Genomic DNA, 72,089 nt, shown 5'->3' on the forward strand with positions numbered 1-72,089 from the left:
TAGAATAAACTCTTAGTAATATATAATAGTGTTTACTATAAAACAAATTCTTATATGCAGTTAACGAAAGGATGAAGCTCACTTATTGTCATATGTTAATGTTGGTTTTAAATGGTTAACACAATTAGTAATTTCTGAAAACGACATTGTCACGACCCAACTAGGGGGCCATAACGGGTACCCGGAGCTGACTACCGAGCACCACTCATCATGCAATCTATCATACTCAACCTAGACATATCATGAAACAATCTCCAAATATCTCCCAAAACATGTGTGCATACATAGGCCCATAAGGCTACAAAAATGATGTACAGAATATACACTGAAGAAGTCTCATAACATGTACTACCCACACATAAGTATCTACGAGCCTCTAACTGGAATACTGAAATCACAAGGACGGGACAGGACCCCGCCATGCCCCAATACATACACAAAGAATATACTAAAGACTGCACCTCCGGAGTAGTGGGGTGCTCCTGTACAACTACTGATAAGCTCCTAGGTGTCTGCACCGTCTTCCTGTCTACCTGTGGGCATGAACACAGCGTCCAAAAAAAGGGACGTCAGTGCGAACAATGTACTGAGTATGTAAGGCATGTACAATAGCATATTAAAGAAATAAAGGAGCATAAGATGAAGAGCAAACCTGTAACTGATTGCCTCTTAAGGCGGAGTCATGCATGCTAATTTTTATAGTAAAAATAATATCATATTATACATATATAAGCTGCCCGACCATATAGGTACGGTGTGATCATCATTAGCCCGCGTCCGGGGCGTAAGCTGCCCACTGCATTGGTGTGTCTGCCCGTTCGCCTATAGGGCGGCACGGTGTTATACTGCCCGGCCATATAGGCACGGTGTTATACTGCCCGGCCATGTAGGCACGGTGTGATCATACATGAAAATAACATAAAGCATGCATGAGAGCCCAAATGAAAGCTATGATTCTATCGGAGTGACGTAAGGTCGGTAACCTCCGATTATGTTATGAAATAGTCATGATCGTCGTGTCTCACCTTGAAGGAACTAGTAACATGAGATGAGACTAACAATAATGAACAATCATCAAGGAAAACATAGAATAAAATCCTAAACCTTATAAAGCATCAATTCGTAACTTTGGAATCTTTAGAATTAGAACCATCAACCTCATCATTATCATAAAATACATCTCATCTCTATCCCATAAAGAACCTTTAATCTTCATCTTTTAGGATGTAAGAAGATCATGGGAATATAGGGAAGAAATCACAATATAGGAGTCATTCCTTTGAAAGAAGAGGATTAGCCTTACATACCTTTACGTCTCCTTAACGACTTAGCGTTCTCCTTCCAAGCTCACAACTCTACATTCAAGAGATTTCGTACTACATTGGATCATTAAAACATGCTTAAGGCTAAGCTAAGGTGACTAAGAGCTAACAAAAATTGAGCAGCATTTCCTTTGTTTCGACAACTTCTTCCATATAATAAGACAACTCCCAAACATCAATAAGAACGCCCATAATATCATAATCAATAGACTCTTCAAGTTAAACATTGTTTACTTCTCAAATTCAGCTTCAAAATCATCCATAACCATAACTATACTACAACATCATATTTATTCTTCACATAACACTTCCTCAACGTCATTAGCATCATTTATAACAAGATTATACTCATCTCCTACTAAGAATCATGATTCACATTAACTTACTACTCAAATGCCATTTTCTCCATATTTGAACTCATATTCTACTTTCTTCTCTAACCTAATACCTTCAACCACTCAATACACTTAATAACATGAAATGAGCACAAAACTCACCTTTGATTATATAGGAATGGGCTTTGGATGAAAATACTTCACTTGAAGAAAACCCAACTTCAATACCAAATGAATTCTTGGCTTCTATCAACCCTAGTGGGCCTCTTTTGCATTTAATCCCCTTGATTCTTGGTAGTTAATCCTTGTTTTCTCTTGGATTTATGTTAGTATAGTGGAGGGAATATTCTAGAGCTTTCAAGACTTGTGGAGAAAGTGAAATCTGAAAAATAAGAGCATGGTTCGTCTATTTATAACTGAAACTGGAAAGTTCCAGTAAAGCGGTTCGACGAGTGGGTCGACGACCCATCGACGTGTCGATGGTCCGTCGACGTGTCGATGGTCCGTCGACTTACGCCTGCAAATCTCTGATTGCAGAAACACATGGACGGTGCACAACGACGGTCCGTTGACATGTCGATGACCCATCGACAGTGACTGGTGCCTGCAGAATTTTCCTGAATCCGTTCCGATTGCATCGATTTGATTCGTTCAGGTTCTAACTCCATAATTTACCCAGAATACCTGCTGATACATTTGTACACGGAGTACCACACTTTATGTCCCCAAACTCGGGCACAGGTCTCCATTCTCAAGACATACTCAACTAGGAAATCATTAGTCCTACTATGACGAAGACGAGGGGCGTAACAGGCATACATATCAATATAGCACTTTTTTTAAAAAGAAGTTCCATAATGCTTCTCTCTTATTTTTTATTTTTTTAAAAAGTTTTATAGACATTTTTAAAGGATTAACTCCTAACACTTAGGCCGTCGAATAAATTTGTTTTGCTGTTTTATGAGTGACTTCAAAGAGAAGCTGTGTTAGGAGGTTCTCTAATACTTAAATCGAGGCAAAAAAATATATTAATTTCAATGGATATGCATGCTCTGAAAGAAAACAACCCAAAAAGATTAGTAAATAGACACGTAGTAGAATAGACTCCATGCTTCTGAATGTACTCTTGTCATGGCATAATGAAAGAATCAGGTGATCAAGATATTTTTTCCCACTAATGATACCAACAACATAATCTCTGTGACCAATACCATAAATATTTCAAGATAAACCTATAAGGTCAAGCGAGGAAGAACAAAATAATGTATCTAAGAACAAATAAAAAACAACTAAACACTTTCTTAACACCATAAAAAACTGTTGCTTAAATGGAGAACAGAATCATCAACGATTAATTTATAGTTTTGGAAAATTTCCCAGTTCAACTGTTTAAGAACATGAAATAAGATTTACAACGTCTAATAAACATGAAAGAAGTAAAAGTCTAATAATGTCAAGAGATGCCATTCATTTTCCCTATAATGTGGTTCTTGAAAAGATTGTATCCAAACCCGTACGTTTGTATATAGCCTCATATAGTTTACCGGCTTGTGACAATCATAAAATTCTTTCTCTGATAGTACCAATCTCTCATCTCTCTCTCTCCCTCTTTTTATTTTTTATTTTTTAAAGTTCATTTAGCAAATGCTAGCCCAGATGATATAGACTTTGCAATTCTCCTAAGATGACGTAATAGAAACTTTCAATTTCTTTTAAAACTTAAAGGCACACAAAACTCAACAATTCTTACATTGTTTTAGAAAAGAAATACTATAATGTTACGCTTCTCTTTTGTTTTTAACTTATAGATTTGAATAGTCATTTCCACATGCTATTATTAAAGGATACTCTAATACTTAAAGAAAATTTTGAATTATCATTTATGTTTCTATTTAATAAGTAACTTCAAATAAAAGATATTTCAAGAAGTTATCTAATATTTAAATCATGACAAATAAAATATATTAATTCCAGTGGATACCCTAAAATAAGAAGAGCCTCAACAGAGTAGCAAATACACCATGCTTTTGAATGTACTCTCATCTTGGCATAACGAAAATATCAAGTGATCAAGATATCTCCTCCAACTAACGATAATATAATATATGTAACCTACAACATCTACAACATAAGTATTGTAATATAATCTCTGTAACCTACAACATATGTATAAGGATAAGTGATCGATTAGATATTATGATGGAAAAAAATGAGAAATCTCTCGAACACATGTGAGAACAGAAGCGAAAGCAGAAGAAAATCAAATTCACAATGTATTTTTTATCAGTAATTATATGCTTAAAGGACATTTATAATAGTCGCCAATGGTTAGTTACTGTTAGAGCATGTGAAATATGTCACACCCCAATTTCCGATAGGGTGTGATGGGCACCCGACCCTTATCTAGGGCCGAGCGAACCCTCTGACTATCGTAATACTCGTATTCATATTGGGCCCTCGACCAGATCATAAATACCTAATAAAATTTTGTATGAGACAAACATGATTTACATCCTTTTCAAATCAAGCAAAACTTACAAACGTACAAGGTCTGTAATATCAAGCATAGCAATACAACGGCTTATAGAGCCGGTCACAACTGACATCTTATACACACGACTCTGTCTGCAAAGTCTCTAACATGACTCAGATATGATAACACAAACAAACCCTGACTCGGCAGTACTCCGGAGAAAATGGAGTTCGCCAATCCCGCCGGAACATCTTCTGCTAATATCTTTAGCTCACCTAGGTGTACCTGCGCGGCATGAAACGCAGCCCCCGAAGAAAGGGGTCGCACGGAATATGTACCGAGTATGTAAAGCATGGAATACGTAAAACGAGATCATGACCGAAATGAAGAGTACGTAAAATGTGCATAATAGTCGAATACGAGTACATGTATCTGTAATACAAATAGTGCATAAGAGGTACAGAAGACAGACATAATAATCAGAATGCTCAAAATACTTAGCTTTCTTTTGAAAACATTTCTACCTCATATATATATATATAATAGAACATGTCATAGAAGCTGACATTTGCCGATGTGGGATTCGCCTAAACCAATGTGGGATTCGCCTAAACCAATGTGGGATTCGCCTGAACCAGTGTGGAATGTGCCTCGCCACTGGGTTTGCCCCACCATTGGGTTTGCCCCACCATTGGGTTTGCCCCACCACCGGCTCCGGAACCGACAGATCGTATTTCAGAATACATGTATATGTCATATCATCACATTAAACGAAATCATCATATTATCATATCGTCAGATTAAACAGAGTCATTATATTACCGTATCATCAGAACAGATTCATTATATTATCAGATCATCACATTATCAAATCATATACCCTATGCGGTCCATAATAGGACCCGGCGGACAGAACGTGGTCGCCCTCCCCGCCTCGGGGCGCCACAACTCATCATACTTCGGAAGTTTTTGTATCTCTCCGCATCTCCGTCACACATCATCACATCATATCATATAACCACGGTACCCGGCCAAAAGGGGCTCGGCGTACCGGACACATCATAACACCATAATATCAGAAGCTCATCATACTTCGGTAACATATCGTATCATATTAGTCGCTCATCATACTTCGCATTGTGCGCACGATAATAACCGGCCCGGGACTCGGCGAAGGAAGTAACAATATTATGCACGAGCAGAATCGTGGGATCTATATGTCATTCAAAACGTTCATACGATTCCATAGAATAATCAAACGAATTATCATTTACAAGCCAAAGCAATAGTCGTATCGGTTCCTTCCGAACGTTACTCGGAAACATATCAAATAGAACTTTATCCATCATAGTTACGTATCAAAATCATATGCATACGGATTCTCATTTCATACATTTACACAGACTTAACCGAATAATCAGACAAATTACCATTTACAGGCCGATGGCATTGACCAAATCAAATCTTGCCCAGATATTATCCCGGACTTATCAAATAGAACTTTAGGCATCATATATATATACGAATTCTTATTTCAGACTTAACAGATAAATAAGTAATCACGTACGCGGGGGTCGGATTGTTAACTTTATTAAGTTCTTTTAACAAGTCATCGTAACTACCCAACAATGTCTCATGGCCCACTGACAAGTAACAACCGATCCGAGCCCGCCTTGGAACATTATAATCTTAATACGCTACAGAACCTCCTACGGACATATCGAAGCAATCCGAGCCTTCCTATGGAAGTTACGGACGTTCGTAGTTTCAAACTCTTTTATGAACAAATCTTTCCATGCATATTCATTTTTAATCATACAAAGGCATACGGACCACAATTTGACTACATTATAAATACGGATATCGAGAAACAAATAAGAATCACGGACATGCTCGGATCGCAGGAGTAGAGTTACCTCGGGGATCATATCATAGCCTATTCATACTAAGACATGCCAAAGAAAAAGAGGTGAGCTTTACATACCTTGGCTGCCCCCTACGCTAATCCAAACTTACGCCTCGGCTTCCCACGATCTACAATAACGTCATTGGGTAGCGACCATTAGCCATAAGCATCAAGAAGTCGATTCCAAGTCTTCACTTTATCCACGTAAATTGGGCAAAGATCTCCCCATAATCCATCAACCCCGAGAATTCAACTCGGCCAAATCAACAACAACCATACCAACAATCATATTACCAACATTACGAATCAATTCCAAACGCATTCTAACATTAACAACTCTTTTCTACATAAGTCGACAATATTCCATTTATTCAAATAAACTCCATACATTCAAACTAACACCAATGGTCATACGTTCAAATATTATTTCGAGGTCATTCAAACACGATTCAAGAACAATTTATACAATATTTCAAACAACCCGAACAATGTTCCAACTCACCCGAATTCCTCTCAAACCCGAGATCAACACAATAGCACATCCCTCTCTTCTAAATTCATGAATTACCTAACAATCCACACCTTATCAATGCCATTCTCTTAAGTACAAAAATTACATTAAAAGCACAATAAATTCCAATTCAAATTCCCGCAACCTTGCGACCTCAACTTGGCTCATTAAACTTCATTTTACATCATAGAATGCATGACGACAACAACCAAAATACTAGATAACATCGGTTTAACATGGTTGCCCCAAACCACCCATACACGGCCAACATCAACATGTGTCATTTCATGAATTTCATTCATTCTCTACACACTACAATATCCTCCAAACATGCTAAATACAACTAACCCTTCACTCCTAGACACACAACACACACACGGCCTAAAGACCCATACACCCACTTGCTATACTCCAACACCCACATATTCATGATTTTCATTCATTTCCATATGCTACAATATCCACAAACCATGCATCACACATGAAAAATAAGATTGAACCGTACCTTGTTCCTTCACTTCCTCTCTCTCTAGGATCATGAATCATGCAAACGGATGCCTTGCTTGCTCCAACAACTAGCTCATGTTAACAAGGACCTTCTAATTAGTAGGAAGACAAGGAGAAAATTATTTTTCACAATCAAACTTAAGGGACCATCTTCGGCCAGCTTGCTTGGCCGTAGCTCTCCTCTTCCCTTTCTCCACTCTTCTTGAATTTTCTTGAGTTACAAATGATGACTTACCTCTCATTTAGTCATCACACACATATATATATATTTATTCATGGCACATGGCTAGTCATGTGCACCTTCCTTGGCCGTTTTTCCCTTCTTTTTTTTTTCCAATTTTCTTCAATTTTCTAGAAATTTCCTTAGGTAATAAAAGATGAATTTTGCTCACTTAGTCATCTTTTTAATCACATGTATTTTGCATCATGTGGGCCATGGTTCACTCTACCTTGGACGGCCACAAGGCTTTTTCAACAAGTCATGAATAATAATTTCCAAATTCCAAGTTTGCCTTTATGCTCCATGCCAATAATGTCTACAAGCAACTTGCGCCTTTAAAGCAAAAAAACCGAGAATGGCCTCGCCCTTAACTTCCCGCGATTGTCTTAAAATATTCCAACGTACAAAATGCGAGATATAACAAAATAATTTGCTATTTTCCAAAAAAAAAAAAAAAATTGTTAACTTTAGAAAGATTATTACTTTATCATGTAAATAGTTTCTTTTATTGAAATTGAAATAAGATATTTCATAATTCATCAGAAACCAAGTCAATTACAGTAAAAACTAAACACCAAAAGAAACATGCTTTGTCTCTTCAAAGCACAAACAGTATCCATAGCAGTAACAAAAAATTTAAAAAAAAAAAAAAAAACAAAGAGCAATGTTAAACATAGAGGCACAAATTGAGTCAATTCCTAAGGCGGGCTTTTGATGCACTAAATGTTGTCGTGCAACACTTTACGGCGTCATTTTGCACCGCCCTTCCTAATCCCTTGCCTCCTTTCCACAACATAACTGGGAAAATTGGGTTGTGATATAAAAGAGAATACCTAGAGTTTTTATATGAGTAATTTGCAGTTGAATTGAACTACCCATGAGTATGTAGAAGATGGAGGCATTTATTGTCCTCCGCTTTCCAATTTCAGATTAACACCATGAATAATTAACATGGAGTAACGAAATATCAAGTCAAGATTTTAAACAAAAACAGTGGTAACAAAAGATTAACGACATGACGACATTCCCATTTCTAAATCATCTCAAGTCTGTCATCATCCTCACCACTTATACATATTGATATTATTCCTGCAAAATAAATTAACACCTTTTGAAATCGTCAAAAAGACATGAAATCAACATATATAAGTAACGAATGGCAACAAAACTTAAATAGCAACTAAATTGTTTCTTTTTTTTTTTTTTTTTAAGAATTTCGCAATCAAATTAAGTAATGAATTAAAAAATAAGTAACTGGTAAAAAATGAAAAATGATCACTACAACTGAAAGAAAAAGATATATCTCTGTGAATTAGTGGTTTGCTACAGTTAAATTTTGCATTTAAATTGGAATATAGCCGTGTATGTGTATGTGGGGGGTGGGGGGTGGGGGGGGGGGTAATTGGTCTTTCGGAATTCCTTTTATTTAATATTTCCAAACTCAAAATCTTTTTAGAGTTTTGTCATCAGAACGTGCTAATTTTTTTTGTTTACTTTTCATTTTTTTATCTTTTTTTTTTCTTTTTCTAAAATTAGAATTTTCTGATAATGACATTTATTATTCTATCATGCTTTTGCCTCTCCTATTCTATATAGATAGATTACTGTAGCTTTTAGCTTATTTTTTTCATCAATTAATCTATTTACAATCTGATTTTATACTGAAGCGTAACTTAATTACTTGAATTCAACTCATTTGAACATATAGCTAGCGGAATTGATTGGACTCGTCCTGAACTTTGACTCGTTCAACTTGATGCCCAGGCTAAGTTGTCAATATGCCGATGACACATTCTGTTGCTGATGTAATCTATTTTACCTTCCATAAAATCCCTTTCTCTTAGTGAAGTGCAACTTAAATTCAAATAATTCACATATCTCGGTTGATTTACTTTCTGTTTTTCAATTGATATGTGATGTACTTCCCGTCGACGCCACTACAATCGTTGTGCATACTTTAGAATATATCGAATTATCATGTCAAAATAAAATAAAAAATTGGTACCACAATTTCGATATTTGGTGCTCCCTCCGTCTAATTTATATGAGGACATTTGAGTTTAAGAAAGAAAGTAAAAATTTTGAATCTTGTAGTCTAAAACAAGCTAAAGAAATTTTTGTTGCTAGAAGTCATTTCATTGAAGCTAAAATGAAAATTTTAAAGTTAAATTATTGATAAATATAATTTTTTTTTGGACTGATTAAAAAGAAAAGAATGCCATATAAATTGGGACGAAGGGAGTATAAATTTTTAAACAGTTTGGTACTTGATATTAAAAAAAATACTTGTACAAAAATATTAAATTTCATACAAGTGTACAACTAATATATATTATGTATATAATAATATAATATAAGTAAATTTCTAATCTTGAGCAAATTATTCAACACATAATTGATCTTTACACGTCACCCTCCAATCAAAATATTCCCAAACACGCTCCTCTACATAATGTTGGTATCCACGTATGGTCATCAACTCTCAAACCAGATAGAGTTTCCACGTCATCCGCTTCTAGTTTAGCGCGTACTGACAATCGCCAATAACAGCGTAGAAGACTTTTCTTCAACGGAATTTAGAAGCAATCCTTTATCTTCTCCTTCTTTTTCTACTTTACAAAATTCTATTATCCCTTCAAGATAAAGAAACAAACTCTCTCTCTATACGCAATAATTCCCTCATTCTTTTTAAATTAAATTTCTCAATTCACTCTGGAAGCTCTTTCTTTAGAGAAACAGGCAAAGGAAAAGGGCAAAAAAAAAAAAAAAAAAAAAAAAAAGCTTCTCATAGTTTTATTAAATAGAAAATAGAGGCTTTAATATTGTTGGGTGGATATATATTAGTCAAAAATCCTCTCACCAGCTTTATCCATTTGCCTCGTTTTCTGTAATTTCTATTCTTGATCATATATCTTTCTCTTGCTATCAATTTTCTCCGATTTCCCTTCTTAGATCATATATTTTTCTCTTGCTATCTATCGAAGCTTTAATATTCTTAGGTGAATCTTTATCCATTTGCCTTGTTTTCTTTAATTTTCATTCTTGATCATATATATTTCTCTTGCTATAATTTCTTCTCCAAGATGATGAGAAGTCAACAACAGGATCAACAATCTAATAAGGTTTTCTACGAACTTTCTGCATTGATATTAAATATTCTACGGTCACCACCAGGGCCGATTGAGTTATATGATGACGTGGCGGTGTCTCCGTCGTCGTCTTCAGGGAGGAGGACGACGGCGATGCAGCAGATTACTCCGGCGGGATTTGCGTCTTTGCTTTTAGGGATTTCATTTGCTTTAATGCTTTGTGGATCGGTGACTTTTTTTATTGGGTTCTTGATGATGCCATGGGTGCTTGGTTTGGTTATGGTGTTTTATGTGGCTGGGATTGTGTATAGTTTGTCCATGATTGGACGAGCTATTTTCTGTCATATTTCTTCGACTTCTTCATCACCAAGAAAAGATTTTCAGCGTAAGATTTCAATCCCTTTGTAGTTTGTTGGTTCTTGCTTTTTTTCCACTTATTGGTTGTTACTTATTGTATTGTTATTTTAAATGCAATGTTTGTTATGTATTGTTGTTGCCTATTGTGTTATTTTAAATACAATGTTTGATTTGATTGTTACTTGTATTTAATCCACCCTTATATAAAGTGCCATTTTAGGTAACTATCAATTTGGTATGGTCGAATTGTTGCCTTTTTTTCTTTCTCATTTTGACTTTGCATATGACTCCCTCCGTTTCAGTTTCTGGTTTAAGAAAGTAAAAAAGGACTTTTAATCGTGTTCTTAAGTTAAAGATATGTAGAACGAACCAAATGCCCTTTCATTTTGTGGTCTTAAACATGTCGTGAAAAGTTGCCAAAAAAAAAAAAAAAAGAAGACATTCTTTTTGTAACGAGGACTAAAAAGGAAGGTAAGACAAACAAATTGAAACAAAGGGAGTATTTAATTGCCTTATTTTATACGTTAACCTACCTTTTTGTGTTATGGTAAGTTTATTGTTCAGATTGTTTGATGTGTTGCATTATGTTATGACAAGCAACTATACAAAACGTTATATTGACAAAACAATAAAGTGAAGTATAATAGCATATATTAGGAGACTCTGTGTAACTAACAACCATCCAAACAAGCTGTAAAGTCGCGACTGTATCATTGTTTTATTGGTCTTTTGAGGATTCCAATTCAAGTTACACACTAAGTAGATCTTTGTCCTGTTAATGGCATATATAGTTTTTGCCGACTGCTCTGTTTCATTCTGAGCATAACGTTGTTTGACAGGACAGGAGTTCGGGAAAGAAATAAAGAATTTTGACATATAAAATAAATTTATCTAATGTATCATAATGCATAATCATCTTAAAGAACCTTTTCAGTTTGTAACATGCCCATTTCATTCTTAAAACTAAGAGTTTCCCAGTTTTCATCTTTTGAGAATGGACACGGAGCAAAAAAGAAAAGAGTGTCATATACAAAATGGAAGCAGTAATGCCAATGTTATGTGCCTCTCGGGGATTGTTAATCTTAGTAGATTTATTTCTTGTTTGTCTTTTCTGAATGTTGTTGCTGGTTTTAATGATGATTATGTAATTGTTAACACGTATTTAGGTTTCAAGTGATGAAAGCCATTCTAATAGTTGAATCAAATGGCAACGATGTGGAATGTTGATTATAGGGTGACTCCATCGGCCAAAAATTAGTATGTTTATAAATAAACTGAGGAGCTTGACTTGGACAGTAGTAAATGTTTGTTTGGAAGTGGAAATAAGATAGTACTTTATTGAAGAAACTCGGAAGTCAAGTTAATTCAGTATTCTTGTGGGAAATGTCGTCCAGCCCTTCTAATGTTTAATTTCCATAACTTTGTTACCAATTTCAAAAAAAATGTTTAATTTCCATAACTGATAAGTTGGAGCTAACACCTTTATCCCTTAAAGTCTTCCTGTATTTTCCGTACTGTTGAAGGAGTAATTTCTTCTCGAGGAACTTATCACTATGATTTCATTACGTTAAACTTGCAGAAGTTACTGCATGATTCAAATTTTATGCATATTGGCATAGTAAGTGAATAATCAAATACGATCATAGTAAATTGTACAGTTTCAACTCAAGGTTCTTTTTAAGAAATAGGTAGTGTATAATTCTATTTCAGGGCTTTTTTGTGTAGTAGTTGCTTGCAGACTTCACGATAAATTAGTTTGACCTGTCCTCTTGGGATACTCTTTTGCATATATCAAATTGCCTACCGCCACCTTTGAAGTACATCGCAAATAGGCACAAGGTCAAATTAGTGGAATATGAGATACGATTATTCCTGCAAGTTCACTCTGGATGTAATTAAGGCTTTAAAATGAATGAATTTTCATCATGTATTTGTAAGCTGTTAAAAGTAAATTATTCTTCATCATTGAGTTGCATTTGCATAGTTGTATAAGCATATAGATCAGAGGTAAGCATGTGTGGTTTGAAATGCAATCTGTGGAGAATAAAGGATTATGCTTGTGCAATCTGTGGAAGCCATGTACTTATAATTGCTTTCCTTTAACTTGTCGACACTTTGTTATACCTACTTGAGAAGAAAACCTGATTTTAAGGTTCCGATTACAGAGTGTACAGTAGGTCCTTCGATTTATTTGTGACCTCTGAATAGCCGTATGAGGTGATAATCTCACGTGTAGTTGTTGACTTATTCCTTTTCCAACGGCAACAAATAGCTTCACGGTATGTGGGCTTTTAAGAGTGTTTTATTGTTAAGCATAGTCACGATTTCAATCCATCTGTCTAGAAAATGTTTACAATGGTTGTATATTGAAATTGCTCAAGTCTTTGTTTCGATTAAGTCACAAGTGTTCTGTAAATTTGGAAGGAAACCTTATTATGCTTATGAACCATGATACTCATAAGAAACCTGTTTTACTATTAGAAATCAGCTTAAATTGCTCGGTGAACCTGCTTCAACCTATCTCTATGTCCGGACATTCATACTCATGTTTTGAGTCTAACCAGTGCAGTATAAAGCTAGTTTATTATGGTTAGACTCAAAAGTCAAACAATAATAACATATCCAGCATAATTCCGCAAGTGGGGTCTGGGGAGGGTAGGATGTACGCAGACTTGCATAATTCCACAAGTGGGGTCTGGGGAGGGTAGGATGTACGCAGACTTGCATAATTCCACAAGTGGGGTCTGGGGAGGGTAGGATGTACGCAGACCTTACTTCTCTAGCTTTTTAACAGGCTCTACCCCACAATGGTAGTGGTAAGGTCTGCGTACATACTACCCTTCCCAAACCTCACTTGTGGAATTACACTGGGTATTTTGTTGTTTGTCTTTTAAGTCTAACCATAATAAACTGGTTTTGTATTGCACTGTATCTTTTCTCCCTCAATGTCTGTCCACTTATGTGATATTTGATATTGTAGTCCCAGAATTCTTCTTGACTCCATTCGTTGAATTTTTAATTGCAGCCTGGAAACTTTTCTGAAGCAATTTAAACACTCGAATGGGACTTTACAAGATTGAGGAGTATGATTGATTATTTTTGTCATAAGACGCAGCTTCCCAGCAATGTTTAGACGATGGATGCAAGAATGTTGATATTAGTCAATCGAGGATATTGCACACTACACTGATTTTCCCGGTGGAACAGGGAACAGATTTCAAAGTGGAAGTATAATTTGTGTTATTATCTACAGAGCAGGAAGCTCAAAAATTCTGTCCCTCATCTTTTCTTATCTCAATGCGCTATTTTATGCCAAGTTCCATTACAGATGTAGACACGGTAGTTTTTTTTTCCTTTCCTTCTTTTCGTCCTTCAAATAACTTTGGTGGAATGAAGTACGATTTGGATCATCTTTGGCATTCTACTTGTTAATATTTCGATGATGAATGAACACGTAAAGACGTCACTGGGAAAATACTGTGAATGACATTGTGCTGACCTAGAATAATTATATGTTCTCTTTTTCCTGTCTGGATGCTGAATTTTAGAACTGCAAGCTTCTTTCGCTTATATGCGTTTGCATCTTGAGATCATAGTACTCAGGATTCCTGTCACGTTAGGCATATACACAATGTTGATATTGGAAAATCTCATTGCTCTTACTCAAACAAGCATGGCACTTATGCGTGCATATTCGTCCATAGGGCAAATCGCATATCTAATTATTATTAGAATAGTTGTCATGCCTATATGATTGCGTATACCCTGAACCTATTTGGGTGCTCTCTACATTATCATCTCGTCGTTTGAGGTAAAAATAGAAGGAAAAATATACGAAGGAAAAAAGATAGCTTAAGTCTGAATAAGAAAAACCAATGTACAATATGTATAATGTTCTTTCTGGTCTGTTTTTTTATTTCTGGTTCAACATTTTTTTTTTCTCTTAATCAAACTTAACGACTAGTCAGTTAAGATGGTATTTGTCAATTTCCATCTTTGTGAGAAACCAAGTTGAAAGACGGTAGCCCCATCCTTGACAAGTATGTGTTGGGTTTATGCCTTTATGGGGTGTTTATTCAATTGACTTCTTCGTTTTCGCACTTATCTTTCATCAAACTGACTTAGTAATTCTTCTATCTCATTTATTTATCGTTGGTTGCCTGGTAGGATAATAATTTGGTGGGTGCCCTGTCACGGTCTAATTGTCAAATTTGGATCGTGGCAGTTAATTCATCAATAAATCATAGGAATGCTCAGATAATCACAACATAGACATGGTAACAAATAGCCTCATGTATGGTGATAATCCATGTATGGTTCTTGGCTTATTTCTTTTCCAACGACAACAAATAGCCTCACGGTATGTGGGATTTCAGATTGTTTTATTGTTAAGCATAGTCATGTTTTTTTCAATCCATCTATCTAGAAAATGTTGACAATGGTTGTATATTGCAGTTGCTCAAGTCTTTACTTGGATTAACTTGCTTGGTGAAACTGTTTCAACCTATCTCTGTTTGACATTTCAACCTATCTCTGTTTATGGAGATTCATACTATCTTTTTAAGTTTAACCATAATAAACTGGCTTTATACTGCACTATGTTCTGTTCTCCCACTAGTCCATTCAAGCAATGGTTCGTGGGGGGTTTTGAGACGCGGATCCTATGCAATATGTCTGCTCACTTATATGTGATATTCCATGTTGTAGTCCCAAAATTCTTCTTGATTCTATTCCTTGATTTTTAATTGCAGTCTGGAAACTTTTCTGAAGCAATTTAAACACTCGAATGGAGCTTACAAGGTTGAGGAGTATGATTGATTGTTTTTGTCATGAGACGTATGCGTGCACATTCTTCAAAAGGCCAAATCGGATATGTAATTATCAGAATAGATGTTGGAGACTCAAATGATGGATATGCAAGCATGCCTATATGATTGCGTATACCCTGAACCTACTTGAATGCTCTCAACACTATCATCTAGCTTCGTTTGAGGAAAAAATAGAAGGAAAAGATAAGAAGGAAAAAAGATAGCTAAGTCTGCATAAGAAAAACCAATGTACCAATGTACAATATGTATAATGTTCTTTTGGGTCTGTTTCTATTTTTGGTTCAACATTTTTTTTTTCTCTTAATAAAACTCAACGACCATTCAATTAAGATGGTATTTGTCAATTTCCATCTTTGTGAGAAACCAAGTCGAAAGACGGTAGCCCCATGCTTGACAAGTATGTGTTGGGTTTATGCCTTTATGGGGTGTAGTCTATTCAATTGACTTCTTCTTTTCCGCACTTATATTTTATCAAATTGACTTAGACCTCATTTGTTTTCATTAAGATTAGATGTATGAATCTGAATGCACATTTGAATAATTAAGATGTTGTCACTAGATCTGAACACTGAATGATTAAGATTGATTGTTTTTCAACATCTGGATGTGCATAATGTATTCACTTAAACATAAAAAATATATAATTCAAATAAAAAAAGTAATTAAATCTAATAAAATAAAATTATTGTTTGATAAAAAATGCAACGTTTATGTTCGCGAGTGATGGTGGAGATGCTTTGTAGTAGTGGTGATGGCCGGTGGTTGGCGACGGTGGTAGTGGTTGACGATGGTGGTAGTGGTTGACGATGGTGGTGGTTGTAATGTCAGCGGTGGTTTGTGATGGTGGGATGGGGGTGGTGGGTAAGTGGTTGGGCTAGATGGTGGATGGTGGGGGTGGGGAGGATAAGGGTGGTGGTGGTTGACAGTGGAGGTGGCCGTGGTTGTGATGACAGTGGTGGTTAGTTGTGGTTGAGTGGAGGGGTGGGTGTTGGAGTATGGTGGTTGTGATGGCAGAGGTGGTTAGTAGTGGTTGGGTGGGGGTGGCCGCGAGTGGGGCGGGGTGGGGTGGTGGGGGGAAAGGTGGGGGTAGAGGTAGGGGTGACCGCGGGTGGGGGGAGTGGGTGGGTGGGGTTGCGAGGGTGGGGGTGGAGCAAGTGGTTGTGGACAGAGTGGTAGTAAAAATTATTCATACAAAAAAAATCTGTTAATAGTATTAAGACTTTGTTCAAGATCTTAATGATTAAGACCTGTTCAGACTAAATAAGTGCTAAGATCTTAATTTAAATAAATTCACTTCATGGCATAAGGTCTGAACCACTCGTATTCAAACATCTTTTAAGTGCAAACAAATGAGGCCTTGGTAATTTTTCTATCACATTTATTTTATCGTTGAAAGCAAGCTTAACTTAAGGGTTGTCTGGTAGGATAATAATTCGGTGGTTGCCTGTAACGACCCGTTTTGTCGTTATTGTTTTTTTGACGCTTTTGACCCTTCCTCGAGCTTTGTTAGCTCACATTTGACCTGAGGGGACCGTTGACAAGCTTTTCGAGATTTTCGGATATGATTTGGAAGATTTTGTGGAAATTTGGGCTTAAAGCAAAAATGAGTTGACTCAAAGTTGACTTTTAGGTAAACGGACCTTTTTTGAGAATCCATCGATTCCGAGAGGTCTGGATGGTCTTTTAAAACTTGTATGTATATTCGGTTCGGTTCCCAATGCACTCGGGTGCATCTTGGAACTTGGGTTGGAAAGTTAGTTATGAGGTATTAGGGGTTGACTTGGTCAACAAGACCTCCGATGGGAATTCCGAGGCCATGGTTGCGTTCGTAGCGTGTTTTTATGTATATCTGCATATTTGGTTTGTGTCCGGGAGGTTCCGTGTGTTGATTCCAAGTTTGGAAGACATCAGAAAATTCTGGTGTCTGATGAGCGCTATAGTGGTGGGGTGACCGCTATAGCGGTAGGGTAGCACTATAGCGGTGGGGTAGCACTATAGCGGTGGGCTGACCGCTATAGCGGTCGACGGGCAGTTTTCTGATTTAAAAGCCTTTGAAAACCCTTATTTCCTTCCATTCCTTATATTATATTTCCTTAGCATATTGGAGGCGATTTGAGGAGAGTTTGGTCAGATTTCTCTCAAGGGTAAGTTCTCTAATTTCAATCTCTTCCATTACCTTTCGTAAGTAAGATTTCATGCTAGTAACTCCATAGACCTTGGAGAATAAGAGGGCTTTTTGGTTTCTTTCTTGAATAAGTTGTTAATTATAAAACCTTGATTTGTTGGTGGATTAAGCTTTATTAATCATGGGCTTGATGATTAGAACCTATTATTTCATGATTTCTTCCTATTAGTGGCTAAATTATGGGATTGGAGGTTAGAATTTATACCCAAATTTGGGGGTTTTGCCTAGAATTCGAATTTGAGTAAATTGTTGGTTCTTCTAGCTTGATATTGATGGGAATTGATCACTTAGTGTTTTAATTTCATGTTGAGACTTTTAGATTCCTAATTTCACCCTTCTAGTTCATAAACCCCTATTACATAGGTTGCGGATTTAGGTCTTGAATAGAAGTAGGGTTTGATTGATGTTCTTCTTAGTTCTAATTCCATGATTCGGATATGTTAGACTTTCATTATCTCGAGGCTCAAAGGAAAGGGAAGACTAAGGAGTGATTGTTGGAGACTTTGTTGTTCGGCCTTCCAGGTAGGTTACGGTTTACCTTATGGTGAGACTTCAACTAGGGAAGCGTATGTTTAGATGAAATTGTCGGAGAACTCATGTAAACCTTCGGGTATGAAGTGGGGTTGGATATTGTCTTAGGTTGGGCCTTGTTGTGTGATTTGGGGGCTAGCAACCCTGCTGCGTTGTTGACTTATCTTGTTCTATTTACTTATTGGCTTGCTGCCACATTGAGACATCGAATATTGCTAATTAAAGATATGTTATGGCTATGATATTGCCGTACTTTACTTGATTGATATTGAGATGAGAACAATGATTCCTTTGTGGCTTATATATCATTGATATTGCTTGTGTGCCGTAGGAGGTATTGTTGAGAGTTGTGATTCGATTGTGGTTTATTGTGTAGCGTTATCATTGATATTACTTGTGTGTCCTGGGAGGTACTGTTGAGAGTTGTGATTCCAATGTGGCTTATTGTGTAGCCTTATTATTGATATTACTTGGGCGCCATGTGTGGTACTGTTTCGGATAGAATTGGTAGTTGATATCACATTTCATCATATTTATTCGCATTTCTATGATACACTGACATATGCATGGTTCTGGTATTGATGATGATATGTGAGAGAGTATAGCCTCTGAGGTTTTTGTCGGAGAGCGTAAAAGAGATATTAGTGTTCGTTGCTCGAGGTTTCTTGCTGGGAACGATGGAGTGTCCGATGCCCAAGGTCTTTGCCGGGATCGTGAGAGTGTGCTCTTGATCGGAGGTCATATTCCGGAGCGAGTGATAAATGGAATTCACCGGTCCCCTATGGGTCATGATCGCCGAGACGTGGAGTCATTCCGTCCGGGACATGTTGTACAACGCGGCATATGCATTGCATTCATCCTACATACATTTGCATTGCATTGTATCTTGGTTTCTGTTAGTTGTTGTGACACTACTGTGATATACTGATTCGAATCGCTATACTGAGACTTGGCACAGTTGGGTTTAGATGCTACAACATAGGTGATGACTTGTACCATGGATATGGCTTATTGTTGACTTGTACTTGTTGGTTTATGTGTTTATCTTGCTTTGTTTTCTTTATATACGTTAGCTAGTTTTAGTCGGCCTATGATACCTACCAGTACTTGTTGTTTGTACTGACCTGCACTTGCTGCATTCTTTTATGTATGAAGAGTATCAGGAGTGATCGACTTCTACTCCTCATGGCTGACTGTTCGAGGATTTGCTGATTCGGGTCTTTCAGGATGAGCATGGAGACATTCTCTGCCCGAAGACTCCTCAATCTACTATGTCTTTATTTCCGTTCTAAGACATATGTTTGAGACTATTAATGTATTTTATTGTTCAGACTTGTAGTATTTATTTAGATGCTCTTGTATGACCAGACCAGATACTGCGGTGTATTTCTTTTGTTTCCGCTTTCTTATATTATTGAAATTCCTGTTATTCTATTTTTTTCCACTTACTGATTATCTATTTATGTGTTTATGAAATATTAGGTTAAGGATTCGCCTACCGCCTACCGAGGTGGAAAAGGTAGGTGCCCTCATAACTTAGTGAAATTAGGTCGTGACAAGTTTGTATCAGAGCCATAGGTTACCCGGTCTATAATACAAGAGCGTGTCTAGCAGAGTCTTGTGGATCGGTAAGATGAGCTCCGTACTTATCTGCGCAAGGCTATAGGAAATTTAGAAAACTTCCAATTCTTTCATCCTCTCATGTGACTTCATTCAATTGGTATTTAGTCAATTCCAATTGGTATCTGGACTTTCTTATCTTAATCACCAACGGAGGGTAGAAACTCGAACTAGAATTCTTATGCGAATGGTCGATCTATGACGTGTTGTGGAATGGTACATGAAGTGTTATTCTAATTCAGACGCGTGATCCAGTTCAGTCTCTAGTTATGGCCTAAGGATTCGATTGTGTAGAGTCGCGATTAGACCCGGTTGTTGTACGAAGTCGCGATTTGACTCGTTTATTGTGGAAGTCTGTGGGAAATGGGATAGATAGGTCAGAGGGTTACATGATCTCCATGTTTCAGCATTGGGTTGCTTGGAAGTGACAAAGTGCGTTGATGGCTTAACAATAGTGGGTTGCTCGATAATATGACCGGTTTGGGAAAAACTTCAGCTCCGTCAAGGCCTTATGATGGCGTTGTTACGCCTCTTGTTTTCGTCGTAAGAGAGTTTATGGTTTCCTAGTGATTTCTACCCTTTGTACTGAGATTCGTACCCGGGATTTTGAGAAATTAAGGGCCTTACCTCGCGTATACCGAAGTATAAGTATATGTTCCTTGCAATACTATAGGATTAGAAGCGAAACAAATCGAATCGACGCGAGTTGGAGCGACTCAGGGAAGCTGTAGAAACCAGTCCACTTTGATGAGCAAAGGGACGGGCCGTCGACATGTTGACGAGGCATCGTTCCACGCTGTCGACATGCTGCAGCCTCTGAACTTTCAGGCGGCAGAACGACGGAGCAAGTCGACGGTATAGTCGACACGTCGATGAGCCGTCGACCCTCTCCTCAACCCGCATCACCGGAAACTTTTTGTTCCACTTATGTGTGTATATATATATATATATATATATATATATATATATATATATATATATATATATATATATATATATATATATGGCCCTCACATTTTATTTCCTCAATTTTCATTCCCCAACCAGAGAAAACCCTAAAATATTTCCTCTCAACATTTTCCATCATATTAGAGGAGTTTTTAGCAACATCCGAGCCCCTTGAACCCAACCTAGTAAAGATAAAGTTGTTCCTAGGGTTCTATTGAAGTTGTTGAGCTTAGGAGTTGGAGTTGAAGTGTGATTTCTAGAGTTCTAGTACCTTCAAGGTATGTATAAGATTCTTACCTTTGTTTTTGAGTTAATTATCAAGAGTTTTAGTGATTTAAGGTGAAGGAGATGATGTTGTGGAGGCATAAACTAGTTTGTTGGTATGGTTGCCTTGTGGGTTGTTTTTTATTATATTTTTGGAGAGATTCTTACTTCTTTATGTTGCCATATGTTGTTATTGTTGTTGATGTTGTTGTGGATGTTTAGGTTGAATTGAAAATTGAGGGATTGTTAAGTTTACAGAGGAAATGCTGTCCGAGATTCGTTAAGTTCCTTTCGCACATGAATTGGATAGTAAGTGATGTAAATGGTCTAATTGTGACCTATGTTATCTTGATTGTACACTTACGAGTTCGAGAAGTAGACATTGGACGATTTGGTATGCTTCAAGGTATCTTAAGGTTGTCCCTTCTATTCTTTTGGCATGATCCCTACCATATGAACAAAAGAAGCAAGCGAGCGAGTTCCAAAGACTCCACTCTTAGATGGTAGAGGATTTATTGTATCCTTGACTTCGTATGTTTCATATCTACAGCTTCCAAAGTATCTTTTCATGAGTCCTTCATATATATATATATATATATATATATAACTATTTTCTCAAACCGCACCCCGCTATAGTCGGGTGTGTGCACATAGATGTGCACAAAGCGGTGGGCGGTGTGAGATTACCCTGGATGCGGGATGACATGATATATGGATCGGGCTGTACGTTCCTCTGCACTGCTGTACGTTCTGCAGCACTAACATTTATGGATCGGGCTGTACGTTCCTCAGCACTAACAGTATAAATGTATGTATATGATTTTTAAAGAGAACATGCATATCATTCGCCGTAGAGGCTCTTTCAGATATTAGGATTAGCTTTCATGTTTCAGATATCTTTCATGATTCTTATGTACTTATTGTTTTATGCCTTACATACTCGGTACATTATCCGTACTGACTCCTCTATTGCTTGGGGTGCTGCATTCATGCCCGCAGTCCGTGCAGACGGTCCCGGCTCGATAGACTTCCATTCAGCGGTAGTCGGCGCTCCACTTGGTTCGGAGGCTGCAGTTCATCTTTGGTATGCTATTTTTGACATGTATATATGGTATGACAGGATCCTGTCCCGTCATTTCTATAGCTTTGTATTCCATTAGAGGTCTGTAGACAGTTGTATGTAGTTAACATGTGATGTAGCCTCGTCGGCTCTTATTCTTTTTATGTACAGTATATGTAGCGGCCTAATCGGCTTGTACTGTTCTTTTTAGTACTTACATACACAGATGGTTGAGAGTTCTTGATGCATACTTTATGATGTTGTTCTTGTAAAAGTCAGTATAGCTCAGTTATAAGTCATATATGAGCCACCCTGTTATTCAGTGTTACCCAGATACGAGTATTCGGGTGTCTGGTCAGTAGAGGTCAGGCACTCGTCATGACTCATCGACCTAGGTTGTGACAGAAGTGGTATCAGAGTAGTTTCGTCCTAGGGTTATCTACAGATCGTGTCTACTAGAGTCTAGTTTGTGGGTGTGTTGTGCACCACACTTATAGACAGGAGGCTACAGGACATTTAGAATATTGTCATTCCTTTTCTCTTAGATCGTGCTATAGAGCCGTGTGGTGAGAGTTCGCCTTCAAATGATTTGTTCTGATTTCAACGATGCCTCGAAAGAAAGTTACAGCTGCCCAGAAGGGCAAGGGAGTGGCTCGTGAGGCTACTAGCAGTACTCAGAGGGCTACTAGGGCTCGGGGCGAGTCTCAGAGTGAGACCCATCCCAGAATTGGAATACCCCGCCTCCGGCCGCCCTCGTGCCTCCGGTCCCTCGGCCGGATATGCACCGGTCGGGATATGCGGGATGCTATACATTTGTTGACTAGATTGGTAGCTGCTCAGGCTCAGAGTCAGGGAGTTGGTGTTGATCAGGCAGACCGAGCTAGCATTGCAAGGGTTAAGAATTTTCTCGATTTAGATCCCCTAGAGTTCTCCGTGTTGAGGCAGAATATGGACCCCCAAGACTTTATTGATAGCATGCAGAGGACTCTGAGGGTCATGCATGCTAATGAGGTTGAGTCAGAGGAGTTGGCTTCTTATAGGCTTTGTGATGTTACAGTGCAGCGGTACTAGGCGTGGGAGCTATCTAGGGGAGAGGATGCCCCTCCAGTTGTTTGGCAAGAGTTTTCAGATGCCTTTATTCGTCATTATTTGCCGCCAGAGGTTCGGCGGCCCCGAGCTGACAGATTTTAGCATATTCAGCAGGGCAGTATGAGTGTTCAGGAGTATAGTGTATACTTTGATTCATTGGCTAGATATGCCCCAGCTATGGTGGCTGAGATGGAGGATCGAGTTCATCGTTTCGTGGCTGGTCTAGGGCCACATTTGATTGATGAGTGTACGACAGCTGCGTTACAGCCGGGTATGGATATTTCCCCTATACGGGTATCTGCATGATACGAATGGAGGATCGTAAGCGTCGGCGGAGGACGAGCGTGAGCGTGGGGCCATGGAAAGGGGCCGGGGGGTCCATGGCAAGAGGGCTAGATCTTTAGATATTGTTGGTGAGTTTAGAGGAGGACAGAGACAGCAGTATTCTTGATATCCATTCCATTCAGCAGTGAGTGCACCTCCGCGGTTTCCAGGTCAGAGATTTGATCGGCCTTTTTATTTCGGAGCGGGTCAGAGTTCTAGAGCTTCAGGTTCTCGCATGCATCGGAGTCGGTCCAAAGAGACCACCTTTTCCACGATGTACCCAGTGTGGTAGATTATACGGCGACAGTGTCGATTAGGATCAGATGCTTGTTATGCTTGTGGCCAGCCGAGTCATATGATGAGGGAGTGTCCGTCGAGAGGTGGTATAGGTATTGTTCGGCCTACAGGGTCCGTAGCTGGTTCTTCTTCATCTGTACGCCCTTCAGGGCATAGTTCTCAGGCACCAGCAGGACGTGGTAGAGGAAGGGGTGGAGCATCTAGTTCGAGCGGTACTCAGAACTGCATCTATGCATTAGCTAGTAGACAGGATCGTGAGTCGTCTCCTGATGTTGGTATAGGTATATTATCGCCTTCTCCTATGATGTATACGCACTGATTGACCCAGGTTCCACCTTATCATATGTTACTCCATTTGTTGCTGGCAAGTTTGGGATAAAGCTTGAATCGATTAAACCTTTTGAGGTGTCTATGCCAGTTGGTGACCCAGTCATAGCTAAGCGAGTATATCGAGATTGTGTAGTCATAGTTTGCAATCGTCACACCATAGCATATTTGATTGAGCTAGGTATGATCGATTTTGATGTTATTATGCGTATAGATTGGTTGGTTTCTTGCTATGCTAATGTTGATTGTAGAATGAAAGTGGTCCGGTTCTAGTTTCCAGATGAGCCAGTTTTAGAGTGGAAGGGTAATGCTTCTTCGCCGAGGGGTAGGTTTATTTCCTACCTTAAGGCTAGCAAAATGATCAGAAAAGGGTATATTTATCACATGGTTAGGGTTCTGACTATGCAAGCAGAGTCACAAACCCTTCAGTCGGTCCCTGTGGTCAACAAGTTCCCAGAGGTATTTCCAGATGAGCTTCCAGGCATTCCGCCAAAGAGGGAGATTGATTTGACTATCGATCTATTACCAGATACTCGGACAATATCAATTCATCCTTATAGAATGGCACCTGCAGAGTTAAAAGAATTGAAGGAGCAACTGAGGGATTTACTCGAGAAGGGCTTCATTAGGCCCAGTACATCGCCGTGGAAAGCGCCGGTGTTATTTGTAAGAAAGAAGGATGGCTCCTTGCGAATGTGCATTGATTACAGGCAATTGAATAAAGTGACTATAAAGAATAGGTATCCGCTTTCGAGGATTGACGATTTATTTGATCAGCTGCAGGGTGCCAAATACTTTTCAAAGATAGACTTGAGATCGGGATATCATCAGGTTAGGGTAAAGGAGGAAGACATTTCGAAGACGGCATTCAGGACTAGATATGGGCATTATGAGTGTCGTGTTATGTCATTCGGGCTAACTAATGCTCCAGCTGTATTCATGGACTTGATGAATCGTGTATTCAGACCCTTCCTAGATCTGTTCATGATCATGTTTATAGATGATATTCTAGTTTATTCATCGTCAGAGGCTGAGCATGCAGATCATCTACGTGTAGTGCTTAGAATTCTTCGAGATAGAGAGTTATATGCGAAGTTTTCTAAGTGTGAGTTCCGGTTGAACTCTGTGGATTTTCTCGGTCACATTATTTTATATGAAGGCATTAGAGTTGATACTCAAAAGATTGAAGCTGTGAGGAATTGGCCAAGGCCCACAACACCAACAAAGATATGCATTTTCTTGGGTCTGGCAGGATATTATAGGAGGTTCGTAAAGGGATTTTCTTCTCTTTTAGCCCCGTTGACCAAGATGACTCAGAAGGAGGCTAAGTTCCAGTGGACGGAGGCATGTGACCGGAATTTCTAGATATTGAAGGACAAGTTAAACTCAACACCCGTTTTGACTCTTCCAGAGGGAATAGATGGCTATGTGATATATTGTGATGCTTCAGGTATTGGGTTGGGATGTGTATTAATGTAACATGGCAAGGTTGTTGCTTATGCCTCCAGACAGTTGAAGAAGCACGAGAAGAATTATCCAACTCATGATCTCGAGCTAGCTGCAGTGATCCATGCCTTGAAAATATGGAAGCACTACTTATATGGTGTTCACGTCGATATCTATACCGACCATAAGAGCCTCCAGTACATCTTCAGGCAGAAGGACTTGAACTACGTCAGAGGCGATGCCTAGAGTTGTTAAAATATTACGACGTTGATATTCTGTACCATCTTGGAAAGGCTAATGTAGTAGCGGATGCCCTTAGTCGTAAATCTATCGGTAGCTCATCATATTTGCAGCCAGAGAAGAGAGAACTAGCCCGTGAAGTTTGAAGGCTAGCCAGTCTTGGAGTTCGATTAATAGATTCAGGTGATACAAGAGTTACTATTCAGGACACAGCGGTGTCATCCTTGGTAGCTGAAATAAAGGAGCGTCAGTACGAAGACCCTATTTTAGTTTATTATCGAGATATGGCGCCTTAGAAAGAAAAGACACCCTTTGTGATTACAGGGGATGGAGTACTCAAGTATCGGGGTAGATTATGCGTTCCCAATGTTGCAGGGCTTCATCGGCAAGTTATGTGGGAAGCCCATTATTCTCGCTATTCTATTCATCCGGGAACAACAAAAATGTACCATGATATCAAGGAAGTGTACTGGTGGGATGGTATGAAGAAAGACATAGCGGAGTTTATTGCTCAGTGTCCAAATTGCCAGCAAGTTAAGATAGAGCACCGTGCTTCGAGGTTTATTGCGCTATTGAGATTCCGACTTGGAAATGGGAGGTAATCAATATGGATTTCATTACAGGTTTACCCCGTACTCCGCGGAAGTATGATTCAATATGGGTCATCGTTGATAGACTTACAAAGTTAGCCCATTTTCTGCCTGCCAGAACTACTTATTCAGCCGAAGATTATGCGAAGCTCTACTTTAGAGAAATTCTACGACTTCATGGTGTTCCTACAACCATTATTTCAGATAGAGGTGCACAGTTCACATCTAATTTTTGGAGATCATTTCAGAACGGATTGGGGACTCAGGTGAGTCTTGGTACTACATTTCTTTCGCAGACAGATGGACAAACTGAGCGTACTATACAGGTACTTGAGGATATACTAAGAGCGTGTGTGATTGACTTTCGAGGTAGCTGGGATGATCATTTGCCTCTTATTGATTTTGCATATAATAACAATTACCATTCCAGTATTCAGATGGTTCCTTATGAGGCTTTATATGGGCGGAGATGTAGATCACCCATAAGATGGTTTGATGTTGGAGAGAATCAGCTAGTAGGCCCAGATTTAATACAGCAAGCTATTGACAAAGTGAAAGTGATTCAAGAAAGGTTACTAGCGGCACAGAGTCGACATAAATCCTATGCAGATAATCGGCGGCGTAAGCTAGAGTTCGAGGTAGGCGATTGGGTCTTCCTAAAGATCTCACCTATGAAGGGAGTGATGAGATTTGGCAAGAAGGGTAAGTTGAGCCCTCGATACATTGGGCTATATAGAATTATTCGTACAAAGGGCTAAGGTAGCATATGAGTTAGAGGTACTATCTGATCTGGAGTCTGTACCCCCAATATTCCATGTATCCATGCTCCGTAAGTGTATAGGGGATCCTTCGAGAGTCGTGCCAGTAGAGGATATCCAGGTGATCGAGCGGTTAGTATACGAGGAGGCCCAGTGGCTATATTAGATAGACAAGTTCGTCGATTGCGGACTAAGGATGTGGCTTCCGTTAAAGTGCTCTGGAGGAATAATAATGTGGAAGAAATGACATGGGAAGTAGAAAATGATATGAAGACCAGATATCCACATCTATTCTCATCTTCCGAGAAGGTTCAGACTTTAGGTATGTGATATACTTATGGCTATTTTATTTTGGTTGTGTGAGGCCATAATGTGGTGTGTTTTAGTGTGTGGCATTATTTTGGGTTGCTGTGTTCAGGTTGGATTGGTATATTTATAGTGGAGAATCTGCTGAAATTTTTATAACTCATAACTAGTATGAACATTCGAGGACGAATATTTTTAAGAAGGGAGAATGTTACGCCTCTCGTTTTTGTCGTAAGAGAGTTTATGGTTACCTAGTGATTTATACCCTTAGTACGGAGATCCGTACCCGGGGTTTTGAGAAATTAAGTGCCTTACCTCGTGTATACCGAAGTATAAGTATATGTTCCTTGCAATATGATAGGATTAGAAGTGAAACGAATCGAATCGACGCTAGTCGGAGCGACTCAGGGAAACTGCAGAAACCAGTCCACTTTGATGAGCAAAGGGATGGGCCATCGACGTGTCGACGAGGCGTTGTTCCCCACCGTCAACATGCCACAGCCTCTGAACTTTCAGGAGGCAGAACGACAGAGAAAGTCGACGAGCCGTCGACCCTCTCGTCAACCCGCATCGCTGGAACCTTTTTGTTCCACTTATATATATTTGGCCCTCACGTTTTATATCCTCATTTTTCATTCCCCAACCATACAAAACCCTAAAATATTTCCTCTCAACATTTTCCATCATATTAGGGGAGTTTTTGGCAAGATCCGAGCGCCTTAAACCCGAGCTAGTAAAGATAAAGTTGTTCCTAAGGTACCATTGAAGTTGTTGAGCTTAGGAGTTGAAGTTGAAGTTTGATTTTTGGACTTCTAGTGCCTTCAAGGTATGTATAAGATTCTTACCTTTGTTTTTGAGTTAATTATCAACAGTTTTAGTGATTTAAGGGGAAGGAGATGATGTTGTGGAGGCATAAACTTGTTTGTTGGTATGGTTACCTTGTGGCCTGTTTTTTATTAGATTTTTAGGGAGATTCTTACTTCTTTATGTTGCCATATGTTGTTGTTATTGTTGATGATGTTGTTGTGGATGTTTGGGTTGAATTGGGAATTGAGGGATTGTTAAGTTTATAGAGGAAATGCTGTCCTAGATTCGTTAAGTTCCTTCCGCACATGAATTAGATAGTAAGTGATGTAAATGGTCTAATTGTGACCTACATTATCTTGAATGTAGACTTACTAGTTCGAGAAGTAGATGTTGGACGATTTGATATGTTCTAAGGTATGTTAAGGCTATCCCTTCTATTCTTCTGGCATGATCCCTACCATATGAAAAAAAGAAGCAAGCGAGCGAGTTCCAAAGACGCTACTCTTAGATGGTATAGGATTTATTGTATCCTTGACTTCGTATGTTTCATATCTACAGCTTCCAGAGTATCCTTTCATGAGTTCTTCATGCATTTATATATATATGTACAACTATTTTCTCACACCGCGGCGCGCTATAGTCAGCCGGGCAGGCATGTAGATGTGCACAGCACTGCAGTAGGCAGATTATGGGATTACCCCGGACGCGGGATGACGTGATATATGGATCGGGCTATACGTTCCTCGCACTTACAAAAGTATAAATATATGTATATGATTTTTAAAGAGAGCATGAATATCATACGCCGCAGAAGCACTTTCAGATATTGAGATTAGCTTTCATGTTTCAGATATCTTTCATGATTCTTATGTACTTGTTGTTCTTATGCCTTACATACTCGGTACATTATCCGTACTGACTCCTCTATTGCTCGGGGGGCTGCGTTCATGCCCGCAGGTCCAGGTAGACGGTCCAGCTCAGTAGGACTTCCATTCAGCGGTAGTCATTGCGCTCCACTTGGTTCGGAGCTGCAATTCATCTTTGGTATGCTATTTTTGACATATATATATGGTATGACAGGACCCTGTCCCGTCCTTTCTACAGCTTTGTATTCCATTAGAGGTCTGTAGACAGTTGTATATAGTTAGCATGTGATGTAGCCTCGTCAGCTCTTATTCTTTTTGTGTACAGTATATGTAGCGGCCTAATCAGGTTGCACTGTTCTTTTCAGTACTTACATACATAGATGGCTGAGAGTTCTTGATGCATACTTTATGATGTTGTTCTTGTAAAAGTTAGTATAGCTCAGTTATAAGTCATATACGGGCCACCCTGTTATTCAGTGTTACCCAGATACGAGTATTAGGGTGTCTGCTCTGTAGAGGTCAGGCTCTCGTCATGACTTATTGGCATGGGTCGTGACAGATGTGTGTGGTACTGGTGCTCCAATGGCGGGTTGACGATTCAGCAGCAGTAGAGTATTAGACGTCGGTATGTGAAGACTAGTGTAATTTCGGTAATGACCATCGAATTGGGCAAACATATTGTGACCGCATGTAATAAAGAAAAGAAGTTGACAATAAGGACATGAAGGAAGACATTTTTGGAAATCGCGTAGCGAAGTGACACTTCATAAAATATCTTAGACATGAGTACTTTTTGTGAGATTGGGAAGGAAAAAAATTGGTATCTGACATGGTCGTCAGGATAAGGTTGTGACTGGTGCTAAGTGTAATTCTTGATATAAGCTCGTTGATGTTAAAAGACTACTCTGTTATTAAGTGAATTCTATGGGCACATCATTTGATAGGTAAACTGACTAGGTTGAAGACTTCTGAAGAGTTAGTAATCGACTGATGGAAATGACTTCAAATATAGGCGTATGCGATGAGTTAATGACTTGAGGAGTTACTGGTTGTTTCACTTAGGTTTGAGGTTAAAAATTGATATCATTTTGTGGTTCGTTCGGCTTAGATGGATGATTAGTTTAGAGGAACGAGTGGATTTGAGTGGTTGTTGGTTGATAGTGATAAACATGATTTGAAGTGACATATGGGTAATGAGTCGTGTTTGGATTGGGGAAACATTATATCATGACGTACAGTAAGGGGTGTGACCGATGAGGTTGATTGGTGTTGTCACGACCAAAATCGATGAGTCGTGACGAGTGCCTGACCTCTATCGACCAAGCACTCCTATACTCGTACCTGAAGCTCACTGAAGGATAGAGGGACCCATTCATGACTTATAACTGAATGACACTGACTTATACAAGAACAACACCATGAGATATGCATCAAGAACCATCAACTATCGGTGTGTGTATATATATATATATACATCTCAAAATGGCATACCAAAATAGATAAGGTTTGGAACTCGGATCATTGTGGAGCGCACCAACTACATCGTCGAGTGGATGTCCCATTGCTCGGACCTCCTACACCGAACCTCGCGGGCAAGAAATTGCGTGCCCCCGAGTAATAAGGGTTCACGTTCGATAATTGATAATGTACCGAGTATGTAAGGCATAAAAACAACAACTATATATGATCATGAAAGACATCCGAAACATGAAAGCGAATCTCAACATCTGAACGCATCTGTGGCTGAACATCTGGGAACATCTGTATAACATGAAAGTGCCTCAGAGGGCGTATGATATGCATAGGTCATAATATAATTGTTAGTGCTGAGAAATGTACAACTCGATCCATATATATGTTAGTGTTAAGAAACGTACAACCCGATCCATCTATCATATCCCATCGGCCTCTCGGCGGCCATCATCATTATCATCATCATCATCATCACGAGTGGGTTTGAGTAATGGTCGGATGATGTCGATCGTGTGGTAATGCGTATATAATGCCTATCCCTTTCCCCATACCCCATATACATATAATATACGCGTATATACCGCCTTCTGGTCGTGGGTCAATATGCATATGTATAATGAATGCAATGCATAGGTACAATGAGAACTGGAATTCTCGGAGTTACATAGGGTTGTACTATCTCCGATAGGCATCTTTTCAGCTAACATTATCAATATATGAAATCTCAAGACCCAAGAATAGAAGGAACAATCATAAAACGGGGCATAGGAACATCAAAGATTAAGGTACTCCTAATGCTTCTAAGAGTAGAGTAATATGGAAGCTCGTTCATTTGTTCGTTTGTTCGTTCATATCATAAGGATGATGCCAAAATGAAAGAAGGGACAGCCTTAGCATACCTTGAAGCGTATCTAATCATCCAACGTCTACTTCTCGAACTCACAAGTCTACAATCAAGATAACATAGGCCACAATTAGACCCTTTACAACACTTACTATCCAATTCAAGTGCGAAAGGAGCTTAACGAATTTCAGACAGCATCCCCTTCGTAAACTTAATAATCCCTTAATTTCCAATTCAACTCAAACATTAACAACAACACCAACAACAACATTACCAATACTTACATATCAATATATAAGCGATCGATTCCAAATCATCCCTCAAAACAGCCCTTAATCCTAACTTTACCCTTATTCAACTTGCCACTTTCATAACTATATTTTCTTTACTTACAACGACTAAAACTCTTGATAATTTACTTAAACACAAAGGTAGGAATCATATACATAGCTTGAAGGGACTAAAATACCAAGAATCAACTTCAACTCAAACTTCCAAGCTCCACAACTTCAATAAAACCTTAGGAACAACCTTCTTCTTCACTAGCTCGGGGTTTATGGGGCTCGGATCTTGCTAGAATTCCTCCAATATGATGGAAAACGTTGAGGGGAAATATTTTAAGGTTTTCTCTGGTTTGGGAATGAGAAAATAAGGAATAAAATCGTGGAGCTAAATATATAAAGACGGATAGAGAAAGTTCCAGCGATGCGGGTCGGCGGGTGGGTCGATGACTCGTGGACGTGCTCCGTTGACCTGCCACCTAAGATTCAGAGGTGGCAGCATATCAATGGCCCACAACGATAGCTCGTCGACGCGTCGACGTCCCGTCAATGTGGACTGGTTCTGCAGGTTTTTACTGAGTTGATCCAACTCGCGTCGATTCGATTCGTTTAGCTTCTAATCCTATCGTATTGCAAAGAATGCACACTTATACGTTGGTACACACGAGGTAAAACACTTAATATCTCAAAAAATCGGGTACGAATCTCCATACTCAGGGTATAAACCACCTATAAGCCAAGGACTTTCTTGCGACGGAAATGAGAGGTGTAACAGATGTCTTCGAGGTTAAGGGTAGAAAGAAAATCGTTGAAACAAGAGTTAGTAATGTGAGATCTTGGTTGCGATTAGACAGTGTAGAGTGGGCTTGAGAATTTATGGATGAGCTGTATGTTTGGTTATGTCATAGACCTTATAGAGGTCAGTGGTGGACTAAGGTTGGGAACCTTATATTCATTATGTAAATTTGACTAGATCCCGCTACTAATGGTGTTAGTACTCGGCTTATGTGATTGAATAAAAAGGATTGGCGTGCGAGTGGTTAGGGGTGTTCAGATTCGATAATTGAGGTAAGAGGTGTTTGTTCGAGGACTAGTAATTTTAAGGATTAGAGTAAGGGATTCATAAATATGGGTTCTTAAAATGGTAGATCAATGATGGTTTAACTAGGTTAAGTTCACGATAATATTTTGAAAATTGAGTGAGACAATTCGGGCACGGACGCTTCAGTGAGATACATGAGAATATTAGTAAGACTGTTATGTGATACGCCCGATTTAGAGAGTGCTCAATTTAGAGTTGTAAGCGCTAAGAAAACTCTAATGTACAGAGTGTGTGGTATGATCCTATCTCCGGGATTAATATAGCTAGCTTGCATGATTTATGATTATGTGATATTTGATGGAGTGGATTCAAGGATTGATTACGGTATCGAAGATCGTGAAGTGATTAGAAATTAGGATATTGACGAATCGATAAAAGGTATAGGGCGATCGAGAGTCGGCAAGAATGAGGTACATCTTGGGGTTATTTGAGCCTATTTAGATTGTGGTGTCGTTGTCTTGCAGATTCATATGAGGTGTGATTGTTTCATAAGCTTAAGCAAGGAAGTCTACAGATATGGACTAAGTGATATGAGGAAAATTCTGTGAGGTTCGTGAACGGTAACTAGTGATAAGAATATTTCAGTGAATCGACGTGTTGAGGTTTATATGAAGTGGCTTGGTAGTACACTGTTGGAAAAGTTCGTAACATTCCACAGTGGATGAGTTAGCGTGCTTTAAGAGAAAAGATTTGTAGAATCCCTATCATGTGAGGCTAGAGTTATATTTTTGGGGTAGGACCCTACTTATGGTAATATAGTATGATTGCAAGTAATATTGATCTCAAAAATAATCTTTTTGCATATGAAGGACTTGGGAGTAATTGCGTGAGATTGCGTACAAAGATTGGATACTTCCGGAAAAATTATGGCATATCGAGGTGATACAATGAGAGGTTTGATGGTTAAATAATTATTATATGAGGCTTCGGGTTTTGCATAAAAAAGTTTGGGGTTGTATCAGATTTACGTGTCGGGTAAAGGTTGAGAAGCCTGAAGATTGGAATCGTAAGATATAACTCTTCAGTACTAAGTTGATAACTTGGATATGACTTAAATTGTGGAGTCAAGGTGACAGACATGATTTGTTATTCGCGGTATGACTGTGATTGGTTTCGAAATTCGGAGTCAGTTCTAATGACTATTGGTGATATTCGAGAGTTGTGCATTCTTTTAGGGTCACCATTGTTCGAGTTAAGCTTAAAGGTCTATGATTATATTTCCAAGAAAATATTTAAGGATTCGATGTGTTTCGGCTTAGATTTGAGGTATGACAGATTTACCGAGCCTTGTTAAGGTTTTCTAGTAGATTTGATGATACTTTCTGAGAACAGCTACTTGGATAGAATAATGGTATACAATGAGCTTAGTACAGATTTGAAGAGGAACTGTTATGCGAGAGGTCTTTATAGTGATTAGTTGGGTTCCGACAGACTTCGCTTGACGAGATATTTAGTAATATGGTTCCTGTATTATGATTTGAAGGTTTAAGAAGACTTGGAACTAGCAAAGTTAGCTGTCTATAAGATCAGTTTTGATGGAATTGCGTAGAGATCCTAGATAGATCAAGGATTCTTTCTAGCGTGAGTAAGTCATGGTTTCAGGTTTGTGGTGTGTGTGTTCATGTGTTTCTAAGAAATCGCGGTGTGCGAAACGACTTTGGCAAGTATAAAGGAAAGGCTAGCGGAATCAGAATATCTTCCCGGTTCAAAATGGGCTGTGGTTTGTGGCCATGTTTCAAAGGATTGCGTTGGTTTGGGAAAGTATTTATGGGGCCTATTGATCGCATTTAGAGTTGCGATTTTACCAAATCAGAGAATCTGAGAAAAAGCAATTCGTTTATTCTAGGATCAGTTGCAAGGGAAATTTGAATACGGAGATATGAGAATTAGAGCTTGAGCAACGATTAGAGAGTTATGACTGGTAGAGTGAGTGAGAGAGCAAGTTCTTCTGAAGATTACACCTACGTAGGGTTTCACGCGATTTGGGAAGGAGGGCAAGTGAGCCTGAGGTGTATTGGCCTGTTAGAGACTATTTATGGTATTGATCCCTTATTTTATGAGTTAGTTTTTCACCAGGCCAGCCAGGTGTTCATCCTGTCTTCCATGTTTCTCTATTAAAGAAGTACCATTCTGATGGTTTCAATATCATTCGTTGGGCTTCAGTTTTGTTTCGATGAGAATCTTTCCTATATGGAGAAGTCCATTATGCGTTCTAGATATCCTATTGTTGCATACTCAAGTATCTTTCCCCGTTCTCTTTCTTGTCGCTCGAGAACGAGCGATTGTTTAATTGGTATATGATGTAATGACCCATTTGGTCATTATTGCTTTTTTTTTATGCTTTCGACCCTTCCCTAAGCTTTGTAAGCTTATATTTTACCCGAGGGGATCGTTGACATGCTTCTCGAGGTCTTCGGATATGATTTGGGCAATTTTGTGGAAATTTGGGCTTAAAGTGAAACAGAGTTGACTTAAAGTTGACTTTTAGGTAAAATGACCTTTTTCGAGAATCCGTCAACTCCTAGAGGTTCGGATGGTTTTTAAAACTTGTGTGTATATTCGGTTCGGTTCTTAATGCACTCGGGTGCATTTTGGAACTTGGGTTGGAAAGTTAATTTTGAGGTATTGGGGGCTGCCTTCATCAACGAGACCTCCGATGGGAATACTGAAGTCATGAGTGCGTTCGTAGCTCGTTTTTATGTGTCCGGGAGGTTCCGGGTGTTGATTCCAAGTTTGGAAGACACCAGAAAATTCTGGTGTCTGGTGACCGCTATAGCGGGCAGTTTTTTGATTTAAAAGCCTTTGGAAACCCTTATTTCCTTCCATTACTTATATTATATTTCCTTAGCATATTGGAGCCGATTTGAGGAGGGGTTGGTCAGATTTCTCTCGAGAGTAAGTTCTCTAATCTCAATCTCTTCCATTACCTTTCCTAAGTAAGATTTCAAGCTAGAAACTCTATAGAACTTGGAGAGTAAGAGAGGGCTTTCGGGTTTCTTTCTTGAATATGTTGTTAATTATAAAACCTTGATTTGTTGGTGGATTAAGCTTTATTAAGCATGGACTTGATGATTAGAACCTATTATTTCATGATTTCTTCCTAATTAGTGGCTAAATTATGGGATTGGAGGTTAGAATTTATACCCAAATTTGGGGGTTTTGCCTAGAATTCGAATTTGAGTAAATTGTTGGTTCTTCTAGCTTGATATTGATGGGAATTGATCACCTAGTGTTTTAATTTCATGTTGAGACCTTTAGATTCCTAATTTCACCCTTCTAGTTCATAAACCCCTATTACATAGGTTGAGGATTTGGGTCTTGAATAGAAGTAGGGTTTGATTGATGTTCTTCTTGGTTCTAATTCCATGATTCGGATATGTTAGACTTTCATTATCTCGAGGCTCAAAGGAAAGGGAAGACTAAGGAGTGATTGTTGGAGACCTTGTTGTTCGGCCTTCCAAGTAGGTTACGGTTTACCTTATGTCACGACTCGAACTGCGGGCCGCGACGGGTATCCGGGGCTAACCACCGAACACCACTCATTCCGTTATCTATATGCTCTCATTCATAATACTTGCTCAATTTCATAGAAATATATCATCATTTGCAACATAATTACTTTTATAAACATAAGCCCTTTCGGCTATCAAAATATATATATATATATATGCATACACATATAACTATGGGACCATGCTACCCACACTGCGTATCTATGAGCCTCTACTGGAATACTAGACATATGAACGGGACAGGACCCCGTCGTGCCCAATCATGACTATATACATATATGTGTACCAAAAGAATAATCTGTGGCACCTCCGAAAAATGGAGTGCTCTCTAATCGTGACTGTTAGCTCCTATGAGTCCGGATCACCTCCCCGTCTACCCGTGGCATGAACACGAGCGTCCGAAGAAAAAGGACGTCGGTACGAACATTACCGAGTATGTAAGGCAAATGAAATAAGCATAAGAATATCGTAAGTCATGAGTAGAGGATACAACCTGTGTACTCTGGTAATTATAGATACATTTCATATACATTCATCATACATAAACACATCATGTACATTATCATAGCGTATGCCTTATCATGTCACATTTACATCAACCTGCCATACATGCATCGTAACATCAATCATATATCATCATGTCGTTAACCCGCGTCCGGGTAATCATCATATGCCGCCCACTAGTGGTGTCATGCCCGGCCCTCTAGGCTCGGTGGAATCATAGCAGCCCGCCTTAGCGGTGACATGCCCGGCCATCTAGGCACGGTGGCATCGTACGCTGCCCGCCTTAGCGGTGACATGCCCGGCCATCTAGGCGCGGTGGACTCATATCATCATACATAGCATGCAATTATCATCGTACATTATACATCATCATGGTCATCATTATCATTCATGTCATATTCATATCATGGTTTCATCATACACATATCATCAATTCATACATTAGAACTTGGAAGCAAGTATAGTCATGTCGGGGTGACATAAGGTCGTGGACCCCCGATGTCATTATGAGCATTCATAATGTTCTGCCTCACCTTGAAGGGACAAGCATAAGATGAGTGTATGTAATGATCGACATCAATGAACTATGGATACTTCATTAGTTTAATAGGAGCATCGTATCATAGACTATGGCATCTCTAGACTTAGCTTGTTATTATCGTGATCACAATCGTAGCATATCTCTTATCTCGTATAGCTATTCGTGGATGATGGCTCGTAGCCTTCTTGAAGATAGGACATTCGTGATGAAAGAGGAAATTTATGCCATATGGATTCATGCCTTAGAAGGAAGGGATTAGCCTCACATACCTTTATCGTTTAGCTATTCTATCGCTTGCTCGTTCTCCTTGAATGCAATTGTCTATACCTTCAAGAGAATTCATATCGACATTAGCTATGTCGTCACATAAACACACTCATTAAAGCTATAGAAATTTGGGCAGCATTTCCTTTGTTTATACTACTTTCCGCCATATTCCATATCAACTCCCAATATTCATAACAATCATCACAATATCGCTAACAACAATCGTCATTCATTTACATAACTCGCATTTCACAATTCTACTTCAATTCTCCATATTCATGACTAAAAGTCCATCATCGTATTCTTTCATATTCAATACCATTTCATGTTCTATAGGTCATTTATAACGCATTCATAACATCAACATATCCATTCCCATGATTCAATTCAACTACAACTCACTAGTAATACTATTCACACATTTGATGACCCATTTACTATACAGTTCTACAATCCATGTGTTTCAACTTATAAATACTTCAAACAACATGTAAACACCATGAAACTTACCTTAGATGATGGAGGAATATGCTTGGAATGGTGATTCACCCTTAGCACCAAAACCCTAGTTTATCTCTCTTGGGATTTTTTGACTTGGATGACTTTTAATGGGTTTCCTTCACTTGATTCTCTTGATTTCTTGTTGATGATCTTTGATTTCTAATGATTTCTCATGGATGAAGTGTTTGGAGTGTTCTAGAGCTTTCTTGAAGTGTGGAGGTATGAGATGAAATGAAATGGAAATGAAAAATGGCCCCTTATATAAAATGAACTTCAGTCCCGCTGGAAATATACGGACCAACATACGGTCCGTATAAAATCTACTGACCGTATGTTGGACCGTATATTTGGTCCAAGGAAATATGACTTGCCGGGCTGGATCTACGGCTGGACATACGGTCCGTAGATCTTATACGGCCAGTATGTCTGGCCGTATGTTTGCCCAGTTTTCCGAGAGTTGTTTCATCTTCTCGTTTGATCTCCGATCCTTATGGAACCTTCTTAACAGTTGTTCCTTACTTCAATACCATTCTAAGGGATGTTATAACTCTTCCTCAAAGGGTCATTAAGACACCATTAACTTAATACTCGTAATTCTTATCCGATGCCCAACATATGACTCGCTTCCCTTAACAACTTTCTTTCCTTAACCCGAATGTCTTTGGAAATCTTAATTAGGATCGTCAATTACTATCTCCTACTTGTCCAAACCTCGTGAACGTCATGTCCTTCGTGAGTCTATTCACTGTACGCTAACGGGGAAATTTCCGAGGTGTAACATTCTTCCCCCCTTTTGGAACATTCGTCCTCGAATGTTAAGTCGTCGGGAATTCTAGAAAAATTTCGCCAGAGTTTCCCCTGTAATATGGCACTACCATCCTGTCACAACAACCCATAATATCATTGCCTCATAGGGCCACAACACAATAGCGATATAGATTGGCCACACACGACCCATATACATAAAAATAAAGCATACATACCTTATCATTTCGAAGTTTCATCATAGATTTCTTCTGAGGGCTGAAATAAATGTGGGCATGTGGAATTTATCTTCTCTTCCGTTTCCCAAGTCATTTCTTCTCGATTGTTATTTCGCCATAGGACTTTCACTGAAGCTATTTCCTTGTTCCGAAGTCTTCGTACTTGCCTGTCTAGAATGGCAATTGGCACTTCTTCATAAGCTAGCTTTTCTGTGATCTGAACATCATCTATTGGCACAATCTTTGTGGGGTCTCCAACACATTTGCGGAGCATTGAAACATGGAATACTGGATGAACTAACTCAAGCTCTGAAGGCAATTCTAATTCATACGCCACTTGACCCACTTTGCGGATGATTTTGTAGGGTCCGATATATCGAGGACTTAACTTTCCCTTCTTACCGAATCTCATCACCCCTTTCATCGGGGATACTTTCAAGAACACCCAATCATTAACTTGAAATTCTAAATCTCGCCGGCGGTTATCCGCATAAGATTTTTGGTGACTTTGGGCTGTCAATAATCGATCTCGGATAATCTTGACTTTTTCTACAGCTTGCTGAATTAGCTCGGGGCCTATCAATTGCACTTCTCCAACATCAAACCATCCAATTGGGGATCTACATTTCCTTCCATATAGAGCTTCATACGGATCCATTTGGATACTGGAATGATAGCTATTATTATAGGCAAATTCAATTAGGGGTAAGTGGTCAGCCCAACTACCACCAAAATCTAAAACACAAGCCCTTAGCATATCCTCCAGGGTCTGTATAGTGCGCTCGGCTTGTCCGTCAGTTTGCGGATGGAATGCCGTGCTGAGCCTTACTTGAGTACCTAGACCCTCTTGAAAGGATTTCCAGAACTTAGCTGTGAACTGTGCTCCTCTGTCTGTGATAATAAACACTGGAATACCGTGAAGCCTTACAATCTCCCTAAGATATAACCTTGCATAATCTGTAGCTGAATATGTAGTCCTGACTGGGAAGAAATGAGCTGCTTTTGTCAGTCTATCTACAATCACCCATATAGAATCATACTTGCCTCGAGAGCGGGGCAATCCTACAATAAAGTCCATATTGATCACTTCCCATTTCCACATAGGAATTTTCATTGCTTGCAATAATCCTCCTGGCTTTTGATGTTCTACCTTTACTTGTTGACAATTCGGACATTTGGCTACAAATTCTGCTATGTCTCTTTTCATGCCATCCCATCAATACATCAATTTAAGATCATGGTACATCTTTGTCGTTCCGGGATGAATAGAATATCTGGAGTAATGAGCTTCTTCTAGAATTCGCGGCGTAGTTCCGCCACATCCGAACACATAACCTATTCTGATACCTAAGAACCCCGTCCGTTGAGACTTCAAATAGTGACTTTTCTTTTGGAAATGTCACACCTTTATAATACTTCAATTTGGGATCCTCGTATTGACGCTCTCTTATTTCCGCATCCAAGGATGAAACTGTGGGGTTGTTAACACTGACTCCTGCATCGCCTGAATCAATTATGCGCACTCCAAGGTTAGCTAGCTGACGGAGTTCATGGGTCATTTCTTTCTTCTCCAAAGGCACTTCACATAGGCTACCCATAGCTCGGCGGCTAAGCGCATCCGCTACTACATTTGCCTTCCCGGGGTGGTATAAGATATTCACATCGTAGTCTTTCAATAGTTCTAACCACCGTCGCTGCCGCGGATTTAACTCCTTCTATTTGAAAATATATTGGAGACTCTTGTGATCTGTGTAGATATCGACACGCACGCCGTACAAATAATGTCTCCACATTTTTAAGGCATGAATAACTACAGCCAATTCGAGATCATGAGTTGGGTAGTTCTTTTCATGTTTCCGCAGCTGCCTCGAAGCATATGCAATGACTTTTCCATGCTGCATTAATACACATCCTAGCCCAACACCGGAAGCATCACAATATATAACATAGCCATCCCGCCCTTCGGAAACGTTAAAACGGGGCCGAGGTTAACTCCGTCCTTCAACTTGAAGCTACGCTTGCATGCGTCATTCCACTGAAATTTTGCTGACTTCTGGGTCAACTTCATCAATGGGGCTGAAATAGATGAAAAGCCCTCTACGAATCTTCTATAATAACCTGCCAAACCCAGGAAACTACAAACTTCTGTAGGTGTCGTAGGCCTTGGCCAAGTCTTCACCGCCTCTATTTTCTGAGTATCAACCCGAAAGCCATCATCTGAAATAACATGGCCCAAGAATGTCATAGAATTTAGCCAAAACTCACACTTTGAAAATTTTGCATACAACTCCCGAGTATGGAGAATTCCAAGAACAATACGTAGATGATCCGCATGTTCTGATGCTGTGCGTGAATACACTAAGATATCATCAATGAATACTATCACGAACAGGTCTAAGAGAGGCCTGAATACATTATTCATCAAATTCATAAACACTGCCGGAGCATTAGTTAGCCCAAACGACATCACTCGGAATTCATAATGGCCATATCTTGTCCTGAAAGCTGTCTTAGGGATATCTTCTTCTCTGACTCTCACTTGATGGTAACCCGACCTCAGATCTATTTTGGAAAACTACTTGGCACCTTGCAGTTGGTCAAATAAATCATCGATTCTTGGAAGAGGATACCTATTTTTTATCGTCACCTTATTCAGCTGTCTATAATCAATACACATTCGTAGGGAGCCATCTTTCTTTTTCACAAATAAGACTGGCGCTCCCCACGGTGATGAACTGGGTCTAATGAATCCTTTTTCGAGCAAATCTTTTCAACCGAGCCTTTAATTCTTTCAGTGCTGCCGGAGCCATTCGATAAGGAGGAATAGAAATAGGCTCGTATCCCGCAACACATCAATAGCGAAGTCAATCTCTTTTTCTCGGAGGAAGGCCCGGAAGTTCATCCGGAAATACATCCGGAACTCATTCACTACCGGAACATGTATTGGAAAGTTGGCGATGTTGCTCGGGTGTCATGAACTCGACTAAATGATAAATATAGCCCTTTGCTATCATCTTTCTTTCCTTAAGGTAGGAAATAAACCTACCTCTCGGAGTTGCCGTATTACCCTTCCATTCAAGCACGGGCTCTCCCGGAAATTGGAATCGAACTAATTTCATTCGGCAATCAACATTAGCATAGCATGAGGCCAACCAATCCATACCCATTATAACGTCGAAATCTAGCATTTCTAGCTCCACTAAATCAGCTTTGGTTTGGCGATCGCACATTACAATTATACAATCTTTATACACTTGTTTAGCTATCACGGGATCACCAACCGGAGTGGATACCTTGAAAGGTTTGATCGGCTCAGGTTTCACCCCAATACGATTAGCAACATAGGGGGTAATATATGATAACGTAGAACCCGGATCTAGCAATGCATACACATCATGAGAAACCACAACAATCTACCAGAACCACATCCGCACGACTCAAGATCCTCGTCGTCCGCCAGCATATAAGCGTGCCGTGTGGCACCCAAGAGATGCTCCCCGGCCCCTACCCCGGCCTCCCGGAAACTGGGAACCCGCCCGTAGGACATACCGATGAAGAACCCGCCGAACCTACTGGCCGAACCCCACCCCTACCGTACCTCGGCGGAGTCTCGCATCAAGTGTCCTGTCTGCCCACAAATATAACATGCATCTGTGCCCTGGCGACATGGCCCTGAGTGCAATTTTCTGCACTGACTGCATCGGGGAACGGGTGGTCTCCCTTGACTGTAATCTCCCCCAAACTGAGAACCTGGGCTCTCGAACTCTGGCCCTGTCCTGAACGGAAAGAGCGATCAGATTTCCTGCCTATGAACCGGGGAGGTGCACTCGTCGTTGACTGGACTGAGTGCCTGGAATATGTCTGTCCTGATCCCCCTCTAAAATCGCTACCTGTGCCCATAGATCTGGCCCTTTTGCTTGGCCCTCTATCAATATCACGATCACCCCTCTGCGGAGGTTGTTGTCCTTCAAGATTTTGGGCATGGGCTTGAATGCGGGAGATGTCCATCCCGTCTTGCAATGAAGCCGTCAAGCAATCCTTAAATAAATGTGGCCCTAAGCCACTCACAAATCTGTACACCCTGTCGCCCATGTCGGCTACCATCGTAGGAGCATATCTAGCCAAGGAATTAAATTGGAGGCTATACTCTCGGGCGCTCATGTTGCCTTGCTTCAAATTCAAGAACCTATCCGCTCTAGCTCGGTGAACTTCGGGCGGCAAATAATGACGAATGAAAGCATCAACAAACTCTTGCCACACGGGAGGAGGCGCATTCTCTTGCCTCGACGCTATCCAATTGTTATACCATAATACCGCCACATCTCGAAGTCTATATGACGCTAACTCCACTGATTCAGTCTCGGAAGCCTGAATAATCCGCAATGTTCTCAACATTTCATCAATAAAGCCTTGCGGGTCCTCATCCGGCTTTGACCCAAAGAATTCCGGAGGATTTAAGCTCATAAAGTCACGGGCTCTAGTACTAGCTGAACGATCACTTGGGCCCGTATTTTGCCTTTGTGCCTGAGCGGCAACCAACTGTGTCAATAAATTAATAGCCTCGGTCACTTGTTGACCCGACGTAGCCGGTGGAGGAACTGGAGGCATGTGAGTTGGGCAGCAGGCCCCTTCGTGTTCTTCCGTAATAGGCGGAGTAGTGAGGCACTAGATAAAGCCTCATTATGTGATTCATTCTCATTTGCATTCATGGGCGGCGCTCTCTTTTTCTGCCCGCCTCTTTGTCGTTTTCTTGCCCCTTTGGGCGGCTTTAGCTTTTCCTTTTGGCGGCATTCTGAAATGACAACATACTCATTAGGGAGGATTAAACCTTATACTCGGCTCTATCGCACGATTTCATATGAAGAAAGATGGTCATTTTTCCTAACTGTCCTGTTTCTTCCTGTTTATTAGCGTGGCGCGCAACACACCCTAAACAAGACTCTACTAGACACGGCTCGTAGACACTTCCTAGACCGAATCGGCTCGATACCACTGTCACGACCCGAACTACGGGCCGCGACGGTATCCCCGGGCTAACCACCGAACACCACTCATTCCGTTATCTATATGCTCTCATTCATAATACTTGCTCAATTTCATAGAAATATATCATCATTTGCAACATAATTACTTTTATAAACATAAGCCCTTTCGGCTATCAAAATATATATATATACATGCATACACATACAACTATGGGACCATGTTACCCACACTGCGTATCTATGAGCCTCTACTGGAATACTAGACATATGGACGGGACAGGACCCCGTCGTGCCCAATCATAACTATATACATATATATGTACCAAAAGAATAACTGTGTGGCACCTCCGGAAAATGGAGTGCTTTCTAATCGCCCGTTGCTAGCTCTATGAGTCCGGATCACCTCCTCCGTCTACCCGTGGGCATGAACACGAGCGTCCGAAAAAGGACGCGCACGAACATTGTACCGAGTATGTAAGGTAAAAATAAGCATAATAAGAATATCGTAAGTCATGAGTAGCAGAGATACAACCCGTGTACTACGTAATTATAGATACATTTCATATACATTCATCATACATAAACACATCATGTACATTATCATAGCGTATGCCTTATCATGTCACATTTACATCAACCTGCCATACATGCATCGTAGCATCAATCATATATCATTATGTCGTTAACCCGCGTCCGGGTAATTATCATATGCCGCCCACTAGTGGTGTCATGCCCGGCCCTCTAGGCTCGGTGGAATCTAGCTGTTCCGCCTTGGTGACATGCTCCGGCCATCTAGGCACGGCGGCATAATCGTACGCCGCCCGCCCTTAGCGGTGACATGCCCGGCCATCTAGGCGCGGTGGACTCATATCATTATACATAGCATGCAATTATCATCATGGTCGTCATTATCATTCATGTCATATTCATATCATGGTTTCATCATACACATATCATCAATTCATACATTAGAACTTGGAAGCAAGTATAGTCATGTCGGGGTGACATAAGGTCGTGGACCCCCGATGTCATTATGAGCATTCATAATGTTCTGCCTCACCTTGAAGGGACAAGCATAAGATGAGTGTATGTAATGATCAACATCAATGAACTATGGATACTTCATTAGTTTAATAGGAGCATCGTATCATAGACGCATCTCTAGACTTAGCTTGTTATTATCGTGATCACAATCGTAGCATATCTCTTATCTCGTATAGCTATTCGTGGATGATGGCTCGTAGCCTTCTTAAAGATAGGACATTCGTGATGAAAGAGGAAATTTATGCCATATGGATTCATGCCTTAGAAGGAAGGGATTAGCCTCACATACCTTTGTCGTTTAGCTATTCTATTGCTTGCTCGTTCTCCTTGAATGCACTTGTCTATACCTTCAAGAGAATTCGTATCGACATTAGCTATGTCGTCACATAAACACACTCATTAAAGCTATAGAAATTTGGGCAGCATTTCCTTTGTTTATACTACTTTCCGCCATATTCCATATCAACTCCCAATATTCATAACAATCATCACAATATCGCTAACAACAATCGTCATTCATTTACATAACTCGCATTTCACAATTCTACTTCAATTCTCCATATTCATGACTAAAAGTCCATCGTCGTATTCTTTCATATCCAATACTTATTTCATGTTCTATAGGTCATTTATAACGCATTCATAACATCAATAAATCCATTCCCATGATTCAATTCAACTACAACTCACTAGTAATACTATTCACACATTTGATGACCCATTTGCTATACACTTCTACAATCCATGTGTTTCAACTTATAAATACTTCAAACAACATGTAAACACCATGAAACTTACCTTAGATGATGGAGGAATACGCTTGGAATGGTGATTCACCCTTAGCACCAAAACCCTAGTTTATCTCTCTTGGGATTTCTTGATTTGGATGACTTTTAATGGGTTTCCTTCACTTGATTCTCTTGATTTCTTGTTGATGACCTTTGATTTCTAATGATTTCTCATGGATGAAGTGTTTGGAGTGTTCTAGAGCTTTCTTGAAGTGTGGAGGTATGAGATGAAATGAAAAATGGCCCCTTATATAAAATGAACTTCAGTCCCGCTGGAAATATACGGACCAACATACAGTCCGTATAAAATCTACTGACCGTATGTTGGACCGTATATTTGGTCCAGTGAAATATGACTTGTCAAATGGATCTACTACTGACATACGGTCCATAGATCTTATACGGCCGGTATGTCCGGCCGTATGTTTGCCCAAGCTTTTCCAAGAGTTGTTTCGTCGACTCGTTTGATCTCCGATCCTTATGGAACCTTCTTAACACTTGTTCCTTACTTCAATACCATTCTAAGGGACGTTATAACTCTTCCTCAAAGGGTCATTAAGACACCATTAACTTAATACTCGTAATTATCCGATGCCCAACATATGACTCGCTTCCCTTAACAACTTTCTTTCCTTAACCCGAATGTCTTTGGAAATCTTAATTAGGATCGTCAATTACTATCTCCTACTTGTCCAAATCTCGTGAACTTCATGTCCTTCGTGAGTCTATTCACTGTACGCTAACGGGAAAATTTCCGAGGTATAACACCTTATGGTGAGACTTCAACTAGGGAAGCGTATGTTTAGATGAAATTGTCGGATAATTCATGTAAACCTTTGGGTATGAAGTGGGGTTGGATATTGTCTTAAGTTGGGCCTTGTTGTGTGATTTGGGGGCTAGCCACCCCGTTGTGTTGTTGACTTATCTTGTTCTATTTACTTATTGGCTCGCTGTGTCGTTGAGACATCGGATATTGGTGATTAGAGATATATTTTGGCTATGATATTACGGTAATTTACTTGATTGATATTGAGATGAGAACAGTGATTCCTTTGTGGCTTATTGTGTAGCCTTATCATTGATATTACTTGTGCGCCCTGGGAGGTACTATTTAGCGTTGTGATTCCATTGTGGCTTATTGTGTAGCCTTATCATTGATATTACTTGTGTGTCCTAGTAGGTACTATTAAGAGTTGTGATTCCATTGTAGCTTGGGTGCCATGTATGGTACTGTTTCGGATAGAATTGGTTGTCAATATCACATTTCATCATATTCATACGCATTTCCATGATACACTGACATATGCATGGTTCTGGTACTGATGATGATATGTGAGAGAGTGTAGCCTCCGAGATTTTTGTTGGAGAGCGTAAAAGAAAGATGAGTGTTCGTTGCCCGAGGTTTCTTGCCGGGAATGATGGAGTGTCCGATGCCCAAGGTCTTTGCCGGGATCGTGAGAGTGTGCTCTTGATCCGAGGTCATATTCCGGAGCGAGTGGTACATGGATTTCGCCGGCCCCCCATAGGTCATGATCGCCGAGACATGGAGTCACTCCGTCCGGGACATGTTGTACAAAGCTGCATATACATTGCATTCATCCTACATCTATTATTGCATTGCATTGTATCTTGGTTTCTTTTAGTTGTTGTGACACTACTGTGATATACTGATTCGAATCGCTAAACTGAGACTTGGCACAGTTGGGTTTAGTTGCTGCAACATAAGTGATGGCTTGTACCGGATATGGCTTATTGTTGACTTGTACTTGTTGGTTTATGTGTTTATCTTGCTTTGTTATCTTTATATGCGATAGCTAGTCTTAGTCGGCCTATGATACCTACCACTACTTGTTGTTTGTATTGACCTGCACTTGCTGCATTCTTTTATGAATGAAGAGTATCAGGAGGGATCGACTTCTAATCCTCGTGGCTGATTGTTCGAGGATTTGCTGAATCGGGTCTTTCAGGGTGATCATGGGGACGTTCGCTACCCCAAGACTCCTCTATCTACTATGTTTTTATTTCCGTTCTAAGACATATGTTTGAGACTATTGATGTGTTTTATTGTTCAGACTTGTAGTATTTAGTTAGATGCTCTTGTATGACCAGACCAGATACTGGGTGTATTTATTTTGTTTCCGCTTCCTTATATTATTATTGTAAAATTCCCGTTATTCTATTTTCTTCTGCTTACTCATTATCTATTTATGTGTTTATGAAATATTGGGTTAAGGGTTCGCCTACCGAGGTCGAAAATATAGGTGCCCTCATGACTTTGTGAAATTGGGTCGTGACAATGCCCTATCACGGTCTAACTGTCAAATTTGGATCGTGGCACTTAATTCATCAATAAATCATACATGGAATGCTCAGATAATCACAGCATAGATGGTAAGAAAATCATTACTCCTATTTTATAATCATTTTCATCATGTTTATACATTAAGGGGTCGTTTGGTTTATGGACTGAAGTATTCCGGGATTATAATCTTGGGAGGTGGGAATAATTCCAAGTGTGATGGAATAAGGTGAGATATCCAGGATTAAGTCCCCGATAAATTTATACTGTCAACCAAACACAATATAAATTTAATCCCAGACTTAATCCTGAGATATCCCATCTTATCCCGTGTACCAAACGACATCTAAATATACATATCATTTCATTTGGAAAGATTCTTATTAGTTAACTGTAGGTATTGGTATCTTCAGATTTTGTATTGTCGTTTGTCTTCCTATGTGATTGCTGATTTAATTAGGTCTTTAGAGGGCTTTTCATAGATGTTACCGATGTTCTTCTTATTGAGTTAGTCCCTATATTTTTCATATTGAAGAAACAGTATCTTTGTTCTTATTAGCTAGAGTTTTAATTTTTGGCGCACAAACCGAGGTTAATAAAACAAGAGGATCCAAAAAGCCTTAGCTTTATTTTTTTTCATTGCGGCGCTTGATAAAGAGAAAGTTATGCATGCATGTATAATGATGTTTTTATGCTGTAAGCATTTGCTTAGTTACGTTTTTAATCAAATAATTTGTGGATGTGGATAGTTGCATGGTTTTGATGATGAGCTTGTCAGTTTATTTAGTGACTGAAGCAAGTTTTGCACAGAAGATAATAATGTCAAAGAAAGTTTCAGGTAGCTGAAACGAGGAAGATGCTATAATATCCAATAGAGCTATCAATATTCAGTCACACAAGTTTTTTCCTTAAGGTTTTAGTATTAGAAAGTTAGTTCTTTGGAGCATGAGCAAATTCCAACATCCGCTTTAGAGACATTTTAAGAAGCTTGATGCATTAGAAATTCTTGTATTGAGATTTGGTAAAAAATAATGTTGCCATGACTATATGATCAACTCTTCTGATTATATACCATTCGTCACATTAAGCTCTTCCTTTTCAAAGTTTCTCGTTAATGATCTTGCTTTTCGACGTTTACCGTGGATATCAATATAACATATATTACAGGAAAGGAATGGCATAATCCTCGTATACAAGCTATGTAGGATATAATTTAGTTGCTTTAACAGAAATTTCTTGTGTTCCAAGTGCTGCTGCCCGTCAAAAGCTTCCTTCACTTGTTAGTTCTTTAAAAGCTTCAGCTGAAGAAATGCTGCAAGTTTTCAGTTTCATGGCCATGACAGAGGGCAAGCAGCACCATCATCGTTGACTCAGCTCACTGGTACAAGACTGTTTCTTCATGATTTGCCTGAGCTTCCAGAGCTAGACAATCTCTTTTCACCTGAAGGTCCCATTTTACAAGCACAAAAATGAGCGGCAAGATTTTTTGGAGCATTAGAAACATGGTTCTTTGTTGGGGGTAGTACATGTGGAATTCAGGCAGCTATTATGGCGATTTGTTCACTTGGAGATCTCTTATTCTCCCACGGAGTTCTAATATCTCAACCTTATCTTTCATGGTATTGTCTGGTGCCCTCCCAAAGTACATCGTCCCTGAATATGATTTCAAGTGGGGTGTTTTTGGTGGCATCACTTCATCACAAGCAAGTATAACGTCGTTCTTAAAGTTGTCTTTCCACAAGAATCAAATTTGAATGCATAAGTGCAAATATTTTTTTTAAGTATAAAATTATGCATACTAGTGATGTATTTATAGACGTGTTTGAATGACTATTCGATTTGTATCCATGAAATGGTGATGTTTTTGTTATGTAGGTGAATGAGGTAATCAAAGGACTAGAAATCGAGGACCGAAATCAGCTGCCGTTTTGGTTGCCTCCCTTACCTATCATGATATATATAACAACATGGATGAGATTTGTCATAATTATCATTCATATAATATCCCGGTAATTGTCTATATGGCTCATCTAGGATTTCATCCGAAGCAGCCTAGCTGATCCCTCAGTCAGGAGCTAATCTTTCTGTACAGTCTACTCACAAAATTTTGTGTGTGCTTATGCAATCATCAATGCTGCACATGCAAGGAAATCTTGTGGATAGAGAAAGAATCAACAGAAGCCTACAAATGCTTCAGAGTAGTATCCCTAGTTATATGTTCATAGCATCTCTATACGCTGTCAGGGCTCAACTAAGTAAAAATAGAGAGGTTAAGTCTTTTCAGTTTTGAAGCAGATGATATATTGTGCAAAGATTTTGGTATTGTTTGTGAACTTGTTGGACCAAATCTTTTACATTGGCATTTAGCTTACGAACTCAAAGGGATCACGCCTTAGGCTTGTAGCTGGTCTAAAGCATCTATCAAAAACTTCTAACTTTCATCAACCTTTTGATGCGATCTTGATGTTAAATAGGTTCTCTTGAATTTCAATCTTGTGCTTCTTGATTTTCTTGGATTTCTTGGTCTTCTTAATCTTTCATCAGCTTTGAAAGATGAAGGCAATAAAATGTAGATCATTTTATATGTCTTGATAATGTTAGAATGAGCATGAGCCCTAGAGAGGCCTTCTTTGCAACAAAACATAAAGTCAGCATAAGTGATAGCCTCGGTGAAATTTGTGGAGAGCTTGTATGTCTTTATCCACCTGGAATCCAGTGCTAATTCCCGGTGAGATCATCACAAAAGAAGCACTAAATTATCTCCTGAAGATCAGAAGGGTGTTGTTATTGCAGGAGCAGCTAATTGTTCTCTATCATCATTTGTTTTATGTATTACCTAAGCATTCTTTCGGCACATTCAGTAAAAAGCCTGGCATAAGTAGTTGAAGGGAAAAACAAGTAACTTTGATGTTAGAGATCTTAGGCTTTCCTATACTACAAACAGTGCGTTTGGGTATAGTTTGAGCTCAAAACAACTTGTTTCAGAACTTGCGGTGGGAATTGTCCCAGGCCTATTAAAGGAAATTGGTAACTCAAAGGCACCTCAATGAGACTTTTATACTGGACATGCCTACTCTAGGTTTGTGTTTCATAAAACAAAGACATTCTCTTATGCTTGACACGTTGTCTCGCTTAATGCTAGCCTCAACATTAGCATTCTTCTTTTCCTCTTTCTATGTATAACTATGGTTTGAGCCATTGAAGCAACTACTAATGCTTGTATTAGGGTAGGCTATCTGCGTCACACCCTCTTGGGGTGCTTTCCTTTTCCGGACCCTACTAACGCGGGATGATTTGTGCACCTGACTTTTCATTTATGTGTAACTCTGGCCAAACGAAGGTGGACATATTTCTATGTCAGCAGAACAAGAGCTAAGACTATATCGGCATGGGCGACAAGATGATACCCGTCAAACTGGACAAAAGCCATATAAGCAGGTAAAGCAAGAGAAACACTAGCAAGCTATTACTTATTACATGGGATTTTCTATTGACACTCTAGTTCATCTAAAATCAACATGCTCTTTGGTGTATTCTCTTCTTCTTTTGTTGCCCTTCTCGTGGGGACTGTTAGCTATTTGGATTATATGTTTAGTTAATAAACCTTGTAATCATTTAGGGTGAATAATGGATTGTTCTAGAAAAGTGATCAAATAGTGACAATATGTAACAATGCGTATATATATATATATATATATATATATTTATCTATAATGGAATTATATATATATATATATATATATATATATATATATATATATATATATATATATATATATATATATATATATATATATATTTTATCTATAATGGAATTATTTTCTTCTCTTAAGAGCAGGACTATTTTATTAGTGTGAAAATTTTGATAATGTATAGTTATGGGACTGTTGTTATGGTTAAAATGATACAACAGAGGCAACAAGCGGTGCTAGAGGGGAAGAGTCAACTTGACTGGTAGATATGGGAGAAAAGAACTACTCGACTGGCCCTATAGAATGAAATTAGGTGAGAATTCTCACCATCTCAGAGAAAATCTGGTGTGGAGCCCAGGCAAGCCAACAATGAGAAATGCCTTCCTCTTTTTTCTATTGCTGGTGGTGGAAGCATGACCTAGTCATTACTCCTTCCGGTTCATATTAGATGGCATTTTTTGCTTTTACATTTAGTCCCAAATAAATGATGTTTTACATAATCAAGAAGGTATTAATTATTGTCTTCCAAGTTTACCCTTATTTAGGTAAGTGAGTTTTTACATAATCAAGAAATCATATTAAATAGGTAGGAACTTAATAAAAATACCTTTTACTTTCTAGAGGTTAGTGAATTTTAAGGGATATATCCCAGTTAAAAACGCCATGGACCTCAAGGAGTACCGCTTTCAGAATTAGAACAAAATGAGGATAATTCTTAAAAAGCCGAGTTTGAAAAAGATGGAAATTGAAGTAAGAAATCCAAATAATGCAACTTTGGAACTTTCTAAAACACCCCACTACCCTACCTACTATATTGGGACATGTATTTATGCCTACTAGAAGCTTGAATCTTACGTTACTTCTAAATTTTGAGAATGAAGTACACAAAACTGTAAAACCTACAAAAGGATCAACTTTAATACATTAACATAGCAGATACTATAATATTGAATTTAGCAAACCTATTCAAGATTTATCTTAACAGTATTGCTGCAACATGCAAATTTTGGAAAAATTTAGGTGGAAAAATGGAGGTGATTGCAGTAGGTAACCAACAAAACAATCACCTGATTATGAATCTTCTACATCTATAGATGATTCATGTTGCTAGTTCCAATTAGTTTAAAAAATTGAACATTATTGAGTTGTTGATTTTCAAGATTTATCATTTACATAAAATCTTAGAGAGACTTATGATCTAGGAGAGGAGGAGAGCGAGGGAGAGTTGATAGAAAGTATGATCTCTTTATGATTAAATTTTCCTTTCCCCATCCTTGAATGATTATATTTTGAAAGGTAAAAATCATTGAAGTACATCCAGAAAAGGAAAGTGACAAAAGTAAAGGGATAAAGCAGATCAAGCGAATGACCAATTTATTGGCCTTTCTTAGAAGTATAAACAATAAATAAACAACTATGGAAAGAGTAGGAACATAACAATAACATTTAATCAAACCTTAACTAGCAACCATCTTTCCTGACCATTTAGAAAAAGGAGGGAAATCACAAAAGATAAAAAGGAAAAAATAGGGCAAAAACTTACCCAACTGGATGTTGGATGTTCACACCGAACCAATATAACTTACCATGGTCAAGTGATTTAATGAAGTAAAAATTTATTAACCATGATTAAGAGAAACAAATCTATATTCAAACACATGTCATGCATATATTTGCTTGGCGTCTACATGCAATGCGTGTAATTTTTACCAAAATACACATACGTAAAAGTTTAAAATTTAAAAACAGATAGGGAAAAAACTATGTAAAATTAAAAAGTAGATAGGGAAAAAACTATGTCAAAGGGGGTATTGTAACGACCAAACCGTTTTGAACTTTTTTCTACTTTTCCCCCGAAATTACCTTTCCCATTGCTTCGTCTTGGTGTGTTTGACTCGCGGGGATGGTTGGCACAATTCCTAAGGCAATCAGATGAGTATCGAAGAATAATATCAATTTCTGAAGTTTCTAAAGTTTATATCAGATGAGTATCGAAGAATAATATCAATTTCTGAAGTTTCTAAAGTTTAGGTTTTGAAGAGTTTGACCAATATTGACTTTGAATAAATGAATACGGAATTGAATTCTAACAGTTCCGTTAGGTCAAGAGCGCGATTTATGATTTGGTTGAATGATTGGGAAAAATCCCTAGGGGTTGTGTGTCACGTTCTGAACCTGGGCCTGGACGTAACACGGAACTCGGTGCTTGAGCTGCGGGACCAAGCGAACCAACAATGACTGAACTAACTCTGAGACATGATTGTACGAAATATAATCTATAAACTTGATGAGCTACTGAAAGGATGACTGAATCCTCTAAAAAGAATCTTGAAATATCTAAATATTGTCTTTAAATATAGATACTGATATAGTCTGAGAATATAAAATGTAGCCACCATGGTTAACACAATATCTGAACAATACTAACTGAACTACTAATCTAGTCTGTGAAGCCTCTAACATGAATAGAAAAACTAACTATTTATAGGTACAAGACCCCGACATACCTTAACTGTCTAACATGACATGACATGAAGTAAAAGATAACACCCTGAAGGAAGTGGGGCTCACCAACAACTGATACAAAGTGAATCCTAGCGATAAGTCTTGTCACCTTCTGTATTTGTACTTGCATCGTGAAGGGGACATGAGTACTATGGAATATTACTCGTATGTCAAACTAACTGAAAGAATAAATAGCTTTGAGGTGCTCAGAGGAATGTGCAGCCTAAGCACATAAACATATGATATATATCTGAATACTGAAGGCTAAACTGAAACTGAAACATTAGAATCATAATCATAAGGTTTATAACTGAACATAGGGTAATAATATGTTTATAAGAGTTTTTATAACTGTGACCTCGAGCCCATATAATTGTATATAACTGTGGCCTAGGGCCCATATATAAGTGCATAATTTTGTGGCCTCGGGCACTGTTACAATTCTTGACAAGAACCTGTGAATCATACTGTAGTTCTAACATGGATACTGTGCATGGCTTTACTATCTTGAGACATGGAATCATACAGTAGTTCTAACATGGATACTGAGCATTGCTTTACTATCTTGAGACATGGAATCATAATGTGGTTCTAACATGGATACTGAGCATTATTGTCCTAAGACATGAAATCATAGGCTTGTTTATGTGGTTCTAACATGGATACTGAGCATTACTGTCCTAAGACATGAAATCATAGGCTTTAGAGTATTAACTGTTCATATAGCATTCTAGATTTTCATGATTGAGTCTCATGGGATATCAAATGCTCACACTGATTACATACCGAGTTCTTGAGTTCAAAATGACAATCATAAGCGAACTACAAAACTATATCGTATAAAGAAGAATAAAAGTTATGAAGCTTTCATGAAACTTGGGCATAACTCTAATTCTGATGCAATTTGCAGTAATCGTGAAAAACTTGGCGTGGGGGAAGATAAATAATATAATCGTGAAGCTAACATACCTTATTAACTAACTTCAAAACCCCAAAAAAAAAAAAAAATTCTAAACTTTTTTGATGAACTCTAATTCCTTCACTTGAACCCTTGAGAAGGGTTTTCTTCAAAACTCTAGGTCTGTAGTAGGATTCATGTATAATCCTTAAAATTACTTAGAAAAGTAGTACATGGAAACCTTAACTTGATGTTGGAGGATGAGGAGAGGAGAGAAAATTTGTGCCAGGGTTTGAAGAAGTGAAGTGAATGAAAAATCAAGAAAACAACATACTTAAAACGGTTGCAGGAGTCACACGCCATGGAGGACGCATCGCGCGTGCCCAGCAGGTGTGCCTTGCATGTGCTCGTGATCATACACAAAATGAGACTCACCTCGCCGGACTCACGCGACCCTGTGATGCTAGTTTGCTCGCGCGTTTTGAGCCCGTAGACATAAAATTTTGTATAGAGATCAGTTTGATCTGATCCTTCATTAAAGATGTTTTCCCAAATTCCCAATGTATAAAGGAGGGTTATATAGTCTCTTGAAGTCCTTCTGCAAACTCACTTGAAAACATGGTCCGTAGTAGTGTCTTGAAGTCCTTCCCCTAAGACTCATCTTATACCTTTAATAGGTTTCAAAGAACTTCCTACACTCTTATGTCATTGTTGCGGTTAGGGTATAAAAAAGGCTACTACGAACTCGTTGGTGCTCTTTTGGACTTATTTTGAAAAGAGTCGCCATCTAATTTTTAGGAAATTAGGAAAATCGATTTTGAAGAGCTTATTCGGTTTTGACCTTACTTCATTTTGTCTTTGTTGAATCTCATCTTGCGGACCTTTATTAGTTAAACGTACCTCGCAAGAAATGAAATATAATAGTAAAATGATACGCCACCCCATATGGTGACGTTTATGAATATAAATAATAATATCCCTCGGACTCGTATAGAACTTTGAAAGCTTTGATTACGGAGGCTCAGACTCACGATTCCGAATCGTTGTGGCTGCAAACTAGTGGCCATTCTAGTTGCCTTGCCAGGCGCATGTCGGTTCCTACCTCGTGATATCAATGTGAGATCATCCTTGCCCACCGAGGGATAAACCTTTCCGGACTAGGCATGTCCTCCAGTTAAGTTCTATTCAAATCATTAATTTTCACCAAGTACAGAAATCTGCTTTTAATATGGCCTCAAGTTATTACTTTTTCATCGGCCCAAAGTGTATCCAAACCAGAGATATTTTATCCAAGTGTAGTAGTCTGTTTATTTTAAGAAGGCAGCAGATTTGATCAAAAACATAACAGTAGGTATTTGTTCAACATGGCCTCTGTACGATTCCTGTCAAATAAAACCAAGGCTAAAGCATCAATGTAGAATGATTCAAAGTTCAGCAACATCTTAAATATAAAGAAAGCAGCTGTTTGTGTAGAAATGAAGCCACAAATTGACCCGAAATGCCACAGAGATGGCTCAGAATATAGCAACAAAATAGCAAGGCTCAAGGCAGTAGTAACCTGATTCAGAATCCTCCTCAAGTGTTGTATTTCTTTGCCTTTTAAAAAGACAGCAATCATGTCAAGTGTAACCTTGTATCAAGTGCACAACTATGCATTAAGAGCAACAGTTTTACCCCAACGTACAACAACAAAATGGCTAAAAGTGCAGCAATTTTTGTTCAGGATTTTTACAATGTAGCATCAATTCTTGTTTCGCAAATGTAGCCACAAATCAAGTATAGCAGTTTCAATCCCAGACCACGTATATTTGTTTGAAATGCAGTCATTCACGCACAGTAAACAACTCACAAAGTGCAGATACAAAACTCATTCAAGTGTAGTAGCAGTTCATCAAGTAGCAACTCAAAAGATACCATATGCTTGCCTTACATGAACCATCAATTTGCCTCAAAGGTGTCTCAAGAATGCAAACTTGTTTAACCCTCAAAGCTGCAGCAGTTACTTACCTCAAAGTAAAGCACAAAATGTGTCTCCACTATAGCAGTTGCTTGCCTAAAAACAATCAGTAACCTGGCTGAAGAATGCAGCATACCAATAACAACAATAAATAGTAAAGTGTAGCAAGTTTTCCCAAGTTCAGCAGAAGCAGTAGGGATATCAGAATATGCAGCAACACTTTAACTCAAGAGTGCAGCATCTGCCTGCCTGAAAGTGCATCAGCACTTTGACTCAGATGCAGCACTTATTTGCCTTAGCAATACTGCATCAGACTACAGCCATTTGCTTCACCTAAGGTATGGCAACAGTGGCCTCTCAAAATTGTCTCAAAATACCACTTATTTCAGCTTCTAAAGGTGCAGTAACGTTTCAGCCAGGATGCATCAGTGAAACACTCAGAGCAGCAGCAAAAGGCAACAAAGATGCCCTCAAAACCAGCAACAAATCAAGCAATAGCCATTTTCATCAAGTAGTGGCTCAAGATAGCAACAGTGACCAAGTGTGCAGCACCTCATGGATGTACAAGATCCTTTGAGGTTTGAAATCTCCCCTCAGGTCATGCAAAGAAGGAGGGTGAAGAAGGATAAGTTGATATCAAGAATTGCATATTTTTTAATCAAACTAAACAATAAGTGGGAACATAAAATAGTTGACCTGTTTGACAAATTATCAAGGTTTTTAGTCTAAGTTGAGAAAAATAGTTATGGGATTTCAAAGGGATTCAAGTTTCCAGAAGCATACAAGTAAGAATTAAGCAGCATACTCAAGCAGGAACATTTATTACTATTGTATTCATATGAGTTTACTTCAAGCAAAACCAATATTAATTCCAAACACTGACTAAACTAAACTCCCTTAAACACTCTATTTTCCTCTTTAGTATTGGCTAAAAAACAAGATCCAGGCCATAAATGGCTAATCTTTTTTTTTTTTTTTTTGATTAAGCACCGGGTGTCCGAGTCTCTTTGAGCCCCGACTAATCCCGGGGGTGCACGTGCCCTCGGCAAGGAGTTTCCCGCAAGTGCACCACGGGTAATTCGAGGTTTCCCCAGTCCGATGGCCCTCAGAAATTGTTTGCACCCAGCGGGTTTCGAACTTGAGACCTTGAAAGGGAGCACCCCAAGGCTCAAGTCAATTGCCACCAGGCCAATGGCTAATCTTATTTAGGAATAAACCAAGGAACTATTAAAAAAGGCTACTGAGCTTTCAACAGAACTGAAGTTGTAACAGCAATGAAACTTTAATAAGTAAGACCTTTGTTCGGACAAAGAGAGCAGGATCAGATTTTTTATTAACAGTACATGTTTTCTAAAATCATTAAAGATAGACAAGGACATATTGCACTTCAACAAGATATACTCTCTTTCCAGAATCTTAAGTTCTCCTCTAATATCCAAAAGATTGCAGATCCTGGTTCTTTTAATATTAGTGTTTTTCCTTTCAGATTTTAACCAGGGATCATGATAGGAAAAGAAAGAAATCAAATAGCACTTTGGAGGCAATCAAGGTTACACTGCTGGACACTTAGCACACATGGAAAAGATCAGCTAGGTTCCATACACACACAAGGAAAAGATCAGCTAGGTTCCATACACACAAAAGGAAAAGATCAGCTAGGTTCCATACACACATAAGCATAGAGCTTATTTATCTAACAGACATCCTCCTCCAGTTAATAAAACAGAATTAAGCACATAGCTTTACTTCATAAGCTTGACTCGCCCCTGTATATGTTAGAACAACATAGTAGTAGCTTGCACTCATATGCAACAGCAAATTGGTTTAGAAACCACTATTTATATGCCTCATCAAGTACAGTATCTCAAGCAGTGAAATTTTTTATCCAAATTAGACAGTTAAGTGCAGCAAGTTCACCAAGGCATCAGCCAGCGTACATTTTGGAGATTTGGCAGTCGCCCAAATCATGCAAAGAAGGAGGGGTTAATGAAGAATGAGTATCAACAATCCCAAACCTTTAAACAAACTAACAACTTAACCAACTGTTTGGTAATTAATCACTTGAAAACAGTTGCCAAGTTAGACAGTTAAGTGCAGCAAGTTCACCAAGGCATCAGCCAGCTCAAGGACATTTTGGAGATTTGGCAGTCCCCAAATCATGCAAAGGAGGGGGTAATGAAGAATGAGTATCAACAATCCAAACCTTTAAACAAACTAACAACTTAACCAACTGTTTGGTAATTAATCACTTGAAAACAGTTGCCAAGGGATTAAGACACCATGCAACTAAGCATTTTGAAAGAAAACTTGGCTTAGAGACTGATTCTTGAACATTAGACCAAACACATAGTTGAAAAGATAAAACAACAAAGGAGGCTACCACCCTCTTATTTTTAATGCAGCATAGGGTCCAAAGGTTTCTAGAACCTTGGCATGGCAGGCTATTGAAGGGGCTAAACCTGTCCCTAAATTGCCTTGACTTATCATTTAAGATCCAGATTAAGTTCCAGAAAATATACACGTAATAGAAAATGTTAAGTGTCAACAAAAGATGTTCCCTCAATCTTTCTTTTAGAAAGCATATAGTCATTCCAACCAGAACAAGCAGTGACAACAGCTGGCTAAAGAAAAGCGAAATCACAGCAATAGTATTCATGAAATTCCTAACCCATTCCAGGACCGGCATTTTAAATTAAAGGAAAGGTCAATTATCTTTAACTATTAGTCCAGCAGTTCTTCGAAGAAATCATTACTTCAAACAGAGGTAACCATCTTACAAGATCACACTAATTTGCATCCTTTTTTAATTTTTTTTTTTTATGACATGGGAACCCGCAGCCGCTACCCTTCGGGTGCGCACAGGGTAACCCACACTAATTTGCATCGTGTTTGTTCTAAATAGCACAGTGAAGAGAGATTTGCTACAGATTTGGAAAAAAAACTACTGGAACTCAGCAATATTCAGAGAACAGCTCCAGCAATTATTAAGGTCTAGATGGCACCTAATCTCAATAGAACAACTGAATTTGGACAGTTTTGATAAGCTAGTTATGTTTCAAATTAGTTATTTGCATATAGACAACATAAAGAGGAATCAGTAGCTTGTGAAGCTCATTGGGGAGGACACACCACTGGAATCTTAATAGCACATCATAGTGAACACAAAGCTAAAAAAAGGGGGATAATTTATACTTCAAACTAAATCCAAACAATAGCCATTTATATTACATTACTTACCTTTTACTAATTCAAAGTTTCTGATTTTAAGTTATTTCTAATTGACAGACCATTAGACATGCAATACATCTTAAGAGCTTGTATTTTAATACTCAAGGCCTGTCCCTATAATTGAATGCTGATTTTATGATCATAGCACACATGTGATCTTCTCTTCCAAATATATGAGTATAATTAAACTAGGGTCATTTTTAGGCAAGGAATTAGTCCAAACAGAACACTACTACTCTTTAGGATACACACTAAAGGGAAGAAAAAGGGACAGAGGCTCAGATTAAGTGAAGATGGGGCATATTTCCAGGTTTGAACTAGCATGTAATCATTTTATGGTCTAAGGACCTATGCTTACCCTCAAAACAGTTTTAGATCAGTACTTCAACTACTTTTAAACATGCTTAACAGATGAAGAAGCCAGGTTAGCTTGTTAACAGAAGTACAAACTGAAAGTGTAACCAAGTTTTCTCATGCCTACCTTTGAAAGAAAAGAGAGAAGAGAAACATACTGAGAGAGAATCAAAGCAGGAAACTTATCACTGATTTAAAACAAACATAAGCAGTCAAGTATCTCCATCTTTAGTGAGAAAATCATGGTAACATTAGTTAAGTTTAACTTACCAAGCAAGCTTCAAGATACAGGTCCTTGGAGCAAATAAATACACCACAGTTTCATATCACCACAAAGTGTCCACGACCATCAAGTTTAAGGACACACAAGACCTTGGTTCGACAAGGAATTTGGACAAGAAAGGTTAAACTGAGAAGTACTCTCAACTGAGTCATATATGAAAACAGCTTTTAAAATAAGACTTTGAAACAAAAATGTGTGTTTTGTCCTTTAAACCTCAGGAACTTAATTTTATAAGCAGAGTTTTAGGGGAGGGAGCTCTTATTCTGTAACCCAAACACGACAGATTTGAACTAAACTATGAAACCTACTGCCATATGCTACAGTTCTTAAATTAGTATTTAGAAACAACATCAAACTGAACATGTCTTTTGTAGTGAATTCATTTCTACATGAAAAGCAAACTGGTTTGAAGTAGTTACTTAAAAAAAATCAGTTTTAATGTAACTCAGAGGTGATTTTCCTATAATCATGATCTTCTCAAACAAGACCTTTAGATCAACATAACAGCCAGTCTCATAGTACATCTCAGCATTTTTGACTATTTAAGTAGAACATTCTAGTTAAGCAAGTTAACCTGGGGACTTAAGACATATTTAAAAAAAAAAAGACATGCTCATCCCCTTAACAAACCTTGATCATAAGTTCATATAATATCCAATCATTCTTGTAACCACAAAAGAGAAAAACATGCTGGTACTCATGACTTTGTTCACATAACAAATACACAAGAAATGACAAGAGGAATGCAAAACTTATATTCTACCTGAACTTTAAGGAACATCCAACCACAAATTGGATGAAACTAATGAAACCAGACTCTGGACAAAAACATAGGCCCAGTGAATCAAACAGCAATGTGGGAATGCACTACTTTAAGGAACAAGGCAGGAAGCTAATTACTTTAAACCAAGAAAAAAGACTAATTATTAAGTGTCTTAACTCGAACAAGTCATATACTTTGTTCCAAGCTTAAAAATGGAGACCAGACTAATCTGAACCTAGCTGAATCTAACAAGGAAAAGAGATAGGAAATGTTTTGAGTATTTGGGAGCAAGGGAAACATATTCAAACAAGTATATCCTCTTCCTTATACTCTTAACTAGATCAGACATCCAATCAACCCAACAATAGACTAACAACAAACTAACAGTAGCAACTAGCCAATCACGACAAAACTGATTACTGATCATTGAACTAATCACGAAACTTCAAAAGCTAAAGCAGGATTTGACAATAAACTAAGCATAAACACATGAACCATAGAAGCTAAACAAAAACAGAATTCAAGAACTGAAATTACTAAGGCATGAGAATTACCTTTTTGTCGAGCAGCGACGGGGCGACGAGAGTTGACGACGAACTACTTTCACCCGAATTGATTCCGACGAGCCGAAACAACTTCCAAAAATTAAAGTACGAGCTTGAACTTCCTCGAAACTTAAGGCTTTTGCCGAGCTTCTATGTGTTCGGGGTCTTGAGGGTTATCAAAACCTCATTGTGGGTGTGAAAACCCTTTTTTTCATCTCTGAAAATCTTCTTCTTTTGAAATGAAGAGAAGGGTTTCTATTTATAGAACCCAAAATGAAACATGACCCTTCCAAAATTGAAATTCAAAATGCCCAAAACTTACAAGAGAAGATAAGCCAAAACACGTTCAATTTAAAGGAAGAAAGTACAGTTACCGTTGAAAACCCAGTTGGAGGTGCACGATTGTGCCAAGAGTGGTAGGGTTCTGCCCGTTATTCCCCCTTCCTCCAAAAATGAAAGTCTAAGGGGTCTAAAAATTAAAAATTAAAAAGTCAAAGGGGTCGTCTTTGTTTTTGTGGGAGAGAAGGGATTTTAGGGATTTAAATGCCTATGGGCCGGGTCAGTCCCTTTTGGGCTGGACCCGGCCGAATTTAAGAATAGGGCCAAATTATTGCATATGTGCCCATATATACGTAATGTATATCATCAGTGTATACATCCGTATATATGTGGTATATATACGATATTTTAAGAAAATTATAAATACCACAAATGTAAAATAAAAGTATTTTCATTTGTCTCAAATTATTATAATTAAAACATAATTAAAATCTATTTTAGCACTTAATTTACCCAGAAATAAGCTGCTTATTACTTGATTAATTCAAATCCCTCGACTTTGACAGAGTAGAACACTAAATGATGACTAATTGTAAATGCTTAAAACTAATAACTCGTAATTAACTATTTTTTGAGAAAAAATAAATAAATACTCTTTGTATTTCTTGAAGATATGCTAAAAATGTAGAAATGACATGCGGTTGTTTGTTTGCCAGTGTTTTGCCAAATAATGGCAAAATGACACCTGGTTAATTTTTTGAAATTGATTTGACTCGTAAAATGCATATTCTACTCCGTTTGTAATCTAGGGACTCCAAGTAATTGAGAAAAATTATCGGAGGTCAAAAATTAGGTTTTAACAATCATTTCTCGGGTCATGATGGCACCCACGCTATCCCCCATGGTGGCGAACCATCCCCTTAATCACATTCATTTATAAGAAGACATGGAAGTAAAAACCACATTATACTAAATAGTCCTGACAGATATATATAAATAAGTGCGGAAGTACTTAAACAAATACAACCCCAAAATCTAGTCTTAAACTTGTACAAGAGCTTCTAAATTGAAAATACATAGTCTGAAATACTGAAATACAGAAATACAACTCAAGTACTGAAATGGAATATTGTATGAAGAATTGGTAATATACAAATATCATAAGGAAAGAATCGAGGGCTGTAGGTCCCGCCAGTAGCTCACCCTAAGTCTCGACTGGGAAGCCTCCAGATCAGTCACGAGGTCGCGATCTAGAACCTGGATCAAACTCTACACTCAACAAAAAGTGCAGCAAGAGTGGTATTCTACAACGCTAGTACTGGTAGGCATCATAGACCGATAACAATTAGATAACGCATATAAGATGAAGAAATCAACAAGTAAAGCAGATAGGGCAATCAAGTACAGTCACAAAAATCATACTTAAGCAAAAGTTCAGAATGAGTATGTAAATCGCCGAGTAGGCAATCATGAGTAAATGACTGCAATGCACTGGCCAACTCTCCACTCTCATTCACATATGTTAAGGGCTATGCCTCAAAGCCATGACCCATGGAGGACCCGCGAAGTCCATGTACCACATTGCTCTCGGGCAAAGACCTCAGAAGCTATCAATATATCTCACTTCCCGAAAAATACCTAAGAAGCTATCAATCATACTCGCTCTCCGGCAATGACCTCAAGGCTATGGGGTTTTTGGGTGATGAACCCTAGGTTAATTTTGAATTGTCTTTTGCTCTAAATCATGTTTTGTTGGGAAGGTTTTTTTTTTCTTTTGTTTATAGTCATTAAATCATTGGGAAACTAGTTGCTAGGCTTTAGTTTTTCTTTTACTCAAGTTTGTGATTATGAAACATAAGGGTTTTCTTAAAAATTGGGGGTTTTAATGAAATAAAGCAATTGTTGCCTAATTGAGACTAGATTGTGATGATTATGGGTTATTGGAATTTCTAAACATTGGGTGTTCAAAATTTCATATAAATTTCCTATTTTACCCTTATGGGCCCGGGGTCCCCTTTTTAGGGTTATTTCTGATTTCGTGTTGTATTATGGAAATATGGGTATCGTTAGTCTCGGAATCTAATGTAGAATAACAATCTGATAGAGATTGAAAGTTTGGAGGTAATTCGTAAAGGGAAGAGTCAAGTTGGATAGTTCGTGGCACGTGCTCGGCAACGCGAGGTAGGTTACGACTTACCTTTTAGACTTCGATTAGCGAAGCATATGTAGATATTAGTTATTGATGGGGAAAGCTTGATAGGCCTTCAGGCATGGTGCGGAGCTAAAATCCAATTAGGTTGGTATTGTCAGCTATTATGTGGGCTTGTCTCCATACGTGCTATATTTGTGATATGTGTTTGCATTCATCTCTCTCTTGATATCTCACTTATCGTCCGGACAGAAAGGAATATGAAAATGACATGATTTGTGATGTGTACTTAAGGCAAGTATGGATGAGTTTTGATATGAATTACTCTTGGTTTTGACATCATGCATGGCATGCACTCTTATTTCATATGTTTATTAATATGAAATATGATTGGAAATGATGATAAGTGAGGGAGAGTAGCCTCTAAGGCCCTTGTCAAAGAGTATAAAAGAGAGATGAGAGTCCATGATCTGAGGTTATTACCAGAGCGTAAATGTGTGCTCGTGATCCGAGGTCATTTACCAGAGTGAGAGAGTTCTCATGCCTGAGGACATTTGTCGGGACAAGGGGTACAAGGACTCATGGGTCATGGCTACAAGGCATTCGCCTTAGCATATGTCTACGGACAGGAAAGTTGGCTAGTGCATTGCATATAGATTCACTCATTTATCCTTGGATGTACATGGCATTTTATTCATTTGGTTGGTCTCACACATTGATTGATTTTGTACTTTAACTAATCTTATACTTGAGACTGTTCGTGGACCGCACTTGATTGCTTATCTTTCTACCCGTTAGTTGCTTTCTTTTATATATGCAAAATAATCATTGTCGGCCTATAATGATTACCAATACTAGTGTTGTACTGATACTACTCTTGCTACCATTTTTCCTTGAGTGCGGAGTTCGTCACTGGTTCTACCTCTCAGCCTCGCGAGTGATCCTGAGTCCTACTTTTTAGAGTTTCCAGGGTGAGATACCAGATGGATCCGCAACCCGAGATCCCTCTTTGCTTACTTTTCTTTCTTTATACATGAGACTGTAGTTCTAGCCCTTAAGGCTTATAGTACTCTATTCAAACTATGTATTATTCAGCAGCTCTTGTACTAGCATTAAGACTAGATCCTTGGGTTGTAGTATTTCTTACTTCCACACTTACTTTACAATTTATATCTATTGAGACTTAGTTATTTCTGTGCTTACTTCCGCATTTTAATCTAATGGCTTGTTATAATGGAAGGTTTCGCCTACCGGGGGAGGGGGGTTAATGTGGGTTCCCGCATGATTCACGAGTTGGGTCATGACAAACTTGGTATCAGAGCCCTGGTTTATTGGTCTTACTAGTACAAGTGCAATGTCTAGTAGAGTTTTGTGGATCGGTACGATGAGCTACTTACTTATCTGCAAGAGTATATAGGACATTTATGACATTTCTAATTTTTGAGAGAATAGAAGGTTCAAATTGGTATCTGACTTCACTTCTATTCTCTCAAAAATAGTGAGGGCATGTGCTACTAATGTGAGGGATGAGGTGCCCGCGCTCGCTCCTAGGGCAGGGTATGAAGTCGAGGCCAAGTGAGAGGTAGTGGCAGAGACAGAGGCAAAGGCTGTGGTGTAGCACCAGCCAGGGGTAGAGGCCTAGTGGTTTGCTGAACTCCGAGCAAGATCGGCGTCTCGAGCGAGAGGTTCATCATGAAAGCACTAGCCCGTAAGGGAGGGTCGGGACCGGCCAGGCTCAGCCAAAGGTGATTTCTACTCTAGGTTTCTAGGATGCCATGGTTCAGATCTTGATCATTCTTGAGGGTTTGCATCAGACAGGCACCTTTCCAGCTACTCCGAGAGTATCTCAGACTAGAGCAGGAGGACAGACTCCTGAGCAGTATCAGACCCACGGGCCATAGCCTACTGCTGTGGTGGCTCTCTGTGTTAACGAGATCTCAGCGCCTACATTCGCTTCTAGACCTATTGCCGGTCTGACTATGATTGTTGAGGAGTAAGATTTGTATGATAGGTTCATCAAGATGAAGACGCAGGAATTCTTTGGTACCCCTGGAGAGGATGCTTATAGGTTTATTATTGAGAATCATGAGAGGCTTCACAAGCTGGGTATAGTTGATTCGCATGGGGTTGATTATGTTTCCTTCCAATTGCATAGATATGCAAAGATGTGGTCGAGGTCCTATGTCGAGTGCCGACCAGTTAGGTCACCTCCTTTGACTTGGACCCAATTCTATCAGGTATTCTTGGAGAAGTACGTTCCACATCGTACTTTGAGAGATAGGAGGAGCAAAGAGTTTAATGACTTGGAGCATAGAGGTATGTCTGTCGCAGAGTATGAGGCTAGATTTCATTACTTGGCTCATTATGCCATTCAACTGATCCCCACCAAGACAAAGAGGGTGAGAAGGTTCATCATAGGATTAGTACTTTATTTGAAGCTGGCTACTCTACAACTAGTGGTTATGGTTCATTTCAGCCCGTGGTTGATCATGCTACAGATGTTGAGTCTGCTAGGATCAAGGTCCTGGTGGGGGCAGCGACAAGAGGATCCGCCAGTTTGGCAGTTTTAGTTGTTCTACTTAGACAGCTGAGGTATAGTTGGGTAGGATTCATCGATTATTCGCCACCCCATCCGACGGTGTTTCGATTATCGGTGGTGTCTCTTCTCAAGGCGAGCGGACTTTGTACTAGTCAGACTTCTCGAGGTTCCTATTTTTAACCTTTAGATCATGGTAGGTATTCTGGTTATTCAACTTTAGTGGTGCATCCCAGGTTGGTTAGGGGTCGTTTTGAGTGTCGTTACCCGGGGCACTTCGATAGAGAGTGTCCTAGACCCAAACAGAGTGGGGCCCAACAGGGTTCTAGGTTTCAGGCCTCCAACACCTTCAGTTAGCTGAGGTAGGTCTTCACACAGAGATGGGTCACAACCCAGCAGAGGTGGATATCAGTCTAGGCGAGGTGGTCATTAGCCCAGCAGGGGCGGTACACAGTCCCTGAGAGGGGGAGCTTAGTTTAGATAGGGTGGCCGGTGAGGCACCCAATCCGAGAGCGGATGAGTTCATTGCTATGCCTTCCTCAAGAGACCAGAGGCAGAGGCTTCTGATATAGTTATTACAAGTACTTTAATTTGTCATCGGGCAGCCTCAATATTATTTGATCCGGGGTCTACCTTCTTATATATGGCTATATATTTCTCTACTGGTTTTGATATGACTTGTAATATTTGTTATGTGCCCATATGTGTTTTTACTCCGTTCAGAGATTCTATGGTAGTAGATCGAGTCTATTGGCCATGCGTGGTTAATTTTATGGGCTATGATACATGGGTATACTTGGTGATCCTTAGTATGGTGGACTTTGATATTGTATTGAGCATGAATTAGTTATCTCTTACCATGTGATTCTAGATTGTTATGCCAGGACAGTCATGTTAGTGATGCCAGGAAATCTGAGATTAGAGGGGAAGGATACTCCTAGCCCTGCTTCTAAGAAGATTATATCATTTCTGCCGGCGAAGAAGTTAGTGGATAAGGGGTGTTTGGCCTATTTGGCACATATTCGGGATACGAGCGTGGATATTCCTTCCCTGGAGTCTGTTCCTGTAGTTAGCAAGTTTGCGGAGGTCTTTACAGCAGACTTGTCGGGTATGTTGCCCGATCGTGATATTGACTTTTGCATCAACTTGGAACCAGGAACTCGACCATTTCTATTTCACCTTACCGTATGGCTCCGGCAGAGTTGAGGTAGTTGAAGAAGCAATTGCAAGACTTGTTGAGTAAGGGGTTTATCAGTCTTAGTTTTTCCCTTGGGGTGCTCCTACGTTGTTTGTGAAGAAAAAGGATGGTTCTTTACGGATATGTATCGATTATTGGCAATTGAACAAGGTTTCATTCGAAACAAGTATCTGATACCCCGCATCGATTATTTGATCAGCTTCAGGGTGCGTCAGTCTTTTCCAAGATCGACTTGAGATTGGGTTACCACTTGTTGAAGATTAGAGCCGAGGATATTCCAATGATGGCTTTTAGGACCTGCTATGGTCATTATGAGTTCTTGGTGATGTCTTTTAGGCTTACCAATGCCCCCGTTGCTTTCATGGATTTGATGAATGGGATCTTCAAGCCTTATTTGGATTCCTTCGTGATTTTTTTTCATTGATGACATATTGGTGTACTCTCGAAGTAAGAAAGAACATGAGAAGCATTTGAGAATTGTTCTTGGGTTGTTGAAAGAGAAGAAGTTGTATGCCACATTTTCAAAGTGTGAGTTTTGGCTCAGTTCTGTGGCATTTAGGACATATTGTGTCCAAGGATGGGATTATAGTTGATCCCAAGAAGATCGAGGCAGTTCCAGATTGGGCTAGGCCTACTTCGGTGACTGAGATTCGGAGTTTTGTGAGCTTAGCGACTTGCTATCATCGGTTCATAAAGGGGTTCTAATTTATTGCTTCTTATTTGATCTCTTTGACTCAAAAGGATCTACCCTTTTAGTAGTTAGATGAGTGCGAGGAGAGCTTTTAAAAGCTCAAGGCTTTATTAACTTCAGCTCTAATTTTGGCTTTACCTGTGGAAGGTAAGGACTTTACAATTTATTGTGGCGCTTCCCGTATTGGCTTGGGTTTTGTGTTGATGCAGGAGGGTAAGGTGATCGCGTACGCTTCAAGATAATTGAATGTCCATGAGAAGAACTACCCCACTTATGAGTTAGAGTTGGCGGCGGTAGTTTTAGCTTTGAAGATTTGGAAGCATTACTTGTATGGAGCCCATTGTGAGGTATTCACGGACCATTATAGTCTTCAACATGTGTTTAGTTAGAGAGATCTAAATTCGAGGCAGCGTAGGTGGATGAAGTTGCTCAAGGATTATGACATGACCATTCTTTATCATCCGGGAAAGGCTAATGTGGTAGCTGATGCGTTGAGCTGAAAGGCAGTGAGTATGGGTAGCTTAGCGTGTTTGATTGTTAGGGAGTGTCCTTTAGCCATGGAGGTTCAGTGTTTGGCTAATAGTATGGTGAGACTCAATGTTTTATAACATGGCAAGATTCTAGCTTATGTTGAGGTGAGGTCATCTCTTTTGGAGCAGATTAAGGACCAATAGTTGGAGGATGTGAAATTGTGTAAGATTAAGGATAAGGTTCTAAGTGGGGAAGCCAAGGACGCTATTCTTGATGAGGAGGGTGTTTTGAGCATTAAGGGGCGCATTTGCATTCCTAAAGTTGGTGATTTGATTCAGTTGATTTTTATGGAGGCTAATAATTCCAGGTACTCCATTCATCTTGGTGCTAGTAGAATTCGTATCCTAATGTTTGAATTGCCAGCAGGTTAAGTACGAGCACCAGCGATCGGGTGGTGCGACTCAGAGGATGCCCATTCCTGAATGGAAGTGGGAAAGAATAACTATGGATTTTGTGGTTGGTCTACCAAAGACTTTGTCAAGTTTGATGCCATTTGGGTTATTGTTGATAGGTTAACTAAGTCCACACGCTTCATTCCAGTTCAGACTAATTACAACTCGGAGAAGTTGGCCAAGATCTACATTAAAGAGATCGTCCGGTTGCATGGCGTGACCATTTCCATCATTTTAGACAGAGGCACTCAGTTCACTTCCTATTTTTGGAGGACTGTGCAAAAGGAATTAGGGACTCAGTTGGACCTTAGTACCGCTTTTCGCCCACAGACCGATGGTCAGTCTGATAGGACTATTTAGGTGTTAGATGATATGTTGTGGGCTTGTATGATCAACTTTGGTGGTCATCGGAACTAGTTCTGCCCTTGGATTAGTTCACATAAAAAAACAGTTATCACTCGAGCATTGATATATTAGAATTTGTCCTTCGAGGAAGAGCCGGTAGAAATCTTGGATAGGCCAGTAAGGAAGTTTAGATCAAAAGAGATAGCTTTAGTTATGGTCTATTGGAAGCACCGTTAAGTTGAGGAGGCTATATGGGAGACTGAGGATGATATGCATACTAGATATCCCCAGCTCTTTACCGATCCAGGTAACTTTCCTTGGTTACACTTCTTTCTCCGTTCGAGGACTAACAATTGTTTAATTGGTATCTGATGTAACGACCTGTTCCATTAGAGCGTGTTTGACTTGTGAGGATGGGTGGAATAGTTCCCGAGGTAGTCGGGTGTGTCTTGGTCAAAATTGAGGAAATTAGAGGCCTTGAGTGAAAATAGTTGACCAAAAGTTGACTTTTGTATATACAAACCTTTTTGGGAATTTCGTTGATTCCATGAGGTCTGAAGGGTCGATTATAGCTTGGTGGAGGGGTTGGTTCGGTTCTCGATGCACTCAAGAGCATTTTGGTCCTTTGGTTGAAATCTTATTTTGGGGCTTGGAGGGGTTGACCGAATTAAGATGACCTCCGATAAGAATTCCTTAGGACACGGGTGAGTTCGTAGCAAGTTTTTACATTGGTGTGCATGTTTGGTTTGGGCATCGTGTTTTGGGTTGAAATTAGTGAAAAAATAGAGTTTTTGCTGGTTCGGGTGTGCCGCACCTGCGGGCCCGCTTCTGCTAGGCTTGGTCCACCGGAGCGAGATTTTGTGAGTTTTAGAAGGTTCGAACATGCGGAGTATTTTTAACAGCACAGGACCGCATTGGAAGAAGTTCCACCCACCTGCGAGAGGATGACTGCGGGAAGTGAGTCCGCATTCACGGATAATTCTCTGCTTTTGTAAGGTTGCATTTGCAGATGGGGACCCGCTGATACGAGAATCGCTGTTCAGAACCATAAATTCCCAAATTCAAACCATTTCTTCCCATTCGCTAAATTGGAGTCCTGAAGCAGTTCTAAGGGGCGATTTTTCTAGTCTATTGAGGGTTTCTCCATTGGGTACTTTCCATACCTTCTTAACTTGTTTATGTTATCATCAACATGGGGAAATCATGTTAGTAAGTCATGTTTTAGTTGGGGTTTTTTGGGTGATGAACCCTAGCTTAATTTTGAATTGTCTTTTGCTTTAAATCATGTTTTGTTTGGAAGTTTCCTTGTTTCTAGTCATTAAATCATTGGGTAACTAGTTGCTAGGCTTGAATTTCTCTTTTATTCAACTTAATGATTATGGAAAATAAGGGTTTCGTTAAAAATTGGGGGT

The 72,089-nt window shown here is 39.1% G+C and overlaps 1 protein-coding gene and 1 pseudogene across 1 annotated transcript; both read left to right on the forward strand.

The window, feature by feature from the left end:
* The first annotated feature begins 10,031 nt into the window (after positions 1-10,031).
* Positions 10,032-14,251, forward strand: LOC132059709 (uncharacterized). Its single transcript, XM_059452436.1, has 2 exons — positions 10,032-10,748; positions 13,746-14,251. The coding sequence occupies exons 1-2, from the start codon at positions 10,358-10,360 to the stop codon at positions 13,760-13,762; spliced, it is 408 nt and encodes a 135-aa protein (XP_059308419.1). The 5' UTR covers positions 10,032-10,357; the 3' UTR covers positions 13,763-14,251.
* A 9,172-nt stretch (positions 14,252-23,423) lies between these two features.
* On the forward strand, positions 23,424-51,244 carry LOC132061310 (uncharacterized; annotated as a pseudogene).
* The last annotated feature ends 20,845 nt before the right edge of the window (positions 51,245-72,089 follow it).

Source organism: Lycium ferocissimum, chromosome 6 (genome assembly GCF_029784015.1).
Source record: "Lycium ferocissimum isolate CSIRO_LF1 chromosome 6, AGI_CSIRO_Lferr_CH_V1, whole genome shotgun sequence".
NCBI lineage: Eukaryota > Viridiplantae > Streptophyta > Magnoliopsida > Solanales > Solanaceae > Lycium > Lycium ferocissimum.

Excerpts from the sequence above, each read along its gene's own strand:
- LOC132059709 (XM_059452436.1), top strand. The coding sequence starts at position 10,358 with ATGATGAGAAGTCAACAACAGGATCAACAATCTAATAAGGTTTTCTAC.